Consider the following 72089-nt stretch of genomic DNA (forward strand, 5'->3'; position numbering starts at 1 on the left):
AAGAAGGTCCACCTTGTTCAATTCATCAAAACATTTAGAGACCTACAAAAGACACTATTGTCAACACTATAGTCAACAGGAATTCATCATAAGGGAGGTAAAAAGGGAAAAGAAACATACAGTGAGGGGAAAAAGACACACACACACACACACACACACACACACGCACACACGCACACACGCGCACACACGCACACACACACACACACACACACACACACACACACACACACACACACACACACCATAGAGTATATACACGCACACACACGCACACACACACAGTTTCCGTATCCGGAACCAGACCGGATCAGCAACCAACCTGCACGAGCAGAAAGTTGCAACGTCATTTCCCACGCAGGCGCAGAAAGCCCTTTTCTGTCGCGTGCTACGGCCTCTCTTCCTCTACCGCCATCATGGGTCGCATGCACGCTCCCGGGTAGGCTCTCTGTTTTCTCACATAAAGGTTATATTTCACTGGTTAACTTGGATTTTGGTGAGAGATAATACAATATGAACCTGTCGAGAACGTTTGGCGACCAATTCCAGCTCTTCAATTCGACTTTAAAGCAGGAATATTGTTTTTCCCGACGTGAACGCTCAATCCGGGCTTGATATCCTCACTTGCATGGCTGGCTGACTCGTCGATGTTAGCTTAGAGATGCTAACTGTGCTTTTCTCTCCCCAAAGTGACATCCAGCTGTCTTATTACACTAGCCCTACTTATTACACCATGTCCAAAAACTCAGTTCTTTAGTCATTCCCACACGTGTTTTGTCGTATCCATTGTAAAGTGGTCACATAGTGAGCAACTTGTGCTTTATCGACGAATAGCGTAGTTTTATAATAATGGCAGCATCAGCTGGCTAGCTAGTAGTGCCCCACGACACATCCCCATGCATTCATCTTGTCCAGTGGTTTTCAACCCTTTTCATATCAAGATCCATTATTTATTCAGCCTTATGAGCCACTGACCACCATTTGATGACATTTAGCCTCTCAGACCCAAAACGTAACTATTTTGTTGTTGTTGGATAAGATTTTGTCCACAATTCCATGCTGTTGGTACCATTAGGAGAGGGCACAGGCAAACGTTGTTCTAAACAATTATTCAGCATTCTCTAATGTAGACCGATTGTAAATTAAGTAATGCAGATAATTTAACTCTGTGTAAAATGAAACCAAATGGACCTGTAATGGTCCATTTATGATCTATAAGGGTTACCAACTCCATCATTTAGCTGGGGACCACCTGGAACCCCCTCAAGGACCACTGGTTGATAACCACTGAGCTAGCCCAAACAAAACATAGGATGTTATTTCAGTTAACTGAACAACCATTAATCATATCTACAAAAGCCTTTTAACTTTGATATTGTTTAAATGTGACTACAGCCAAGCATCTAACTAAATGTTATTTCTTGCTTGTTTTACAGAAAGGGCTTGTCCCAGTCGGCTCTGCCTTACAGGCGCAGTGTTCCTACTGTGAGTATGCCTGAGGGTTGGGGTCGCCAGGGCTCCACCGGACGCGTTGCGTCTCCGTCGCGTGCGTCAAAAAACGCACCTGTTCAATTTTAATGCACGCGTTAATGTCACGCAACGCGGTCAGTGGAGCCACCCTTCATTGATTAAAAAGGGAACATTCCCTGACGGAGACGCGACGCTGACGCGCCCGGTGGAGCCCCGGTGTTGGGGTTCAAAAAATGTCTTCTAAATCATGACTGTTTTCTGAAATATCTGTATCGGTGGTTCTAAACTATTTCATGTGTAGGAACCCCAAACATGTATATGTAAATGTGTTGTTCCAGGCACCCCCCCTCCCCCCAAGAAGCAAAGATTTGAGTTAAAAACATTTGCTCTGGAAGAATATATATTCAAAGACTTGTGCCTCATTTTCACTTGGTGAACTTGTAGATGAGCTTGTAGATTGCTATTTTTCAATAGTTAAAGTGTAACATTATAATATATAATCTATATCCTGACCTACGTTTTCTGAAAAACATGTTGCTATATACTGTACATGGCAACAACTGCCCCCAAAGGGGTTCCCGTCTTGAAAGATAAAAACATTGTTCACACTTCATCACTGTGATAGATTAACTCATTGCACTATACAGCACAGCAGAAGTCATTGTCTTGCTCTTTCTATGTAAGAGCTGTGATATTTCTGTTGTGCCAGAGAACCATTGGAGGTTAATTAGCAGAGTGGCGACCTGGTGCCACCTTTGCCAGTCACCTTCACACAAAATCAAATCTACATTTAGAATTTTATAAACTTAACACATGTAGTTTTCACTGTTCACTTGGTGAACTTGTAGATGAGCTTGTAGATTGCTATTTTTCAATAGTTAAAGTGTAACATAAGGCTTGAAACACAAAGGGGTTCCCGTCCTGAATGGGCTAACGCATGGAAGAATATTAAAGTAAATGTACTCATTTGGTCGGTGGTTAAATCTTGAAACATACTTTCCCCCCCCCCCCCCCAGTGGCTGAAACTGACATCCGATGATGTCAAAGAGCAGATCTTCAAACTGGCCAAAAAAGGCCTGACCCCCTCTCAGATCGGTATGTGTTCTCAAAATTCTACTTCTAATTCTACAGTAATTTACAGTTTACCTTAAACTAAAGTGTTGTCCAAGTATGTCTTCATTCCATATTGCTGCGCTGGGTGTTTCCAGCTTATTTAATAAAAAAAAACGAAAGCAAATTTCAGTTTAGATTTACACAGACAAGGGAACAGAAAAGCTCTCTTAGTTGCATTAAATTATCACAATTGTAACTTATTAAAAGATTATTATTCTATAATTGGTTTAAATTGAAGTGTCATTCATCGTTTTTGATTTACCTAAGGTATGTGGTGCATTTGCAGCTTTGGCTATATTCCATACACTTGACTACAAACTATTTGACTGTTTATTTTCTAGCTATAGAATTTATCTTCATTTTGTATAAAATGCAGCATAGCAGAAGTCTTTGTCTTGCTCTTTCTATTTAAGAGCTGTGATATTTCTGTTGTGCCAGAGAACCATTGGAGGTTAATTAGCAGAGTGGCGACCTGGTGCCATCTTTGCCAGTCACCTTCACACAAAGTCAAATATAACATTTATAACTTGATAAACTTTACAAATGTAGCTTTCACTGATGTCACAGTGGGCACAAAATGAAAGCTAGGTTCACTAAAATATTCTGCTCACTTGCTTTTTTTAAATTGATGTTGAGAATGAATAGCCATGAAGCCAGCTGGTAAATGGATGTATTAGACCTTTGCTTTGGAAATTGAAATGCAAAGTGATTCCCAGGCCTAGTGTAATGCAGCAGTCAGTCACTGACGTGTTTTTTGTTTTTCTACAGTGAGTCCTCAGATCAGTGGTTCCCAAACTTGTTCATGTCAAGGACCCCCACATTGACACTAATTGGCCCACAGACCCCCATTTTAAGAGAGATACCAGTACAGGGACCCCCATAAGAACATTTTAATGTCCCTAGCAGTGAATTCTCAACCTGTTTAATTTCCAGGAGCCCCAGTTTGATAAGGCTACGGAACCCCTTTAATGTAACTTCTATCTCTGGGACCCCAATTTATATTGTAAAATCACTGTTCGTTTAACAGATCCATGGGTCCATTTGGTTCCATTTGTACACTATCAGAGTTACAGATCCATAGGTCCTAACTATCCATCATAGCTGGGGACCCCCTGGAACTCCCTCAAGGACCCCTGGGGGTCCCCGGAACCTCTGCTCTAGAATAGATATCCCTAAACTATAGTTTAATTTACCATATTCAACCTCGCTTCTCTCTAGGTGTGATTCTGAGGGACTCTCACGGTGTGGCCCAGGTGCGTTTCGTCACTGGCAACAAGATCCTGAGGATCCTCAAGGGCAAGGGCCTGGCTCCAGACCTGCCCGAGGACCTCTACCACCTCATCAAGAAAGCTGTTGCTATCAGGAAGCACCTGGAGAGAAACCGAAAGGTACACGCAGATTAAAGTTCTCAGTCGCCACGACTGATTTCAGTCATTTGGATTCCATACAGGTCGTGTCGAGTTGTTTCCGCCATTTGTTACATTAAGATTTGAAGTGCTCAAACTAGCAATGGAATGTAGTTTAGAAGAATCTTCCAAAAACATGAATGTCTCAGTAATGTCTTGATTTCTTCAGCTGGTCGGCCCTAAAACATAATTACATTTTCAGTTTTGACTTGAAGTTGAGATTTTATTTAGCTTTATTCCATGGGTACAACATCAGCATATGATGTTAGGTACCAGCTGTATATTTACACAACACGGAAGTAAAAGCTTTTGTTTTGTAAATGCCCAGACCCATAAACAATTGTGAATAATGGAGATGAGCACTACATTGGCTATCTATAACCTTAGTTTGCATGGGCCCACTGGGCTTGCTTCACATTGCTCAACTGGAATGAAGCTTGAATAAGATGCGGGTGTGATGCTGTGTCCAACTGCAGTTTGAATGCTGCTAACTAAAGTATTTGGCGGTTCATTAACCCATTTAGACCTGAGGCCGATTCTAAAAATGCCTTCTATATCCTGACCTACGTTTTCTGAAAAATATGTTGCTATATACTGTACATGGCAACAACTGCCCCAAAGGGGTTCCCGTCTTGAAAGATAAAAACATTGTTCACACTTCATCACTGTGACGGATGAACTTGTGTAAATCATTGCACTATACAGCACAGCAGAAGTCATTGTCTTGCTCTTTCTATGTAAGAGCTGTGATATTTCTGTTGTGCCAGAGAACCATTGGAGGTTAATTAGCAGAGTGGCGACCTGGTGCCACATTTGCCAGTCACCTTCACACAAAATCAAATCTACATTTATAATTTTATAAACTTAACACTTGTAGTTTTCACTAACAGTGGGGAATTCATATTTGTGTGTTCCTGTTTTTTCACAGGATAAAGACGCCAAGTTCCGTCTGATTCTCACAGAGAGCAGAATCCACAGGCTGGCTCGTTACTACAAGACCAAGCGAGTGCTGGCTCCTAACTGGAAGTAGTAAGTATTCGATCCTTCATGTTATATTACTCAAACACATTAGTGTATTTCTGAAGATTTTTTGGAGATGCTAATCATCAATGTAAATTTGTGTACATTTCTGTGGTGTCCCAACTAGGAACACCAACTAATAAAATAATCATAACTGCTAAACATGCAACAGTGACTTGTGTCCTGTTAACTGGTATTCTAATATATAGTTTCAATGTACAGAATGTCCTTTAGATGTCATGTTGTTTAGACAGACATTTTTGTAGGCCCCAAGATCAGCTAGATTATAGTTATCGTCACTAGTAAAAATCACTAGAAGTGAAAGCCCCATTCTGCATTCTATTTGTTACCGTGTCTATTGTAAGTCTTGTATAAGGGCATCTGCTAATGCATAAATACAATTTATCATGTGACGTTTTGGGGGTAAAACATAAGCTGGATGCATACAAAACATTTACTATACAGCACAATGATTTAGTTGTCTTGCTCTTTGAATGTAAGAGCTGTGATATTTCTGTTGTGCCAGAGAAACACTGGAGGTTAATTAGCAGGGTGGCTACCTGGTGCCACACCTGCCAGTCACTTTCACACAAAATCAAATGTACATTTTATACAATCGCAAACATAAGCGTTTTTATTCCGTTGACTATTTTGCTCAGTTTCTGTCACTACATGGTGTAATTGTTGAGGTCGGATATGATCTGTAAGGTGGCTAAATGGGTGTGTTCATAATATTTGCTTTGGAAATTGAAATGCAAAGTGATTTCCAGGCCTTGTGCTGTCACTGAAGTGGTGTTCTTACATTAAGTGTGTTTGTTTGTGTTTTCCCCTCTCTTCTACAGCGAGTCCTCTACAGCCTCTGCTCTGGTGGCATAAACTGACTGCTCTTTGGTTTAATAATAAAAACAAATTCTGATTCGAAAATGTTGTCATGTCTTCAATTTGTAGAAATGTTTATTTTCAAGCTGTATGTTCTGTATGTAGCACGAGACAAGACCATTAGACCATATGTATCTGAAAAAAGGTCAACCTCATATTACTGCATATTTTCAAGGTACATTTTAAAAATGCATCTTTTATTGGTAGTCATGGTCTTATTGCATAAGTTTAATTTTAAGGGACATTTTAAAATTTCATTTTAAATTATTTGTCATGGTATTACAGCCCTTTGAAAGGCTTGTTTGTGTAAACCTGCCAAGAAACCACTGAAGTGGATTAATAGGAAACTTGTTTGGATTGGAACACTAAGTTGAAAGAATAGTTTGATTTTGAAAACAATACTGATAGTAGGCCTGCTATGTTTACCATTTCTATGATGGCCTCAGTACCCAGGCTTTCATTTTTGTTTGCATTACTAGTCTATTTCATATCTACATCTGGTTCTCAACCCTTTTTCATATCAAGGTCCATTATTCTGCATTGTTTTGCGCCATGTGCCGTTGATCAAAATAATTCTTCATTGTGTAGACTTCTTGTAAATTAAAGTAAACTAATGCTGATGTTTGACAATGGACCTCAGCTGTACAGGTCAATTTGTTTTCATTGTATGCTCTCAAGAGTTAAAGATCTACACCTACTACAGTATATTCTAAGGTAGCTCTGGTCCATAGCCCTAATGCCCTTTGCTGCCGTAGCAAAGGGCATTAGGGCTATGGACCAGAGCTAATTAATTTGGTTACCAACTCCATTTAGTTGGGGACCACCTGGAACCTCAATGACCACTGGTTGAAAACCACTGCTCTACATGGCAAGTCATCGATTCGCTTTCTATTTGGACCTCTGATTAATAGTGTATTCTAGGGCATCCCCACAGCCCAAACGTCACGTGGGTAGGTATGTCTGGGAAATTACGGGCACTTTCCATGCGTCACAAGATGACGTCACCCGGGAGGTTAATATTTTATTTTTTCTAAATATGGGCCGTCCTTCTGGTGATTGATACTCAACTCGGCCAATCAGAGCACTACGTGACGTCGTCGAAGCCTTGTTTATCTTAGGAGGGTGTTGCAATCCGCTTGCATTACTCCTAAATCCACCAAAGAGACAACACAGAAAACATGGACAACGCACAGCAAAACCTTTGACGAGCGATTTGTAATAAATCAACAAAAACCACCAACTAACTAAAGCTGAAAAAATGAAGCGACCACGCTTGATCACCGCTAAAAACCTGGCACTACCGACGACGCAGAGGAGAAGAAATCCGTTTGTTTTTGACGAGGAATACCAGAATACGTGATTGAAGAGGCAGTTTTGTCTTGTCGGATTATTTATTTATCGCCAGAAGATTAGGAAGAAAACACAAGAAAATGGCAACGAGTGTTACTCATCATCAGTCCGAGGTGAATTCCGACCACCGGACCGCCACCGCCATGGAGCAGTTCGGGACCGGAGGAGGCATGTTACCCTGGACCAAACACCTCCTGTGCGGGCTGTGGGAACAGCTGTGCCTGTTGGTGCAGGTTATCTACTACAGCTTCATGTCAGGTAAATTATATTCGAGTTTGAGCCGATTTTGGTCTATTCTTACTTATGCCAGCAGGGTTTAATTGATTGATTGAAGTTTTTATTTCACAGTATGTAACTGAATGGGTAGCCTACATTTCAAAACGAAAGCACGTCAATACAAAAACTGTTACTTTGTGGACGGTCCATGATTAAGCATTACATGTTTACATCATCAGGGATTCAGGGTCCACCATTTTCAATTCATCAGAACATTTAAAGACATGCAAATATACACTGAAACAGGACATCATCATATAAATAAAGATAAAAAGGGGGAAAAACAGAGTGACAAGTGTCAAACTATACCGTAATAAAATGATAATTACAAAATATGTGCTGGGTCAACTCAAGTGCTCCGAAAGTGTTGTCAAGAAGTAGGACAAGAGCTTTTATATAAGTCGTTTGATCACCGAAGATGATGTAATCATGTGCACTTGAAGAACACAATATGAAATACAGCAATACAAGGAAATGCAGAATTACACTAGAGGGAGTGCTGTATCGGCACCAGATCAAATGTGATATAGCCTACTACACTTACAAACGACATTCATAACAGCATGATACAACAGACAACATATTTGTTTGTGTAGCCTGTAGGCCTACTTATTACATTTAGCTGCGCCAAAACAGTCACGCAACTGTAACTGTCTGGGACTGGACTGTTGTTGCCAAGCAACACAAACATGTCTGTGTACTTGACCGCGGGTCAGGCTACTTAGTTTATGTTCAATTTAGCTGCTGTTTACGTTTATTGTGCAACAAGTGACATTTTGGTGTGATAGTGATATGAGTTTCTCCTATGCCACTAAAATGTCGAACGCCCTACCAACAGCCATTAAGACATGTGCATCCCTTGAGTCCTTCAAAACCGCTCTCTAAAAAGCACCTATGGACGGCTGCAATTCGAAACTGGCCTCCGTAAATAAAGTCTGAGTTCCCACCCCTTTCTCCTCATACTGTACATGTGTTTCCCTTTTTTACTTTCTTTATTATCTGATGATTTCCTGTTTTGTTTTTATATAAGTGTATATTTGTACATCTCTAAATGTTCTGATGAATTGAAAACGGTGGACCCTGTTGTAAACAAATGCATGGATCGTCCACAAAGTAACAGTTTTTGTATTTACTTGTGCTTTCGTTTGGAATTTACCCATTCTGCAATCTGCATACATACTGTGAAATAAATGTTTGAATCAATCAATCAACTAACCAAGGGTAGTGAAATCAAGGACTCTTCCATCGCGCTGAAATTCACTGTCCATCTTCTCCAACTCTACTCTTGAAATGTACCCATTCTGCATACTGAGAAATAAAAATGTCAATCAATCAAAGTTAACGAGTCAAAAGTTCCAGACCCCCAGACGTTGTGTCATACATACTACCAGTGATTCTCAATGTGTGGGGGCTGGAGAAGGAGAACCCAAGTGGTCCTTGAGGGGGGTCCCCAGCACAATGAGAAACAGTTTAACCCATTTAGAACTGAGGATGCATCTGTGTCACCGAATAGCTTTTAAACCACTTCAACCATTATTTTAAATTTGAGCTGTTGAAAAATAGCAGATCTACAAGCTCAACAATATGTTCGTGAAATCGTGAAAACGTATGCAAATCTTTGAATATATATTCTTTCACAGTAAATGGTTTTAACTCAAATATTTGCTTCTGGGGGGGTCCCTAGAACAACACATTTTCACTTCAGATGAGGGTTGCGGCCAAATACATATAATTCTGGGAGTCCTTGACATGAAAAAGTTTGAGAACCACTGATATAGAACCATGGGATTTTAAGAAAACTGTCATGAGATTATAAAACATTTGTAGAATCCGGTCTTGGGTCTAAAATGGGTTAATGCCCAGACCTATGAATTATATTATTATTATTATAAGCATGAAATTCAGATCATAGGTCCACTGTTATCTCTCTATACCTCCACTTATATACAGTTGGAGAATTATGTAACAAATCTAATGATAAAATAAAATAAAAATGGGGTTGTGTGTAGGCTACACATTAGCAAATGGAGGTCAGAACATTCCTAATGTTGAGTGACAATTACATTGAAGGAAATGCGAATAATGTCAGTCAAAGTCCACAGCCTGTAGTGGTTTTCAACCCTTTTCATAACAAGGTCCATTATGTATTGGCTGGCATTTGAGCCATGGACCACAATTTGATGACATTTAGTGTTGTTGGATAAGATTTTGTCCACAATTCCATGCTGTATTGATGTTGGTACCATTAGGAGAGATAAACAGGCAAACGTTGATAAAAATAACAATTATTCTACAATTGTGTAGACTTCTTATAAATTAAGTATAATGCAGATGTCTAACAATAAGTTGAGAGCGTAAAAGGAGAGCGTAAAATGAAGCCAAATGGACCCGTACGGGTCCGTTTGGTTTACACTCAAGAGTTAAAGATCTCTAGTGGTCCATATGGTTGCCAACTCTCCATTTAGCTGGGGTCCAACTCACAGGATGCCTCTTGTCCACTCAAATTACTACTATTATTATTCATGTATAATAAGTATTCTTTAACTGTTATTTTTTTATGACATCGATTCTCACATCACAACAAATTCTTTTCCAGTTTTCCAGATGTTCCGTTTCGAGGTCCATCTGAGGATCACGGACGAGGCGGGAGGCGTCCAGCACGACCCAACAGAGTCTTTCCTGTTCTCCTCCCTGTTCGACGGCGACAGTGGAGTAATGGTCGGCGCTTCTTCCAATCCCCTCTCCGATTTCTGCGCCGAGGTCGGCGACCCGTTGTTCTCCGGTGGCTCCACGGCGGCGGAGGCGCTGCTGTCCAGTTTGTGCGCCGACGATCTCTGCTGCGAGCTGGTGGACGACTTTGTGTCGAGAAGAAGCACGGCTAAAGAAGACGGCCTTTTCATCGGGAACCGCCCCGGCTGGAAGATGGGCTTCCCGGGCGACTGGAACGTCTTTGTTTCGGGTTGTGAAGGCACTTCCGTGGAAGACGCCTGTCGTAAAAATGCCCAAACGCAATCTCAGTTCAAACGGGACACCTCAGAAGAGGAGGAGAAGTCGAGTAGTACACATTGGAGCAGCGAGGAGGACCAAGCCTTAGTTGAGTTTGACAGTGCGCTTTGGGAGTCCCTCTCCAGATCCAGTGACCCGTACAACCCCTTATTCTTCTCTGCCTGCACGTCCACAAACACCACCGACATGGGGAGAGCTATGAAGGAAACGAGGGACAGCAGCAGTGACCCAGAAGGTGTCCTGCCCAGTGATGAGGCACAGGTTCCCCCCCACCATGGCCTGAAGTTCTGGTGCAGTCGATCGGACAGTGAGAGCAGCTGGGGCAGCTCGGATGGGTCCCAGTGCGCCGAACTGGACAGTGAAGAGAGCGAGAACCTCTGGGAGTTTTTCAGTAGCCCTGCGGACCCATACAACCCCATGTGCTTCACCGCCTGTAAAGTCACCACCAACCCGGAGCCCAAAACTGCTAAAGAGCCCCCACTCTCTCCCCCCGGGGGAACCCGAGTCGCCTCAATCCCCTCTATACCTTCCTCCAAGTCGGTTGCTACAGAGGAGCGAAAGAGCAGTTTGGCTCCTCCTTCGTTGTCAGAAGATGAAGAGGAGCAACTGTGGATGTCCCTCAGCCAAAACAATGACCCTTATCACCCCCTAAACTTCCAGGCCTGCCTCGACACCTCACCTGCCAGCGTACTCTCTCCTGAACTCTACCTCGGAGGACACCCAGACAAACGTCCCACACAAAGTGCGTGTTCTCTAGATGAGCAGTGTAAAGAAGAGAGAGCTAGCCCCACAAAATCAACAGCTGCCAAGCCCATCCCGCTAGAGAGACAGAAGAAGCCCCACCAACGCAGAGACACCACTCTGGTGCCCTGGAGGAGACCTGGGAAAACATCTGGATCTTCTGCAGCGGAGAGGCAGGACAACAAGACCAGGAAAACTCCGAAAAAGGTTATTATACGCACACATGCATGCATGCACACACACGCGCGCACACACAAATTAATAATCATCACAGTCATTATCGTAATGCTGTACAGTGCATCATCTCAGAAATCCCAACCCTAGATTTTCAGAGAAACGACACTTGTAATCAGCTATTGTAAGTGCTGGGTGCGGTCAGGTCGGGGATATCTCTCGCCTTAGAAAGCATGTATTTATACACACAGTGTATACTCAGTGCCAAACCCTTGTTTAGCGTCGGGTAGCAACACAGCGGTCGCCATGACTAAGCTCAGGGTCACATGACGGCAGAGAGTCAGCAGAGAGCAGAGTTCCAGGAGGACTTTACATTAGTGACTGTTGCAGTATACTGTACTCTGTGCCTAACATGTAGCTTTCCCCAATCTGTGCCAAAACTAGATAATCTCATGAATAGCTATTTAATCCTCCTGTGCCAAAACGAGATTTGATTAAAGAGCATTAATCCAGCTATAGTATCTTTTTTAATTTATTTATTTTATTCACATGGTAGAAACAGCCTACATCCGAATCCGACGTGCACGCAGCCGTGCGCGGTTATTAATAGTTTTTCTGCTCAAAATGGGACAAAGTACAATGTTTGGGAGCTTATAAAACAGTAATCCAAGTTTGCGCCGATCAAAACAATCCCCTGGGCGAACATCCACAGCCTAGAGCGAGGCTACACTACAGCTGTGAGGGACTACACTTCCTGGTTGGTCAGGGGTCCCTTCTTCTTCTTTGGTTTTCCGCGCATTTCACCGGCACTGGCCTCACGATCCCACCTAGGGTAACAGGAATTAAAGGGAATGTGTTAACAACCTAGTTGCTTCATACTGCCAAATATGATTCATTCAATTGTCGTACTTTGTGCATTTCTGGATCACATTCTAACATCTGTGCTGACTTGTCCTCTCTGCATTTCAGGTGCGTTTCTCCAATGTCGTCGAGGTGCACGTGATGCGAACATGGCCATTCGCCCGACAGGCGTCTCGCAAAGGACACTGGGAGGAAATGGTTCGCGACCGTGCCCGCTTCTCGAGGAGAATCCAGGAGACGGAGCAGGCCATTGGTTACTGCTTCAGCCAATCACACAGGGAGAAGATCCGCTCATGCCTGGACAGCGCCACAAAATGAATAGACTCCGCCCATCCTTCCCCTGATATCCAATCAAAACTATTTATTTAAATGAATAGACTCTGCCATCCTTACCCTGATGTCCACAAGCATCAACACTATTTATTTCTTCGTTGTTATTTTTTTATGAGAACTTTCAATTGGTTGCAATGCAACACAGACATTGTTTTTATAGGCTGAATGGTTGATTGATTGGTTGTTTCGTGTCAAGAAGTAAAGAACTTTGTACCTCAACACGTGGCTAAATATGGTCTGAAGCGTATATGCGCTTCCAAGCCAAACGGCAGTAACTGTGTACGTACGTAGTATAAATCAGTGGTTCCCAAACTTTTTCATGTCAAGGACCCCCAAATTCACACTAATTAGCCAGCGGACCCCTCATTTGAAAAGATATGCTGGCCCAGGGACCCCCATAAGAGAAGATTTGTATGACTAGCAGAGATTCTCAACCCATTTTATTTCAAGGACCCCCTGTTTGACATGCATTAGTCTACGGACCCCCATTTGATGGCATTTCTATCTGGGACCCTATTTTATATTGTGAAATCAATATTAATTTGTACACTCTCAGAGTTACAGACCCATAAGAGTCCATTTGGTTCCAAACTATCATTTAGCTGGTGACCCCCTGGAACTCTCTCAAGGACCCCTGGGGGTCCCCAGACCCCACTTTAGGAACCACTGGTATAAAGTAATGAATAAAAAAAATAAACATTTACATTTTAAGGTAAAAAATTAAGAAAAACCCATAGTTCCTGCTGTTTGTCTTTGTAATAGCACTGATGCACTGATGTCGACACTTTTGTAATTCTATTAACCTCATCATATGGAATGTTGTTTTTGTATGCCTTATATATACTACTGACCCAGTAATGTAACTTATTGCTGTTTTTCACATTGATGTTTTATTACGGTTTGAATTGTATATATTTTCTACGTGTGAACGAGTGGTGTGAAGGCTTCTATGGGTTTCCTGCAGACATTGTTTGCCCCATGCCTAAGATCTCTGCCACCGTGCCAAGACAAGACAAGGACAAACATATTGAATATTATACTACAGGCAATGGGCATGACAGCACACCTAGACATTAATAGTCTAGAAGATTTGGGAATGGATTCATTAAAAAAAATCTCCTCTCTAACTATTTTGAGGGCAATAATAATAATTCAATCAAATTAATTAATCAAAAAATGTCGTCAAGCGCGCTTCGGGCACACGCCGGAGGTTCTCCCCTCGGCCAGCACCAGGGCAAAGCTTTTTCCTGCAGGAAACACTAGGGGTAGATAGTCATAGAGCTATTATGACAGGCTGGGAATTGGAGAAGAACAAAGTGTTAAATGTTTTTTGGTTTTACCTTTGACAATTTAAACACTTATGCTGAGAAATATTTGAAAATATTTTAGGGGTAATTAATTCACTTTCACCATTGATTCTTTCTAGATTGTCTCTCTGCACTGTGAATAAGGCATATTTCTGTCATTATTGAGAGACATCTCAAACTAGACCTCCAGCCTCATAGCTACATGTCGTAGCTGAATGAATCTACCTGTAAAACGCTCCGTAGCAAATGGCATTCGTTATTAGGTGCTGCTATCAAAAATCAATAAAGTTTTGTATCACCATAACCACTCATAGTCTGCATGTTTGCCTGCCAATAATTGTGATTGCTGATCTAGTTTGTATTTAGTTTTATCCTGTGATATTCACATGATTGTTATGTGGACTTGATGGATGTTTCTCTTCCTTCCATCTGCTTAGATTAGAACAGGAACAAATACTTCACAGCCAAGTTGATCCAAGGGAATCAGTTTATCAGATACAACAGCATGGGCTCTATTTTCGTCCCCCTTATCCTATACTACTTTGCCTTTTTTTTTTTTTTTTACTATTTAGAAAAACATTTTTAAATAGTTAAAATAGCCAATCTACAAGCTCACAACGTGTCAATGTAGATTGGCTATTTTTTACTATTCAAAAATGTTTTTCAAAATAGTAAAAAAAAGCAAAAGCAAATAAGTTTAGGGATAAGGGGTTTAGCATGGATGGGAATGATTTAGACTTTAGTACTTTAGTCTATGGTTTAGGCCCCCACCATTACTTACCATTACTAGCAAAAATATTATTATTCAAGATTTCAGTTCAAATATAGCAAAAATAGCTGATATACAAGCTCAAAACGCATTGACACGTTTTGAGCTTGTGGATCGGCTATTTTTGCTACGACAGTAATCTGCAATGGAGTGAAATAAAAATGTCAATCAATCAAAAATGTAACTGGTCACTTTTCCACCACTGATCATTAGACCAGCTGCTAGGACCTACAATAGGCCTACGTACTGTAGTCACTCACTACAGCAGTGCTACTCAACCCGCGGCCTATGGGCCGCATGCGGCCCCTGCTTAATGTGTCTGTGGCCTGTCATGGTCATACCAATTTGTTTTTGTTCATTGAGGTTTGGCCTTATGGAAATGTGGCTTTTTACTGTGTGTTTCCTTAATTGATTTTTAGACTAGTCTGTTACAAAATAAATTTAGATACTGACATTTTTAGCTTGCAGCCCTGCTTGGACTTTTGAAATTTTGCTGAGTGGCCCCTTAGCCATCTTAAGTTGAGTAGCCCTGCGCTACAGTAGCCTATATTGTGGTTCAATCCTATCACTAAAGTGTAGTGAGTGAATGATTAGTAGATCACAAGTTACTCCTGGCAATTGTCATTGTCTTTGATGGGTATTTTCTTACATTATGATTTATTGTTTCATATTTTATGTTCACATCTTATTACTATGTTAAAAAAGACCTTGTAAATCTTCTTGTATCTGGTGAACAGAACTGCCCTGTCACCCAGTGATGTCATATCAATATTTGCGTGTGTATTAATTCCACTATCAGCTGTCGCCCACTCCAGATTGTACCAAAGGGAAATAAGATTAAATGGAAATCAACATGACAACAACTTTGCCCTTAAAGATGAGGATAAACATACTCTCTCACCCTATGAGATAAAGCGTCATCAACAAGAATCCTAATCACGGAACGTGATTAAAGTCGAAAACAGGATTCAGACGATCGGTCGCCCATGACAGCTTGATGACACCTTACTCTGATGGGACCTTTCAACCTATTGAAATGTGACAGCTGAATCCTAATCTATGACATGTTTTTCAGTGTATATGTTTGTGCAAAATGATGTGATGACATTCAGAGCACTTAGGAGAATTCTCTCCTATATTCTTTACATTTGTACACGCTCTGGATCTGAAGAAAAAACTAAAGATAACTTCGAAATACTTTAAGAACTTGTGTCTTGTGTCAAAATCCTTTCAGGTTTTTTGCAATACTACTTTTTGCAACTCTACATTTAACCAGAGTTCATCTTTTGAGTTTTCAATACTTTTGGGTTCTCACTTTTCCAGTGAAGTCTTATAAGGTCGAGGTATCTGGTCTCCTTTTATAGCCTCAGCTATAAATCTATCAGTCTTTGCTTTGTCTTTCTCTATCTTTTTTTTCCTATACATTTGATTCTTGTTAATTTGTTTCTTAAATAATTATCTTTCCACCATCACACATATACAGTCAAAAAAATAAAATGACTAGTAAATGTTTGCTGCCTGCTGAGTGCTGAAGGTGTGTCAAATAGGTGTGTTCTGTGTGGGTGAAAGGTATCGAGGACACCTCCCTCCCTGCATAGCTCTCTGACTCTCTTAAAGGACTTCACCACATTTCAACTTATCTTCATATAATTGGTCCTCACTAATGTTCATGATAAAATACCACAATTGTTTTTCTACTCAGTCTGTGTCTCATAGGAGGGCTGTGAGCAGTTCAGAAACCTGTCCACCAGTGACATCATCGATGGGGAATCCAAGCTAATAGAAACTGCAGGCTTTCTTTTCCTGAAAAGTTAGAATGCAAAGATGGAAGCCATAGTTCTCACGATAATAAAAATCTAAATGTATTTTAAAATAAATCTTGTTTTAAAAAAAACTGCCTAACGATGATGTCACTGGTGGACGGGTGTCTGAACTGCCCACAGCCCTCCTATGAGACACAGACCGAGTAGGAAAGAATGGTGGTGGTTTATCATGAACATTAGTGAGGACCAAGAGATGTTGAAAAGTGGTGAAGTGGTCCTTTAAGTTGCAGTTTATCCCTCCCTCCTTGCTCTCTATCTTTCCCTCCCTCCGCTCCCACCCTCTCTCTCTCTCTCTCTCTCTCTCTGTAGTAGCCCCCCCCTTCTCTCTCTCTCTCTCTCTCTCTCTCTCTCTGTAGTACCCCCCCCCCCCCCCCCCCCTCCCCTCTCTCTCTGCTCAGCACCCTGGGGGGGCTGTGAACTCCAACTGCTGCAAGGCTGGTGTAAGAGAGGGGTTAAAAACACACTACTAGTATGATGAAATGACGCCCCCAGAGGACGAAATCAATTAGCAACGGCAGGGTATGGTGCAAAGGTGAGCAATGAGTGTCACATCTTACACATTCAACTCAGTGGCTTACACACGTTGGTTGACTTGGTGCCATATATGATCATAAAGTTCTAACCAAACACTTTGCTCTTTTGTTTACTGTGAGGTTGTTAATTAGATGTTATGTTGATCTCTGATGTGACATAGGGGCTTTCCACACGAGGACGGCTCTGGGCTGTTCCCCGTGCAATTGTAGAGGTTATTTATGAAGACATTCACATGTGTTAAATAATGAAGTGACATCTCTTATCACTGTTTTCCCATAACAAATGTATTTATTTATTCATTGGTATTTTCTTGTTGAACTAAACAAAAGGGAAGACATTAGCTATACGATTAGGTAAGAAAGGGAGCAGTGACATAGATGATCACATTTTCGTTGGATTAGCAATATCGGTGTAACACAGAGACAGATGTCGGTGACAGTAGCTGTCTAGTAGTTGTATAATAAATATTAATAATTGCTGCCTTTTTTATAGTAGTAGTCTAAGTCTAACCTATATTTTTTTAATTTTTCTGATAGGCCTATCATGATTCATGTTAGGCCTGACACAAATAGGCGCAGCCTACCTTTTAATAAAATGTGTAGTAGGCTACATACCTACGTTCAAATATGTATTTAAATATATTTAATATTTTCAAAATACAAAACGGTAGGGCCTACATTTATTGCATTTCAACCAGTAAAACCACGCAATATGTTTGACAGATGTATTGACAACCAAAGTAAAACAAAAAAAAAGTGGAAGGAAGACACTGGAGCATCACAGACAGTTCAAGCCTTTTTTAATTAACAGGGTGCAGGTAAAAATGACCAGGTTTCGATGTATCGGTCACATCTTCGTCAGGTCTGACCTATATTGACCCATATTACCCTGTAAATAATCAGAGATCGGATATCGTTTTTTTTTCTTAACTTTAGTAATAGCACAACAGAAAAGTGAAGCTTCTGGTCATGCTTCACACACTGTTGTCACTGTTGAACTTGTCATGCTTCACATGACATCACAATATAGAATATAAATGCTAATTCAGTTCAGCTAATTTAGTTCCCAGTGGATTCCTCGCAACTTGTGTCAGTCAGTGACGCAACCACACCTTTCTAGTTTCTAGTTCATCAGCGACTCGGTTGTGATTGTATTTTATTTCTGTTGCATGGTCTTGTCTTGCATGGTATAAAAATCACACCTTTGTGAAGTGAGGGGCGCTCTTATGATCGTACATTAGACACTATGCTATTTGCTCAGACACTATGACGTAAAATTCTCCATTCATTGTCAATGGGACTTTAATGTTTGTGTAGGATAAAAATAGACATTAAGCCGATTTGCTCGTCTACATACTGCATGATGTAAATTCTCCATTCATTGTAAATGGGAATGTTTGTGTAGGACAAAAATACAGATTTGCTCATCCACATGTGACGTAAATGCTCCATTCATTGTCAATGGGAATTTCATGTTTGTGCAAGACGAAAATCTACACTAATAGCTGAATACAGGAGGGGCTATAGCGCCCCTCAAACATTATTTAGGAAGCAGATTTGTTTTGATTTCTTTCATCAACTTTAAACCTCCTCCAACATGCTCCCCGGCTTCACCCCCACCCTTTTTTCCCAGGGATCCTTGACTTCACTATTGGCCAGGCATATGGACCCTGGTCCCTGATTGGCCAGGCATATGGACCCTGGTCCCTGATTGGCCAGGCATATGGACCCTGGTCCCTGATTGGCCAGGCATATGGACCCTGCATGGTCCCTGATCCCTCTCTTCTCCACTCCTTTTCTCTCTTTCACGAAATGTGTCTCTTTCTGTCTCCTTTTGTACCCCCCTCCTCCATTTCAGCTTCCCGCATCCTAGTTCCTCTAGCGGCTAAGAGAGGCAGACAGAAAGGGCTAGAGTCTAGCCCTTTCTGTCTGCCTTTCCTTCAGTTCAATGCATTTCAATTTCAATTTGAATGAGATTAGTTTCTTAGATAATATAAATATTAATTTGTTCTAAGGTATTTCATGAGAATGGACATGTAATGTTTTCAGTATAGGTCATTTTGCTTTCCATCAGTTTTTGTCTCTGATGTTTTCCTCTCTTCCCTTTTGCTTCCCTTTTCTTTCTCACCCCTCCATCCCCCTCTGCATCTTATCTACATGTGTATAATCTCTCCATCTCTCCATCTAGCTACTGTACATTCTACCCCTGCCCATCTCTCCCTCTCTCTCCCCTGTACAGTGTAGCATTAGCTTGGTGGCCTAGGTGATCACATCTCTAGGCAACACAGGAGCGATGTGACGGCGAAAGAATTGCAGGTGATTGCAGCAGCAACACACACACGCACGCACGCACGCACGCACGCACGCACGCACACACACACACACACACACACACACACACACACACACACACACACACGGTCGCCCCTCTTGCTTGCAGAGACTGGTATCTCTAGGGTCACAATTATACCTCTCCTTATTCTTATATTTTCTTATATCATCTTTTCTGTATGATGATGCAACATAGCAGCAGTTGTGTCTGTGTGGTAACATAACAGATAGCTAGTATAGGAAGCTGTGTCTTCCATTTCATATGAATCTCCTCTTCGTGACCACAGTCAGGATGTAACAGATGAAATCCTTGAAGATCACTAGTAATAATTCACACTCAGGATTCTTGCGATTGATAGGGTCTCCACCGACCACTGGGGGGGACACAACTACATCATCAACATACACCATACACATGTGAAGAATCAAACAAAACTGAAACTGAAAAAAAAAAAAAAAGATTATAAAGAAAAAGTTTCTCAAACAGACATCTCACTTCATAGTCTTCATTCCACCACACAGTACACGTATTGTGAGGCCTGCCAGGCCCCTGTCCTGTACTAGTAGTCAGTCCTCCTCAGAATCACTCAACCAACCCAGTGTCGGCCATGGCCACGGCTCAGCGGTCCAGGCACTTAGGCTGGACAGTGTGTCGTGGGTTCGAGTCCTGAGCCTGACGACCTTTGCTGCATGTCTTCTCCCTATCTCTCACCCCCTTTCCTGTCAATCTACTGTAACCTATCAATAAAGGCAAAAAAGCTAATAAAGTATATCTTTAAAAAACAAAACAATGCAGTGTCCATTCCAAATGTCCTATCTATTACAGTTGGCTACAGGGATGCTGGCCGGCCGACGTCACTCTGACTCAGACATAGCCATAAACAAACCATATACACCCATATATAGGCATGTCACTATGACTCAGCCATAACCATACAGGGGCCGACTGTGGCTCAGGAGGTAGAGCAGGTCGTGCAATGATCCATGGGTCGGCGGTTCGAATCCCGGCTCCTCCTGTCTACATGTCGAAGTGTCCTTGGGCAAGACACTGAACCCCAAATTGCTCCCGATGTGCTGGTTGGTACCTTGCATGGCTTCTGCCGCAATCGGTGTATGAATGTGTGTGTGAATGGGTGAATGTAATGCACAATCTATGTAAAGCGCCTTGGATAAAGGCGCTATATAAATGCACCATTTACCATTTACCATACACAAACCATATACGCCCATATATAGGCATGTCACTATGACTCAGCCATAACCATACACAAACCCTATACGCCCATATATAGGCATGTCACTATGACTCAGCCATAACCATACACAAACCCTATACGCCCATATATAGGCATGTCACTATGACTCAGCCATAACCATACACAAACCATATACGCCCATATATAGGCATGTCACTCTGACTCAGACACAAACGGCAGGTTACAACACTTTTTTTGTTGTTTTTCTTCTTTGTAATTATTTGTTTGGTCCAAAATATTGTTTGTGTTGTCATGAGTTGTCACGACTCGAGTTGGCTTTGTCCGCGGCGTAACCGTCTTTAAATAAATACTTTAAGAAATGTCTATGAGAATAATGCATTGGGTTTCATTTCCTGGTCCAGGGTAGGAGGCGGGACTGCGACGCTCTATACACCCATAGGCAATAGGCATGTCACTCTGCCTCACACATACTGGTAAGTGGTAACCATAAACAAACACGATATGGCCAACATTTAAGCTAAGGTTTTCTCATAAATTGTTTAATTGATTGATTGATTGATTGATTGATTGATTGAACATTTGATTAACAGTTTGTAGAATGGGTACAGTTCAACGGAAGTACAGGTCAATACAAAAACTACTACGAGGATAAAACCAGAAAAAGCACTAAGACTTGTTTACATCAGGGTCCTCCATTTTCAATTCATCAGAACATTTAAAGACATACAAATATACACTTCTAAGAGTGCCCCTCACTTCACACGAGTGTGATTTTTTATATTACTCCTACAGATTTTATCCATACAAACATCACACAAATCGGTACACACTAAAAGAGAAAGCATGCACCTGGAAGAGGCCGGACAAACCAAGTATTGCGCAGTGGTTCAAGGAACTTTATATTATCTTTATATCCAGAGAAGAGTAGTGTGTTATTGTTGTTGTTTTGTGTGATTGTCTTGTTTGAATCTGCACCTGGCTCGCTGATAACAAACTGAAAAACTGAATCCATTCTCTTTGGATCAAATATAATCTCAGAAAGGCACATGGCTTCTCGGTTAGAGTGGGTGACAATATTATTATCACATGAAAAATTAACTATAGGTTCCATCCTGGAGGCAAATCTTTCTTGTGATAAAATGGCCACCAAAGTAATCAAAAAAGTCAACCAAAGAACAAGATTCCTGTACATGATCTCCTCACTGGTCAACAAAAACACAGGAGCCCTACTCGTACAAGGTTTCTTCGACTATGCATGTACCTCTTGGTACCACAGTACCTCAAAGGCCCTTAAAACAAGGCTCCAGACTTCCCAAAACAAACTGGTCAGGCTACTACTTGGCCTCACTCCCCGAACCCGCACCTCACGGGCCCTGCCCATTTTGACAGGCTGGAATGGCTTAGGGTTGACGACAGTGTACAGCATCTTGCAGATCCACAAGATTCGCTACACCACCAAGATACCCATCTGTCTAAATCCTGCTATAAATGCTCCACATCTCTGCGTACGTGCGTACGTGCGTGCGTGCGTGCGTACGTGTGTGTACGGTTGTAATGCACGTAACTTGAGAACCGTTTGACCCACCGACTTCACATTCGACACACGCGTTCCAAAGCCCCACAGGGAGTGCAGTGTGTGTGTGCAGTATCGAGTCGGTCGGACCCACGGTTCTCCAGAACCACCACAAAAGGCTCTGGTCAGGCTCTGCCAGTGGGCCTAATGAGGCCAACTCCTTTCACCTGGGCCAGGCTCTGCCAGTGGGCCTAATGAGGCCAACTCCTTTCACCTGTGCAATTTCCAGCCTCTGCCTCAGCCAATTGAGGCTCAACCAATCAGGCTCTGCCAATGGGCCGAATTTATTGCCAAGTACACTTTTCACAGTCAGTTTGCAGTCTTCAGACACAGGCACACAGGCACATACACAGATCTCCATGTGGGACACCGGCTGATAGTTAAAACAGGTGGTATGACAATGTATATGATTAGGTTCCCAAGTTGCATCGTTCCCAACTTCCCAAGTAGGCCGGTGGCCGACTGCGACGGGCACGTACAGGTCTAGTTGACACTTATAAGCCTGCGGACCCCCATTTGAAAAGACATTCAAATGGGGGTCTAGCAGTGATTTTACGGCTCTAGCAGTGATTCTCAACCACTTTAATTGCAAGGACCCCCAGATTGACATGCGTTAGGGTTAGGCTACGGACCCCCATTTAATGGCATTTCTATCTCTGAGACCCCAATTTATATTGCAAAATCAATGTTAATTTAACTCTGAGAGTGTACAAATGTGGGTCCATTTGGTTCCATTTGCACACTCAGAGTTACGGACCCATAAGGGCCAATTTGGTTCCAAACTATATCATTATTAAATAAATGTCCATATTCCATGCATGTAAAATCTGTGTTCATTTTATTCTGAGTGTACACGGCTACACACTTTGGGTTAAATTAAAATAACACGGATGGTGTTACTATGTAAATATGCAGTTTCATGGACTTCTGCCATTAGATTTTGCTATAACTTGTGTGCAAGTGTATATGGTTTTGTCTAAGGACATCAGAACATTATCATGGCATTCATTTGTTCATTAGATCAGAGTTAGTGTCTGTCGAAGTGTCCTTGAGCAAGCCCTGGCCCTAATATATTGCTCCTGATGTGCAGGTTGGTGCCTCGAATGGTGCCCCCCGCCTTGTGTGAATGTGTATGTGAACGGGTGAATGTAATGCACAATCTATGTAAAGCACTTTGGATAAAACCGCTATATTTATTTACCAATTAAGCGCTATATATATTTATTTACCATTTATTTTCCAAACAATAAACACTCGCTTATAATTGTTTGGAATTCTCTATTTAGGAATAACCCCTTGATATACACATACAATACAAAACCATAAATAATGGTTGTATATATATATATATATATATATATATATATATATATGTATATGATGAATGTATATGATGAATTCCCGTTCTTCTCTTTGGCTTTATAGAAGTGTATATTTGTACGTCTCTAAATGTTTTGATGAATTGAACAAGGTGGACCCTCTTGTAAACAAGTGTAATGTTTTATTGGGTCGTCCACTCACAGTTAACAGTCTTTGTATTGAGTTGTGCTTGAATTGTACTGTAATTCTGCAAACTGTTAATAAATATTTCAATCAATCAATTTCAATCAAAGTCAGTGCTACTACCACACATTCTTTGCTGTTAAAACGGTTTATCATTATCAGTAATACTGAAAATATTATAAAAGTAAAGTAATTATTTTTCAAATCATAAAAAAAGACCGATCTAATCATAGAGTCTAGGATGAAGTGTATGAATGTTTACCTAACTGAGGTCCTACTTTCTAGATTAGAATGTAGACAAAAGAGCTCTCTACCAGAGACTGCTCTGCACGGAACTGTGCTGCCATCGTGTGGTGGCCCACTGAACAACATCTCTGTTATTCTAACAAACATTATGCATTGGGGGGGGGGGGGGGGGGGGGTGTGTGTGTGTGTGTGTGTGTGTGTGTGTGTGTGTGTGTGTGTGTGTGTGTGTGTGTGTGTGTGTGCGTGCATAGATATTGTGAAAATGAACTCCTACGATTCCAAATGCTTGTCAGGGTGGGGGTCCCCATGCAATTTAAATATGATGGGGGGGGGGGTCCCCAATTCAAATATGATTATTTTGGGGGGGGGGGTCTCCAATTTAAATATGATCATTTTGGGGGTGTCCCCAATTTAAATATGATTATTTAAATTTAAATATGATTATTTATTTAAGTGTTTGCACCGTTATCAAAATATATTGAAGTACAGGAATGGCAACTTGAGCTACTCTTCTGTAATATTTCATCATGACTTTTCACAAAAAAACTAAAGAAAGATTTCATGGGTGGGATCTATCATGGGGGGGCAAAATCGGTGAAAAACGTGCATATTATTTTAAAAATATTCCTTAAAAAAAAGAGAGAGAAATTAAGATAGAAACTTCTCCTTTGGTCCACCCATTCCTATAAGACATGTGAGATTGGTGCATATTATTATTGGTGCATATTATTTTTAAAATATTCCTATAAAAAAAAAGAGAGAAATTACCCAGCCAGCACGCCAACGTGGGTCCCATGTGGTTTGGAGGTGGGCTACCTATGTGGGAGCCAGGTGGGATAACCACTTGGGTTGCCCATGTGGGTTTTAAGTGGGTGCTACCTGGGCCCTAGGTGGGCCCCAACTAGGCAATTTTATGTGGGACCCAAGTGGGTCCTAACTGGGATGCCCACGTGGGCTTTAAGTGGGTTCTACCTGGGCCCTAGGTGGGCCCCAACTAGGCAATTTTATGTCCACTTCCAACCCATGCCCAGTTAACCCACGTGTAGACCACGTGGGACCCTCATAATTTGCCCAGTTCAAGCCCATTCCCACTTGGTACCCATGTATCCCGCATTGAAACCACATGGGCCCCAAGTGGGCGTGCTGGCTGGGTAAGATAGGAACTTTTCCTTTGGTCCACCCATTCCTAAGACATGTGAGATTGGTCCGGTGAATTAAAAAAAAGTCCATTGTGGGTGTATGGGATTTTTCCTCTATAACATTATCACTAAACACGGGTGAAATTCACCTGAACACATGCCTATAGAAAAAAACAGGGATGTGGGCAGGGAAACAAACCTACGTTCTATGATGTCACTGAGAATCATGAAGGTACTGAAAGACCCACCCAACTCAGACATCAGCAACATTATGAAAATTCCAAGAATATAATCGTCCGGGTCCGGGTGAAAATCACCCATGTTTAGTGTTCTAGGGTTAAATATGATTATTTTGGGGGGATGTGGCCCGAAAATGTTGAGAATCACTGCCCTAGTATAGTGTTCATTCATGTTGCTCCTTGAATCTAAACAACTTGAAATTGCAGCCTAGAGTTGCACTAAATTACCCAGAGCCAGATGCAGATTCTAAAAACGCCTTAGTTCTAAATCTTCTGAAAAACTAACAATAGTTTAGTGCCATGAAGAGTGACTCTATCCAAATTTGTAGCCTAGTAGAGATCACCTCATTCCTGCCCACTTTGACAGCCTGGAATGGCTTAGGTTTGACGACAGAGTACAACATCTTGCAATGGGTCGGGTCCACAAGATTCGATACCCCACCAAGATACCCATACTGTACGTGTCTAAACTCTAATGTCAGCGAAGTCCACACCCACAACACCAGAGGGAGTTCAACAAACCATGTGCAACCCAGATTCGGCACAAACAAGGGACTAAATTAATTTCGCTCCTATGCCACCAAAATGTCGAATCCCTTGACTCCTCAAAACTCACCCCCACCCACCCCTTTTTTCCCTCCTTTGATTTCCTGTTTTTGGCTATATGCAAGTGTATATTTTGTCTCTAAATGTTCTGATGAATTAAAAATGGTGGACCCTATTGTAAACTTTATGGTGCCGTCCACAGTTAACAGTTTTGTATTGAGTTGTGCTTGAAATGTACCGTAATTCTCCAAACTGTTAATAAATACTTCAATCAATCAATCAGACGATCTCCATATTAAATATTCAAGCTTCTCATGGAGAATTGATGCAGCATTGTATTGTGATCTTTTATATTGGTTACTTTCAGTGCCAAGCAGAGGCAAACTATAATCAGGCTTATAACAGCCTCATAGACCGATCTATAAAACAAATATAAGGTATGTTTAATTTTAATGAATATCAGTAGAGGGCAGTAGAGTGTCATAGTAAATGGTCCAGTTGTCTGCTAGTGTCGGTTCTTTGGCAGTGGTGTAAGACTTACTGCCACTGCATTTCAGAAACAAATATTTTACTTTTTACACTACAATTATTTGAAAAATGTAGGTATTTACTTTTTAAATTTTTGATTTTGATTAGAAAACATCTTCAGCTCTATAAATATTTTGGCCATTTGAAAATAGCTGATACAAGCTCACAATGCGTCGCAATGTCAAAAGATTTCAAAAAGGTTTTGGTACTTTAAGTACATTTTGATACCAATACTTGTACTTTTACTCAAGTAAATTTTGAATTCCGGACTTTTACTTGTAACAAAGTAGGCTACTTCTATCGAATAGAAGAAGAGGGGAGCGCTGCCGTGGTCCGTTGTTTGTTGAACTGAATACAGGTGCTCGTTGGCGAGGTTAGAATATAACATAAAAGAAGAGGATCCAAGGCACTCTGTTCCAGTGAGGTGACCATGGTCATGACCATGGTCATGACCTGACCATGATCATGGTCATGGGGCCCTGACGAAGGCTGAGTGCCGAAACGCGTTGGTCCTCTTTGTAATGATCTTTGCCATGCCTTAAACCCAATAAAAAAGGCTTTTTTTCCACCTCACTGGAACAGAGTGCCTTGGATCCTCTTCTTTTATGTTATAGGCTACTTCTATATTGCAGTATTGATAGGCTACTTTTACTTTAGTAAAACACTTGAGTACTTTTTGCAACACTAACGTAAGTATACGGGTCTGGCTAATGACTATTTTTAGATAATGGCAAATATCTAGGATATCTTATTGCTTATTTCTATTCCTACTTTTATCCTGATTATGTGTAATTTCTTGTTTTCATTTTTCGTCCACACTGTATTCTGTTACCACCTTGAACATTTAAAACATTCACCTCAATGAACAGTTTGCAGAATGGGTACATTTCACAATAAAAGCACAACTCAATACAAAGACTGTAACTGTGGACGACACACTGATAAAGCATTTACACTTGGTCAGGGTTCACCCTTTTCAATTCATCAGAACATTTAGAGACGTACAAATATACACTTCTATATAAAAAACAGGAAATCGTAAGGAAGATTTTATGGGGGCCAGTTTGGAATTGCAGCCGTCCGTAAGTGCCCTTTGAGAGCGGTTTTGAAGGAGTCAAGGGATTTGCATGTCTTAATGGCTGTTGGTAGGGCGTTTCACATTTTGGTGGCATAGGAGCGAAATTAATTTAATCCCTTGTTTGTGCCGAATCTGACAAAAAAAGAAGAAGTTCAGAGGTGGAGAAAATATACATAGAAGAACTGAATCGGAGGTTAAATGTGAACTAGAGGGGGGGGGGGGCGGGGGCGGGGGCGGATGGCGTTTACCATTCCCTGCAACCCCGAATGATGGTCCTGGTCTCTGATCTGACTGAGGAGGAAGTGTCCAGAAGTGACAACACAGACTGTTATCACAAAGCAACACCATGCATTATTCACAGAGGTTTGCATAATGAACAATGGGCTTGTGCCAGTTGGTGTGTGTGTGTGTGTGTGTGTGTGTGTGTGTGTGTGTGTGTGTGTGTGTGTGTGTGTGTGTGTGTGTGTGTGTACTCTGGTTTTTATATCTTTGTGGGGACACAAATCTGTTTACACAGTCACGTCATGGGGACCAGTTACGGTATGGGGACAAAAAACCTAGTCCCCATGAGGGAAACCGTTAAAAAACCAACCCAGGGGGACTTCCGGTTAAGCCATGCCCGAGGCAGACGTGTAAATCGTTTGCTCTCCCTCAATCACGATAAAAATAGCCTCCCCACTCGAATAATTGTGATTAAAAACATTTGAATGGAGAAGATATGAGTGGGGATAAACCTAGGAAAAGTCAAAGGAATTTGAAACAGTGGGTAACTGGACACATAACTCCGACAAGACCACACATGGAAGTGGTAACAGAGAACGTGGCTGATGGCGTCTCCCATGCTGCTGTGGAGCCGTCGGGAGGTAGTGAAATGGCGTCGCTATCAAAGGATCTCCGTGATTTCAAGAGAGACTTGCAAGCGTCGATTTCTGGGCTTAAAGTGGACTTGATGAAGGACTTTAAGGAGGAGATGGCTGCCCTAAAACGAGATATCAACAGCAAGCTAACAGAGGTGGGAGAGACGCTCCAGTCCCATGGTAAATCAATAGCCGAGGCAGAGCAACGCATTTCGGATGTGGAAACGAGTGGCACCGTAACAAAAGACGTGCTCTTGAGACTGCTAAAAGAACAACGCAAGCTGCGTGAGAAGGTAATAGATTTACAGAGCAGATCCAGGAGAAACAACATTAGAATATTTTCAGTAGCTGAGGATTCTGAAGCTACGAGCGACTCGATGATTAAGTTTGTGGAGAACATGCTGACTACCCAACTTCCATTAACCGTGCCTCTCCAGATTCAACGTGCCCATCGCTCCCTAGCAAAGAAGCCAGCACCTGGCGACAAACCAAGGTCCATCATTGTGAACTTTTTGCAATTCGAGATTAAGGAAGCTGTGCTTCAACTGGCCTGGAAGAATAAAGTTGAAGTTAATTCCAAGCAGTGCTTCTTTGACCATGACTTTACACAAGATGTGATGGATAAACGCAGATCCTATGGAGAAATAAAAAAAGTGCTCAAACAAAAGAGCATTGGATTTCAAACTCCGTTCACAAAGATCCGTATCAAATGGAGCAACGGGACACAGACATATGAGGACGCACGGGCTGCTGCACGAGAGATGAACGCTAGGGGGCTCCCGGTGACCGTTCCAGCAGAGGATCCAGATGGCGACGTGGAAGGGGTCATTCGGAGGGCGTTTCCATGGCAGCAAGCTGCAGGAGGCGCGGCAGCTACAGTCTGAAGATTTGGGAGTTTAAACATAAAACACCAGAGGTTACCCATTCCTGGTAATGTAAAGTAAGGCAATGTGTCCTTTGATTTTTGTTTTTTCTGATCACTGATTGAGTAGGATAGCATTTTGATTTAGTATAGTTAGCTAGTTGGACTTTTCTAGTAGGTTCATGGAATGTGAGTGTGATTTCAACATTCCACCACTAGGGAGGGCCCCTTCCCTTCGGTTGGGCTTTTTCCCTCCTCCCTCCAACAGGGACGTGTACAGGTTTGGAAATAACCTGTCATCTCAGGAAGTTTTGTGTTTATGTGTGTATTTGTTTTCTGTTAAAATAGGGGGAGTTCTGTTTTCTTTTTTTCTGTACAATGTGATTCTTATTCAGGATGATTATTATCTTATGCAACATAACATTAGAAATAGCTTGTACTTTACTGATATAGTACTATGGTGAATTTCATTTCTTTGAATGTTAATGGTCTTCTCAATCCAACCAAGCAGAGGAAAATTATCTCAAAATTAAAAAAAGAAAATATAGATATAGCGTTCCTTCAAGAAACGCATATGACAGGGCTGGAACATGAAAAACTCAAAAGACAGGGGTATAGATATGTTTTTTCATCTTCAAATGGATTGAGACATACTAGAGGTGTAGCCATACTAATTTCTGGGAAAATTATGTATGATCATATTTCAACTATTAAGGATAGAGAAGGTAGATTTATAATGATTAAAGGAAAAATTGATGGAAATATGTTTACCCTTTATAATATATATATCCCCCCAAATTCAGATTTGGCTTTTTATATGCAAATATTTGACAAGATAGCAACAGAGGCACAGGGGGTCCTTGTATGTGCGGGAGATCTGAATACAACGCTGGGACCCCACGACTCTTCAGGACGGAGACCAGCTCAATCTAATAGAATAACAAAGAAGATAAATTCAATAATCTCAGAATTGGGGCTGGTTGATGTCTGGAGACATGTGAATCCATCGCTTAGAGACTATACCCACTTTTCATCCCCACATTCAAGTTACAGTAGATTAGATTATTATTTATTATTTGGAACAGATATAAATAAGGTGCAAAAATGTCATATTGGAACAATGGATCTTTCTGATCATAGCCCAGTGCACCTTTCTCTATCTACATCAAACAGAAAAAGGAACACACTCTGGAGATTTAACCCTAGTATACTGAATGAAGAGAGAATAGAACAATTCTCAAAGGATATAACTGATTATCTAGAGCTTAATGATAATGGTGGGGTGTCTCCGCCCATGGTCTGGGATGCATGTAAAGCAGTGATGAGGGGTAAAGTGATATCATTAGCGTCTTTTCTCAAAAAATGCAGAACAGAAAGACTTAATACTTTACAAATAGAATTGAAAAACCTTGAAACTACACATAAAGACTCAATTGATCCTAGAATTAAAGTGGAATTGGCGACCAAAAGGAATCAGATTGACCAATTATATAACCAAGAAATCCAGAAGAAAATGATGTATACTAAACAAACATATTATGAGGGAGGTAGCAAATACACAAAACTGTTGGCATATAAACTCAGGAAACAACAAGCAGATAATACAATATATAAAATAACAGATCCCAACACCAAAGTTACACATCATGGACTAGAGGAAATTAAAAATTGTTTTACAGATTACTATAAAAACCTTTACTCTCAGCCACCTGTAGCCAATGATGAGCAGATGCATGCACTACTCGACTCATTACATTTACCAACTCTCACAGCTGATCAAAATAAAAGTTTAAAGGCATTGATATCGCAAGAAGAGATTATCTCGGCTATAGCCAGGTTGAAAGCGAATAAATCCCCGGGAACGGATGGATTCACATCTGAATGGTATAAGGCCCTAAAGGTGGTTTTGACACCTATTTTACAAAAAACTTTCAACTGGGTTTTGACAAAAAATGAGATTCCAGTATCTTGGAATGAAGCGATTATTTCGGTCATACCTAAAGGTGATAAAGACAGACTGGATTGTGGAAATTATAGACCAATTAGTGTATTAAATCTGGATTACAAACTGTTCACATCAATTTTGTCTAGAAGACTTGAAAATATTCTGCCAGAACTTTGCCATTTTGACCAGACTGGTTTTGTCTCAACCCGTCAGACACATGATAATATCAGAAGATCTATTCATGTTATTAACCATGTCAATCAGAATAAGACGCCAGCTATGTTGATAAGTGTTGATGCATTTAAAGCGTTTGACTCGGTACGACATAAGTTCTTATTTAGAGTTATGGAAAAATTTGGATTTGATCAGGTGTTTATTAAGACAGTGGAATCCCTTTACAGTAGACCATCAGCTAGACTGAAGATCAATGGCGAGCTTTGTGACTCATTTTTGTTGGAACGGTCGTCTAGACAGGGGTGCCCAATTTCTCCAATATTGTTCGCAATTTTTATTGAACCTTTGGCGCAATGGATCAGACAGAATAATTCAATTAAAGGTATACTAATGCCAGCAGGTGAACAAAAATTGGCCCTTTTCGCGGATGATATTCTTGTGTATCTTTCGAGCCCAACGGAGTCCTTGCCTGCGCTGATGTCTGTGTTGGAAGAATATGGATCATACTCGGGCTATAAAATAAATGAACAAAAAACACAAGCTCTCAACATGTATTACAATCCCCCTCACTGTCTTCGCTCTAGGTACAAAATTCGGTGGGACAAACAATCTGTGAAATATCTGGGTATTCTATTACCGACAGATTTATCCAAATTAGAAGAGTTAAATTATGACCCTCTCAGGAGGGATATAATGGCTGATATTGATAGATGGAATTTAATTCCATATTTAAATCTGAGTTCACGCATAGAATCTGTAAAAATGAATGTATTACCAAGGCTTTTATATTTGTTTTTGTCAGTCCCTATCTCAAAACCAGAACAGTTCTTCTCTGACTGGGATAAAGTTATATCCAGATTTATTTGGGCAGGGAAAAAACCTAGAGTGAGGCTCAAGACATTACAACTACCAAAGGAAAGAGGGGGATTGGCCCTTCCATGTTTGAGAGATTATTATAGAGCAGCTCAAATCCGACCATTGATTGGATGGTGTAAGCCAAGTTACAAATCAAGATGGAAAGATATAGAGGGTTCAATGGGAAGGGGTCTACCTATTAACATGTTGGTGGGAGACCCATCCTTGGTCAAACACTTGTCGGATCCTCAGAATGTGATGATAACAGGTTCATTGAAGGTGTGGTGTGAAATAATTAGGAGGTATAAACTGAAGGACAAAATTGGAATTCTCAAATGGTTTGCATATGATTCAGACTTCAGACCTAGTACACATGACATGAGGTTTAGAGGTTGGATTGGGAATGGCCTCTCTGCATATTGTACTCTTTTAAAACAGGGTAATGTGATGAGCTTCCAGGACCTGAAAGACAAATTTAATTTACAGAATCAGGACCTTTTTAGGTACCTACAAATCAGAGACTTTATAAATAGAAAGCTATTAATAAGAAGAGAAGATGCAACAGGAGTAGAGATCATTAAGATTTTCCAAAATGCGTATGCAGGCTCTACTTATCAAAAGATAGTTTCAAATTTATATGTAGTGCTTCAAAACATGAAAGGAGATAATACTCTGAATATTAAAGCAAGATGGGAAGCAGAGGGCAACCTTACTATATCAGCAGAAGAATGGGAAAGAATATGTAAACATCAGTGGAAAATGAGTAGTTCCCCCACGTGGAGAGAATTCAGCTGGAAAAATGTGAGTCGTTTCTTTTGCACTCCAGCCCAGAAAAGACATTACACGTATCAGTCGGACTGTTGGAGACTCTGTGGGGAAACATTGGCAGGTCATTTTCATGTGTTCTGGAGTTGCCCTTCTGTGGTTCCATTTTGGAGAAGTGTCCACAGTGTCCTGGAAGCAGTTTTTGGTGTTGACATTCCTTTTGATTTTAAAACCATGTATCTTGCAGATCTGGAGGGACTTCAATTTGTAAAGCAGGATCAGTATCTATTAAGGGTATTGCTGGTGGCATCCAAAAAAGCCTTAACAAAAAAGTGGCTTACAAATGTAATACCAACTATAAATGAATGGATTGATTTAATCTATAGTATATATATTATGGAGAGAATTACATTCAGCTTCAGAGGTCAGATTGAAGTCTTCACAGATAACTGGTTTAGATGGATTGCGCATGTTTCTACCATAAGACCTGATTTTGTATAGTACTTATGTATTATGATTCTGAATGATCATCGATGAGAAGAGAGGCAGACATCTCCCCTTGTGTGTATTGTGTGTATTGTACGTATATTGTCTTGTTTTGTTTTTGGTTGTATGTATTGTCAATTGTCAGTCGTTATGTTTGATTAAAATTCAATAAAACGTAAATTGAAAAAAAAAAAACCAACCCAGGAGATGCTTTATATGTGCCTGTGAGGTTTTTAGCCTTGGCCCATAAGGGACGTTTTTTGATCATCGTGTGTGTGTAAGTGGTGCTCAGTATCTCCCCCTAAGGGTTTTAGCTGCTATTGCACTCATTACATTCTCACACACACTTTTGTGGCCGCACCCACATCATTATGTGGCCCCACCCACCCTGTTCCCCACAAGGAGGGATTATACCATCAAATTGAGTGTTAACAGAACAGGAGATTCCAGAACAAGGCAGTGAAGATGGAAGCAAAAGCAAAACACAAGGTAAGCTATTTTTTTCTGAATGAACAATTAATAAAAACAGTGCTCAACCACAGATATTTGAAAGATCACTATAACCAGTATTTGACCATAACATTTTATGAATTAGCTCTGATTATTAAGATAGCTCAGTTAGCTAAGTTAGCTCATAACATTTTGTGAATTAGCTCTGATTATTAAGCTAGCTCAGTTAGCTAAGTTAGCTCAAATGGCTCACATGGGCTGAAGACAGTTTAGATCAGTTAGAGGGATTGCTTTTCCTGTACTTTCAGGTTAGTAATGACCTTAAAACTACTGTTTTGTAACACAAATAATTTTGTGATGAAGTTAAGATACTTAGCTTCAGTTTAGCTTCAGATATAAGGATGATGTTGTTTGGTGGTAATTTCATGTAATGTAATCCAATGTGGGCTCCTGAAACGTTTTTTTTGCTATTATTTTCTGTGAAAATAGTCAGAATGGGTATACAATTTCGTTTTTGTGTTAGGACTTTCTACTGTATAAAGTATATATGTTGAGTTTGGTCCAGTTTGTAGTGTTGTAGCATTAGCTTCCTTTAGCTGCTGTCTTTCTGTGTAGCACTGTAGCAGTGCAGCCAGTGACTCTGCAATGATGTGATATTAAAGAAAATGGTAATAGGCAGAATAATTGAAACATTAGAAGACGTCCCCATGATGCACATTAGCACGGGGTCCCCAATATGCATGTTTTAAGATGTGTGTGTGTGTGTGTATTTATGCAAGCTTGAAGGCAAAATAATTGAAACTTCAGAAGACGTCCCCGTGATGCACATTTAGCACGGAGTCCCCAAGATGCATGTTTTAAGATGTGTGTGTGTGTTTGTTTGTGTGTGTATTTATATGTCCCCGTGATGCACATTAGCTTAAAGTGTGTTAAATGTCCCCATATATCACAAAACTGAAAGTGTGTTCTAAATACCTACTATCTATCTACTATTTAGTATGACTGTCCGTTCTCTCACACACTCACTCTGTATAATTATGTCAATTTAACAACATAGCCGCAGCCAACTGGTGGTGTTTTTTCCTTTACTGGGGCTTATCAGACTTAACATTATGGTAATGTTTCGGGCCGGGCTAAGCCTTGGGTTTGACCAGTTCGGGTCCAGGCTTTAATTGTCAGGACCGTTGAGAACTCGAACAGCATGTATGTCCCCGTGACGCACATTAGCCTAAAGTAAAGGGCATTAAAAGTCTAAATATTGTAGATCACATAATAGGCAGAATAATTGAAACATCAGAAGACGACCCCATGATGCACGTTAGCACGGGGTCCCCAATATGCATGTTTTAGGATGTGTGTGTGTGTGTGTGTGTATTTATGCAAGCTTGAAGGCAAAATATTGAAACTTCAGAAGATGTCCCCATGATACACATTTAGCACGGAGTCCCCAAGATGCATGTTTTAAGATGTGTGTGTGTGTTTGTTTGTGTGTATGTATTTATATGTCCCCGTGATGCACATTAGCTTAAAGTGTGTTAAAGGTCCCCATATATCACAGAACTGAAAGTGTGTTCTAAATACCTACTATGTAACAAAATGGTATATTGGACTACATCAGGATGTTGTAATACTAGTAACATTATCTTACATGAGTTATTTCGAACTCGCTTTTATCCAAAGCAACTTCCAATAAGTGCATTCAACATTGATAGTCAAGTGCACTACTTTCACATGCCTAACTCTTTTAAATAGTCAATGAATCTTATTCTAAACAGATGTTGAATGACATGCCTGCAACAGGGGGTGGAGACTCCCCCACAGACACACATGGCTCCAGCAGTTGCCAAGACATCCACTTCCATTGAAAAGGTAAATGGGGAGAGCACAACTTACAAGGATGTTGTGTAATGTCCTAATGTCTAGTATGACTGTCCGTTCTCTCACACACTCACTCGGTATAATGATGTAAATTTAACAACATAGCCGCAGCCAACTGGTGGTGTTTTTTCCTTTACTGGGGCTTATCAGACTTAAAATTATGGTAATGTTTCGGGCCGGGCCAAGTCTTGGGTTGGACCAGTTCGGGTCCAGGCTTTATTGTCAGGCCCGTTGAGATCTCTAACAGCATGTATGTCCCCGTGACGCACATTAGCCTAAAGTAAAGGGCATTAAAAGTCTAAATATTGTAGATCACATAATAGGCAGAATAATTGAAACATCAGAAGACGACCCCATGATGCACATTAGCACGGGGTCCCCAATATGCATGTTTTAAGATGTGTGTGTGTGTGTGTATTTATGCAAGCTTGAAGGCAAAATAATTGAAACTTCAGAAGACGTCCCCGTGATGCACATTTAGCACGGAGTCCCCAAGATGCATGTTTTAAGATGTGTGGGTGTGTTGGTTTGTGTGTGTATTTAGATGTCCCCGTGATGCACATTAGCTTAAAATGTGTTAAATGTCCCCATATATCACAAAACTGAAAGTGTGTTCTAAATACCTACAATCTATCTACTATTTAGTATGACTGTCCGTTCTCTCACACACTCACTCGGTATAATTATTTCAATTTAACAACATAGCTGCAGCCAACTGGTGGTGTTTTTTCCTTTACTGGGGCTTATCAGACTTAACATAATAGTAATGTTTCGGGCCGGGCTAAGCCTTGGGTTTGACCAGTTCGGGTCCAGGCTTTAATTGTCAGGCCCGTTGAGAACTCTAACAGCATGTATGTCCCCGTGACGCACATTAGCCTAAAGTAAAGGGCATTAAAAGTCTAAATATTGTAGATCACATAATAGGCAGAATAATTGAAACATCAGAAGACGACCCCATGATGCACATTAGCACGGGGTCCCCAATATGCATGTTTTAAGATGTGTGTGTGTGTGTGTATTTATGCAAGCTTGAAGGCAAAATATTGAAACTTCAGAAGACGTCCCCATGATGCACATTTAGCACGGAGTCCCCAAGATGCATGTTTTAAGATGTGTGTGTGTTTGTTTGTGTGTGTGTATTTATATGTCCCCGTGATGCACATTAGCTTAAAGTGTGTTAAATGTCCCCATATATCACAGAACTGAAAGTGTGTTCTAAATACCTACTATGTAACAAAATGGTATATTGGACTACATCAGGATGTTGTAATACTACTAACATTATCTTACATGAGTTATTTCGAACTCGCTTTTATCCAAAGCAACTTCCAATAAGTGCATTCAACATTGATAGTCAAGTGCACTACTTTCACATGCCTAACTCTTTTAAATATTCAATGAATCTTATTCTAAACAGATGTTGAATGGCATGCCTGCAACAGGGGTTGGAGACTCCCCCACAGACACACATGGCTCCAGCAGTTGCCAAGACATCCACTTCCATTGAAAAGGTAAATGGGGAGAGCACACCTTACAATGATGTTGTGTAATGTCCTAATGTCTAGTATGACTGTCCGTTCTCTCACACACTCACTCGGTATAATGATGTAAATTTAACAACATAGCCGCAGCCAACTGGTGGTGTTTTTTCCTTTACTGGGGCTTATCAGACTTAACATTATGGTAATGTTTCGGGCCGGGCCAAGCCTTGGGTTGGACCAGTTCGGGTCCAGGCTTTATTGTCAGGCCCGTTGAGAACTCTAACAGCATGTATGTCCCCGTGACGCACATTAGCCTAATGTAAAGGGCATTAAAAGTCTAAATATTGTAGATCACATAATAGGCAGAATAATTGAAACATCAGAAGACGACCCCATGATGCACATTAGCACGGGGTACCCAATATGCATGTTTTAAGATGTGTGTGTGTGTATTTATGCAAGCTTGAAGGCAAAATAATTGAAACTTCAGAAGACGTCCCCATGATGCACATTTAGCACGGAGTCCCCAAGATGCATGTTTTAAGATATGTGTGTGTTTGTTTGTGTGTGTGTATTTATATGTCCCCGTGATGCACATTAGCTTAAAGTGTGTTAAATGTCCCCATATATCACAGAACTGAAAGTGTGTTCTAAATACCTACTATGTAACAAAATGGTATATTGGACTACATCAGGATGTTGTAATACTACTAACATTATCTTACATGAGTTATTTCGAACTCGCTTTTATCCAAAGCAACTTCCAATAAGTGCATTCAACATTGATAGTCAAGTGCACTACTTTCACATGCCTAACTCTTTTAAATATTCAATGAATCTTATTCTAAACAGATGTTGAATGGCATGCCTGCAACAGGGGGTGGAGACTCCCCCACAGACACACATGGCTCCAGCAGTTGCCAAGACATCCACTTCCATTGAAAAGGTAAATGGGGAGAGCACACCTTACAAGGATGTTGTGTAATGTCCTAATGTCTAGTATGACTGTCCGTTCTCTCACACACTCACTCGGTATAATGATGTAAATTTAACAACATAGCCGCAGCCAACTGGTGGTGTTTTTTCCTTTACTGGGGCTTATCAGACTTAACATTATGGTAATGTTTCGGGCCGGGCCAAGCCTTGGGTTGGACCAGTTCGGGTCCAGGCTTTATTGTCAGGCCCGTTGAGAACTCTAACAGCATGTATGTCCCCGTGACGCACATTAGCCTAACGTAAAGGGCATTCAAAGTCTAAATATTGTAGATCACATAATAGGCAGAATAATTGAAACATCAGAAGACGTCCCCATGATGCACATTAGCACGGGATACCCAATATGCATGTTTTAAGATGTGTGTGTGTATTTATGCAAGCTTGAAGGCAAAATAATTGAAACTTCAGAAGACGTCCCCATGATGCACATTTAGCACGGAGTCCACAAGATGCATGTTTTAAGATATGTGTGTGTTTGTTTGTGTGTGTGTATTTATATGTCCCCGTGATGCACATTAGCTTAAAGTGTGTTTGTCCCCATATATCACAGAACTGAAAGTGTGTTCTAAATACCTACTATGTAACAAAATGGTATATTGGACTACATCAGGATGTTTTAATACTAGTAACATTATCTTACATGAGTTATTTCGAACTCGCTTTTATCCAAAGCAACTTCCAATAAGTGCATTCAACATTGATAGTCAAGTGCACTACTTTCACATGCCTAACTCTTTTAAATATTCAATGAATCTTATTCTAAACAGATGTTGAATGGCATGCCTGCAACAGGGGGTGGAGACTCCCCCACAGACACACATGGCTCCAGCAGTTGCCAAGACATCCACTTCCATTGAAAAGGTAAATGGGGAGAGCACACCTTACAAGGATGTTGTGTAATGTCCTAATGTCTAGTATGACTGTCCGTTCTCTCACACACTCACTCGGTATAATGATGTAAATTTAACAACATAGCCGCAGCCAACTGGTGGTAGTTTTTCCTTTACTGGGGCTTATCAGACTTAACATTATGGTAATGTTTCGGGCCGGGCCAAGCCTTGGGTTGGACCAGTTCGGGTCCAGGCTTTATTGTCAGGCCCGTTGAGAACTCTAACAGCATGTATGTCCCCGTGACGCACATTAGCCTAATGTAAAGGGCATTAAAAGTCTAAATATTGTAGATCACATAATAGGCAGAATAATTGAAACATCAGAAGACGTCCCCATGATGCACATTAGCACGGGGTACCCAATATGCATGTTTTAAGATGTGTGTGTGTATTTATGCAAGCTTGAAGGCAAAATAATTGAAACTTCAGAAGACGTCCCCATGATGCACATTTAGCACGGAGTCCCCAAGATGCATGTTTTAAGATATGTGTGTGTTTGTTTGTGTGTGTGTATTTATATGTCCCCGTGATGCACATTAGCTTAAAGTGTGTTAAATGTCCCCATATATCACAGAACTGAAAGTGTGTTCTAAATACCTACTATGTAACAAAATGGTATATTGTACTACATCAGGATGTTGTAATACTACTAACATTATCTTACATGAGTTATTTCGAACTCGCTTTTATCCAAAGCAACTTCCAATAAGTGCATTCAACATTGATAGTCAAGTGCACTACTTTCACATGCCTAACTCTTTAAAATATTCAATGAATCTTATTCTAAACAGATGTTGAATGACATGCCTGCAACAGGGGTTGGAGACTCCCCAACAGACACACATGGCTCCAGCAGTTGCCAAGACATCCACTTCCATTGAAAAGGTAAATGGGGAGAGCACACCTTACAAGGATGTTGTGTAATGTCCTAATGTCTAGTATGACTGTCCGTTCTCTCACACACTCACTCGGTATAATGATGTAAATTTAACAACATAGCCGCAGCCAACTGGTGGTGTTTTTTCCTTTACTGGGGCTTATCAGACTTAACATTATGGTAATGTTTCGGGCCGGGCCAAGCCTTGGGTTGGACCAGTTCGGGTCCAGGCTTTATTGTCAGGCCCGTTGAGAACTCTAACAGCATGTATGTCCCCGTGACGCACATTAGCCTAATGTAAAGGGCATTAAAAGTCTAAATATTGTAGATCACATAATAGGCAGAATAATTGAAACATCAGAAGACGTCCCCATGATGCACATTAGCACGGGGTACCCAATATGCATGTTTTAAGATGTGTGTGTGTATTTATGCAAGCTTGAAGGCAAAATAATTGAAACTTCAGAAGACGTCCCCATGATGCACATTTAGCACGGAGTCCCCAAGATGCATGTTTTAAGATGTGTGTTTGTTTGTTTGTGTGTGTGTTTTTATATGGCCCCGTGATGCACATTAGCTTAAAGTGTGTTAAATGTCCCCATATATCACAGAACTGAAAGTGTGTTCTAAATACCTACTATCTATCTACTATTTAGTATGACTGTCTTTTATTGGTTTGGGTTTTATTGGTGTGTATTTGTTAACCCCCTGCACTGCATGTTTTGTATTGATTTTATTGTTGTATTGCACAAGTTGTTTTTCGTGCTAGGCCTGTCCCCTTTCTTTCCCCAAATGTATTTGAGCTAATTATATACTTTTCACTTTATTATCTTATCTGCCTCACTGATGTATTGCCCTAACCTTTTAATATATACTGTGTAGTTATATATAAATAAAGTTGTTACATTTTCCACAAATGCCTCTCGTACATTGTTCCTGTTAAAGGGGAAGTTGGTCAAAGTTTACACTCTAGGGGTTCCTCCTGCCCCCTCAACAAGCGGGAGGTGGCGTAGTCAGGATATTAGTACCAATTTGTTCGCTTGTACAATTAAAATTGTTGTTCTACAATTTATGTGTCATTTATTTATGTCAACATTGTGTCAGGGTTGGGCAACTTTGATGATGGAGAGGGCCACTATATTTTCAGTCACTCCAGGGGGTCACAATGCATATACTGTCAAAAATAGCAAAAATAGCAGTCTACAAGCTCAAAATGTGTTGTGCTTTGAGCTTGTAGATTGGCTATTTTTTAATTGGAAAACTGAATTATGTTTTAGCTATTTTTGAATTGGTTATGGTTTTGAATTATTATTATTATTATTTTCCCAAATGGATTCATATGGTATGTTACCTTAATAACTTAATTACAAATTCATTGGACATGAAAGAAGGCAATAACATTTTAATACTAGTATTAAGTCATTAAGGGCGTTTTACTAGTTAGTAATTACACTTGTTGCAAGGTCCCCATTAATCACATTAGAGCGGACCTTGTGTGAATTATTTAAATGATATTCAAATGAGGTCCCCATCAACCATGTTAACCAGATTTTTCACAAGTCCCCATATGGCATGGTCCAGCAATTACTTCATCAATTCTGATATTTAAAGTCATGTATAAGCTTACAAAGCCATAGTTGTTATACCTGATTTTTTTCATAGCTGTATAACCTTTAGAAAGGGTGGTCCCCACGAGGGATGAAAAAAATGTTGGTCCCCACAAACCACAAAAACCAGTGTGTGTGTGTGTGTGTGTGTGTGTGTGTGTGTGTGTGTGTGTGTGTGTGTGTGTGTGTGTGTGTGTGTGTGTGTGTGTGTGTGTGTGTGTGTGATATTACGTATGACTTTTTGCAGTGTGTCTCTGAGAAACTGACTGAATAACACATGTGTTTTATGTGTAGCTAGCTACTATTCAAATAATGTACCCGATGAAAGTGATGCAAGTTCAAAGAGCTTTAATATTGGGAGCTACGACTGTGTGCCGACTTACTTCCAAGTGATAAAAGAGTCCAAAGAGTTGGCAGTGTGTTCCCTATAGCCAAGTCTCCTGTGGAGGCAAGTCTGAAGCCTGTTAAAAACAAATCCAATGGCAGTGTGTACAAAACTGTCGCTGTCACGTCACCCTTCACAAGGCAAATAGCGACAATAGTTGATCTATGAAATCACATTGCGTTGCAAACCTGACATTTTGTGAGCTTGTAGACTAGCCTATTTTAGCTATTTTTGCAAAGTTTTGACTATAATGACATGCCCAAAATAGGGACCAGGTTGAACGTGGATAGTTCTCTCTCTACCAACTTTTTATCTTATCTTCCTCCCTCCCTCATTCTTCTCTTCATAGCACTCTTCTCCACCTCACACTGGGGTTTTCTCTGACACTGACTGGATGCAGCATGGCTTTGAACTGGCGTCAACCTCATGTCCCAATCATTTTGGCATGAGGTGAAAAGGTTCAAAAACATTTAGAAAAGTAGAGGAAATAGCCAGCTTAAAAGATTTCAATGATTCACATGTATGACTTGTCAACTTGTAGAGCTGTTATTTTCACCTTTAAAAAATATTTTAAGCCTAGAAAAAGTGCCCCTCGGGGCACAGGTCTCCACCAGGGCAGGTCAGGTTGTGGCCTCCTGGTGGCACTATAATAGGCCAATGTGAAAAGGGTGCCATTTCTTCATACGCCTTTGATGGCAATTGGATGATTTGAGGCATTTTGTTCCAAAAATCAACCTGTTGGTGGCACTATAACAGGCCAATGTGAAAAGGGTGGGATATATTCCTCAGCCTAGTAAGAAAATGTGTGAAAGATTTCACGTAAATTGCACGCTGCGTTCATGATTTGAGGCTTTTGTTCAAAACGGGGCAATCTTGCAAAGTGTGAAAGCCAATTATAGCCAATTAGGATGGAATATGAAATATCGGACAGATCTGACTTGCGCACATGACCATAGAGATACTGTGTAACGATTTGTGAGATTTTTGGACAGAATCTGGAGGAGTAATATGAAAAAATGTGTTTTACAAAAGTCGGCCTCCTGGTGGCGCTATAAAAGGCAGATGCGGAAAATGCAGGTCAAAGGTTTGTCCTTGGCCTCTAGGGAGTGTGCATGCAACGTTTCACGCAGATCAGTGCAGTTTTAGGTAAAACATGTGAAAAGCTGCCTCATGGTGGCGCTATAACAGGCCGTTCTGGAAAATGTGGGGCAGAGGTTCATCGTTGGCATCCAGGGAGTGTGTGTGCAAAGTTTGGCATCGACCGGGTTAACGGTGCCGGAGATTAGCTGGTAACAGACGGACGGAAGGACGGACACACACACACACGGACACACACACACACACGGACGGAGTGCAAAACATTCTCTCTCCCCATGCCTTCGGCCTGGTGGAGACAATAATGACATATACATGCTATGCCAATTAAGCAATGGCTGACTATTGCATTCATTGCCATTTTTAACCTTATAACACTAAAGCTGAAAGTAGTCAGTCTATACATGCTCACCGCTTGTAGATCAGCTACTTTCAGTGCATGGTTGACACATGCATGCATACAGCAGGGGTCATCGCCATGTTGGCTTGTGGTGGACATTTTTGTCAACATTCCATTTTTGCCACGGACATACAAAATGAGTGGACAATAATATTACCAGAAACACACAAATAGATAGCCCTGAATGACCACAATAGGTCTGTAACTCTGAGAGTGTTCAAATGGAATACTCTCACAGTTAAGGGGGTCTCTTCAAATGAAACATTTGAGAACCACTAGTATTAGTGGACTCCTAATGTGCCATAGTGTCATAGTAAATAATTAAAGATAAACCTGGAGACTTGACATTCAGTAAGTGGGTGTTATGATAAAAATTAGAACATTATAATGGTGAGTAAAACAGAAAATCTAAATTTTGCCACGGACAAGACCAAGTCTTTGTCACAGACACATTTGTCCGTGTACGGACATGTTGGTGAGCACCGGCAACACGTATAAAACAATGCAAAGCCGCTTCTTTTCACCTGACAAGGGAGAGTTTCCCCCGGTTGGACGTATACAGCGTGTGGAAGGAACACGTTATTCCCCTCCATCAGGTGACCTGGCTGGCCAGGGGGAGGCAGTGTGTAGGACCAGGATACATGCATATTTTGTGTGTAATTGTAAGCCTATAACTCACAAAATGGTACTCAGGGACACTTGGACCGCAGCTGGGAACCGACGCTGTGGGACCTTCAGTTTCCCTGGCGACCTCTCTGCCATTTGTCCAGGTGTACCTACACTCCACTTTCACATGACGGATACATGGGGAGAGAATTCTATATTTAAATTCCACCCGCCTCCGGCATACTCTCTGGATTTGATATAAAATTCCATTCAACCTTTTTTTCTCTTAGTCTTTCAGTCTCTCTCAGAGAGAGAGAGAGAGAGAGAGAGAGAGAGAGAGAGAGAGAGAGAGAGAGAGAGAGAGAGAGGGGGGGGGGAAGCTACCGGTAGGCAGGCAGGCAGGCAGGCAGGCAGGCAGGCACCAGAGGTTAACTCAGATACAGACTGTATCGTATCGTGTTTGAAAAGATTACATGAATCTAGTGAATACAAATTGAGAGTCAGTGGGTGTTGCATTACAAAGTGTAACTATATGACTATACTGTCATTGTGTCGCCACACAGCAGTACACCATTCAATCCAGTCTAAAAATAGCATGTTGTGAGCTGGCAGGAATTGAGAAGGGCGCCTCCTGCTAAAAACTCTCAGATTGGAGAATTTGGTCAAATTCCTGTATATATGGCACCTGTCGGAAATGTTTTACAAACCATTGTGACATGCCTGGATACAGTGAGCAATTCTGTCTCATACCTGCAGGTGTGTGTGTGTGTGTGTGTGTGTGTGTGTGTGTGTGGTGTGTGTGTACGCACGCACGCACGCACGCACGCACGCACGCACGCACGCACGCACGCACGCACATACACCTGTAAAAAACTTGAATGACAGAAAGACAGACAGACAGACAGACAGACAGACAGGCAGGCAGGCAGGCAGGCAGGCAGGCAGGCAGGCAGGCAGGCAGGCAGGCAGGCAGACAGACAGACAGACAGACAGACAGACAGACAGACAGACAGACAGACAGACAGACAGACAGACAGACAGACAGACAGACAGACAGACATTAGATTATGAGTGAGTGAGTAAGAGATCTCTCTTAGGAGGTGATGTGGAATATTTGGAACCCATCCATAATTCTACATGGAAGTATAGACCTAATTATACAACCCCCACATATGCTGTGATTAAGTCAACCAGTTAGCCATTGTTCTCAAGGCCTGTTCTCTGTTCCTCTGAAGCAAGGTGAAGTCTGTTGGGGAGGAGGCTATGCTGCTGTACTTTGTTAATAAATGACCATCTGAGGATCAACTTCTGCTGATTCACTTTCTTCTCCAAGTTAGCCTAAATATCTCTGAGACTCTCTTGAAAATATACCACAGAGGGCCTAATGGAGAAACACACGCATGCCGATCATATGGCTTCGCAATACTTGGCAACAGCTGCCGTACAGTAGGTCAGAGATACAGCTGTATTACTATCTATGACTGGTATGCAAAGTAAATCATTTGTGTCTCAACATTCCTGTGGATAGCACAGAGTGAGACCAATCAAAAACCCAGCAGTGATTCTCAAAGTAAGGTCCGGGCATCCTACAGCGGTCCTTGAGGGACTTCCAGGGTGTCCCCAGCAAAATGTAACAACACAAATCTTGTATGGGAGCCCTGGCATACAATGTTTTCAGAAGAAGTGCTTTTTTCACACACACACACACACACACACACACACACACACACACACACACACACACACACACACACACACACACACACACACACACACACACACACACACACACAGTCTAGATAAGAGAAAACACACCTCTCTGGTTCTGTCCTTTTAGCAGTTCTGTGTTTATATCTGCTGACGTTCTTCTATGACCTTTCTCTGACCTCTCCCTGAGTCTGCTGTGTCAGGGAACACACACACACACACACACACACATACACACACACACACACACACACGCGCGTGCGTGCACATCCAGCAGCCAAGCACGCACGTGCACATCCATATACAGTGATTCTGTCTCTCTGTGTGTGTGTGTGTGTGTGTGTGTGTGTGTGTAGTATGTGTATATGAGAGAGAATAGTGTAATGTTTTGAGGAAGTGTGTGTTTTTTTGAGTGAGAAAAAGAGAAAACCTAATTGAAAAGAAAGGGAGGAAATCGCACGCACGCACGCACGCACGCACGCACGCACGCACGCACGCACGCACGCACGCACGCACGCACGCACGCACGCACGCACGCACGCACGCACGCACACACACACACACACACACACACACACACACACACACACACACACACACACACACACACACACACACACACACGAACTAGGATGATTTACACAATCTCCGAATGCTATATAGAGTCTGGACTCTGGAACTACAGCTCCCGATATCCGAGCAAGGAAGCTGCCATTTCCGTTGCTCCAGACTGTATGACGGAAGCATTTATACTTTTCTCATGATCAGAGTTTCCGTTGCTCCAGACTGTATGACGGAAGCATTTATATTTTGCTCATGATCAGAGTATACATATTACGCATGGAACGATTAACAAAAACTCACAATACGATATTATCACGATAACAAGTCATACGATACAATATTCAGAATCCACCATTCCTGAATAAAATGCCTGGTGCTGGGAGTCTGGTGCAACGCACAGGGGCCTGACCTGGTGAGAGCAGGAGTGGACCTGGTGAGACGTAGGAGGGGCCCGGACAGGAGTCAACCCACAGAGCCTAGTCCTTCCACGCACCAGAATGGTACCTCCCAGTCCCGGCAGAGTAGTTCAGGAGGAACGGATTGTGTGGCCCTGGTTTATCCCTAATGGGACTGATCGAGGGTAGCTACTGGGACGTAAGTCGGGACATTAGTCAATGAAATTAACAATCATCATCATCATCATCATCATCATACTATAATCATCATCATCATACTATAATTCACTCAATGTCTGTCTGAATGAATGAATGTCTGTCTGTCTGAATGAATGCATGTCTGAATGAATGAATGTCTGAATGAATGAATGAATGTCTGAATGAATGGATGTCTGAAACACTGTCGTAGCTCCTCACTGCCTGCACCAATCGCTCCGAATTTTCACACAGGCATCATTGACCATAATATTATGGAGGTCTTAACGAAGCCCTTTTTTCACTTTAACAAATTATTGATTATAATTAATTAGTGCATTAAAATTACCCATCCGCAACTGTGGAATTTTAAAACATTTATAGCAAAAACATGCTTTTTGGGGGATAAATCTGCTATGTTTGCGATAGCGAGACAGGACAATTCCCTCCCAATCAGTAATGTGATCTATTACATCGCATTACCCACACTGTACATACTTTGGTGTTCATATATTCAGAACGGGTAAGGTCTAGTGCACTATAACACACTGCTGGGCCGCCAACACTGCTCACTATAGTGTCTAGCATCACCTCGGTGTGGAACAGGGATGGGATTGACAGCTGCCAGTGATGTTATTGATTGAAATTAGTCGGTATACCGGCGGTAATCAATCATTATGTTTTTGTTTGACACGACTAGTTAAGATTGGACATTTATTGTTAATTATGTCGCCATTATGACACGGATATTCTCTAAAACATATCTCCTTTTTTTCTCCTCTACACCAAAACTCTTTGCCGATATAAAAGCTCACAACGAACGTGTCACAATGTGGTGGCATGTTGTGAGCTTAAATCTGCTATTTTCACCAAATGTTCACCCCAAAATACATATAGGGATGCCAAGCTTCATATGATACCTTCACTTCAATGTCCATGTGACTCTTTTTGTCGTATTTTCTTCAATGTCCTTATCTGCCTTTGGACAGGGGAAATTCCTGGATATGTGCAAGGTGAAAAACAAGCCACTTTAGTCAAGGAACTCAAATAATATAGGCATTGTGAGAGGGGGGTTGGATGGAAAACGTGCTGTCATGTTGTCATAAGCAAGCTGCAACAAGCCTGCACGATAAGGAGTCTGTTTGGCCCTGTGTGTGTGTGCGTGCGTGTGTGTCACACATCCCCAGTGAGCTCATACTTCCTTAAGTGACTCACAACCAGCTATAGGTGTAGAAATGTGTTATAAATAAGGCAGGCAGTGTGGATCTGAACTCCAGACAACGGTATGCATTCTATCACTGAATTCCACTCACTGGTGTCCCTGGTCTAAAATATAAAACAACAGTATTTTTGGTCACAAGGACTGAAGTTGCATGTGAACTGTACTGTTGTAGGCTTTATTAGTTTAATTTACTTCAACGTTCAGGTTAGGAAACCTGCATGCCAACAACAGCATACACCCAACCCAATACCTGGTTCTCTACAAGCATCAAATGTGTTGGTGCATGGCACAATTTAGTTTACATTTTACGATGGAAACACAATAAATAGGGATTCTCCGTTTTCTGGGACCGATCCCGATCACCGATTGTTTTTGTCATGACATACATCATAAGATACCAATCTTGTGCGTAACGGACAAATTTGAATATTTCCAAAATTATTAACACTTTTGCACCCTAAACAGACAGACATACATACATAGGGACAGACATTGCTGTTCCTTGAAGAGGTTGCATCAAATAATGTTTTGTGCCTGCATGGGGCTAGGAATAGCACAGCGTAATGTTTTTATTTTATTTTATATAGAGTAGCCAATTTATTTGTAGGCCTATACCACCTCCCTTTCTCCCCACACACATGTCTGTGTTGTCACCGCTGATGTATCTGACTGACATACCTAGGCTGCCAGTGAGGAACCCTCACCGGGAGGACATACAGTAGAGCCTTCATCCTACTCCTCCCGCCCAACACTCCCCATTGACAGGTGCCGCCCCAGCCTTTAGGAGTATACATGTAATGACCAATATCACTCTTCCTGCCTGGCTTCCCCAACAGTGTTTGTCAAAATAGTAGGCTTGGCTTCATGCAGGCTACTTAAACTTGCAGCAAGCTTTTCCAATCATTGTGACACTGATGACACATTAGGGCAGCCGATCTTCACATGAACCACCCATAGATTGGGCTAAATCAGCACTCTGCACATTGAGTCTATTGTGTCTCATCAGCCTTTTCTTTCTGTGATTCGATGTTAGGTTAACACCTTCTCATAATGGGCAAAGTCATGCATGTAATTAACGCTTAATTAATTGTTAACTCATACATGGATTCATCATGATGAATGCATCATCAATTAATCAGTAGCCTATTATCTCTATCTATCTATCTATCTATCTATCTATCTATTGACCAGACAGTGGCCTTGTGGTTAGAGTGTCCGCCCTGAAACTGGGAGGTCGGGGTTCGATCCCCGGCCGGGTCATACCAAAGACTGTAAAAATGGGACCCAATGCCTCCCTGCTTGGCACTCAGCATCAATGGGTTGGATTGGGGGTCAAATCAACTAATGATTCCCGAGTGTGGCGCACGCTGCAGCTCACCGTTCCAAGAGATGGGTCAAATGCGGAGAACAAGTTTCACTTCAAATAACTTTATTTTTCCTTTCAGAAACTTATTTTGTACAGTGGATAAAAGACAAGAAATCGCAATACATACAGTATACATACATAGTTACTATATGAGAAGACTATAAAAAACTGCCTGCCTGTCTGTCTGTCTGTCTGTCTGTCTGACATGGTTACAGTATTTGGGTTATTACCATTTCAAGCCTCTATAGACTGTAGTCTAAGGTTGGGAAACACTGGTCTTTAAAGTGAAGCCTTTAATCGCATAATCAACATTCCTCTTGTTGAATGATCAAAATAATAACATGGCTCATCAGATGGTTGTGGGAGCTTAACTTAACTTTGTAATGCGCATGCATTATGTGGTTCTTGTTGTTCTCCATCTAAATCAGTGGTTCTCAACCAGTGGTCCTTTAGGGGGTTCCAAGTGGTCCCCAGCTAAAGAGAGTTTGTATTTATGGACACAGATCTTTAACTCTTGAGAGCGTAAAATGAAACCATTTATTATGGAACCATTTAATTGGCTTTAATTTTAAGCTCCCAATAGTTCATTTTAAACAACTGCATTACTTAATTTACAAGAAGTCTACACAATTAGAGAATGTAGAATAATTGTTATTTTGATCAACGTTTGCCTGTAATGGTACCAACATCAATACAGCATGGAATTGTGCAGCATCAAAATATTCTTTAGTTTTGGGTCTGAGAAGCTAAATGTCATCAAATGGTGGTCCTGGTCTGTGGCTCAAAGGCTGAATAAATAATGGACCACCTTGATATGAAAAGGGTTGAAAACCACTGCTCAAAATGTACTTAATGTAGTATAGTGCTGTTCTTCCCACTGTCGGCGGGCAAAAAATGTTGACAGTTGGTTCCTTGGTATTGTGGTCTATCTCTGGGCCGTCCCCTTTAAGCAGCAGTTAGCTCTTTGCCCACTGAGCTCCCTGGAGACTCCATGGAGAGAGAGGGAATGAAAACAGGATTGTGATCATGGCGGCGCCGCTCAGCCTCAGCCGGCCGGGGGACTCGCTACCTGAGCGCTGGTCCTACGGGGTCTGCGGGGACGGCAGGGTGTTCTTCATCAAGTGAGTCGGTACTCGGTACTAAACGGTTAACGGCTTTTTAATGGTTTAACGGCGCGAGTTATACTGAGTGCTGGCTGGCGTTGTAACAGGTGTTTTTCTTTCCCCTCTCTCTCTCTCTCTCTCTCTCTCTGTCTCTCTCTCCCTCTCTCTCTCTCTCTCTCTGTCTCTCTCTCTCTTCCCCCCCCCCCACACACACAGCGATGAAACCCGCAGCACCACCTGGCTCCATCCCCGGACGGAGGAGCCTGTCAACTCCGGACACATGATTCGCTCAGGTTAGAATCTAACCTCTAGATAGATACATAGATAGATAGACTGTACGGACTACTACTAGTCTAAGAACGAACCGTGTGCCATTTGTTTTTAAACAGGCTTATCTGCTAAATGCATTGTGCATGTTTACTTTTCACCTGCTGCTATTTATTGTGTTTACAGAGAGAGCAGGCCTGGACAAAAACTTTAACAACACCAACTTGCCTTTGCCTGTTCATATTTTTAGACTTACCTGCGGGATGGGAGGAAGGCTTTACGGACGATGGGGCGAGCTACTTCATAAAGTAAGCATTTTTATTAATGTTGGCTTTAGGAGTGAGAGGGTGTGCAACAAGTTGAAGTTACCATACCTATACCTTCGACGCTTAAGTGAAAAGATGAAAGTTCTATGGTGGGTCGTGGAGCTGCTAAATATGGCCCTGTTGCTAATTCTCAACTGATTAGCTATGAGGGTGTTTGACCACAAGATGACCCTAGCTGTCGCCTGCATTGTTTAAAGGGGCGTTTCATCCACAATCCATTCTGAACTGGATTTTGGTTGAAGCCCCCCAAGGGCTTCTCTAGTTTGTAAATTGCATAGGTTGTTGTATATCCTAACTATGGCCAGTTGTTGCCGGTCAAGTGACAGAGTAATTGTTATCATAAATTTGCAACAGTCAGAGTGTGAGATGTCTATGAACTCTGCGTTTAAAGGCATGAAGGCCATTCTCTCTGTGTTGGAGTCAACTAGATGCTCTGGTAGGCTGTTCCACCACACCCTGACAGCAGTGTGGAGAAAGGTTCTGTCCAACATGCATGGTGGGTGTTTTGCCGTATTCGGGGATGTCCTGGCAGCGTAGAGTTGTGTACTGTCCTGGTCAACTCCAATTATTTTGAGGGCCTTCCTCTGAATATTGTCCAGTAGACCAAGATGTGTAGGTGCAGCCAGCATCCAGGTGAGTGAGGCGTACTCCATTACACTGCACACCTGTAGCTTATAGACAGGTGAGTGAGGCGTACTCCATGACACTGCACACCTGTAGCTTGTAGACAGGTGCTCGGTTCGCTGTGGTGAGTTGGGGCGGCTTTGGCTCAGGAGGTAGAGCAGGTCGTCCAATGATCCGTGTGTCGGCGGTTCGAATCCTGGCTCCTCCTGTCCACATGTCGAAGTGTCCTTGGGCAAGACACTGAACCCCACATACATTGCCTCCAATGAGTTGTTCGGTGCTAGCTTGCCACCATTGGTGTGTGAATGAGGGAAGTGAAGACGCTGGCGTCAACTGTTCGCCGCTTCACCTCCCAATGTATGAATGAATGAACCCATTGTAAAGCGCTTTGAGTACTTGGAAAAGTGCTATAAAAATGCAATTTATTATTATTATTATTATTATTATTATTATTATTACTGGCCATTCTCCTCAGTGCTGGAAGCTTCTGACCGCCCCCCTGAGTGGACATATTGGTCAGGTGTTTCGACCAAGACAGCTTGTTGTTGCTTATTGCTTTATATCTGTCCGGGGGTTAAGAACAGCCAAACTAACACACAGATGCATCATCATCATCATTTTTTCACCGCGGTCGAGATTGTGGATTCCACAATATTACGCCAGACTTCCCGGTCCTTCATTGCCATACAGTTCCTGCTTACTGATGCCTGTGTCCCTAGCGATGACATCAGGGAACGTCATTTTTCTACCTCTGGTCTGCTTTGAGGCAGGACTCCAGAGAAGAAGGGAAGATATAACCTCATTGTAAGCTCTGTAGCAGTGGCCAGCAAACTGTGTTCTTCTGGATCGGACTAGTGAAGAAACACAGGGAAGGTTGCCCTATATTAGATTAGTAGATTAATAATAATAATAATAATAATAATAAAACTTTATTTGTATAGCACCTTTCATGACATGAAATGCAGCTCAAAGTGCTTTACACAAAAAAGAAAAGAAAAGCAGGGCATAAACAATACAGTGAGGACATGAATAACATTTTTTTTAAAAGACAGATAAATCAATTAAAAGCAAGGGTGTAAAAGTGGGTCTTGAGCTGAGCTTTAAAAATGTCTACAGAGGCTGCCTGTCGAAGGTACAGTGGGAGTTTGTTCCACGCCGTCGGCCCGTAGAAGCAAAAAGCTGCTTCCCCGACAGATTTTGCGCTCTCATTAGAAGCGGGTTTAAGTGCCATCCAACCGTTTCTCTAGTTTCTTTGAAAGTGTCCATGTCTCGGCGCCATAGAGTAGAATCGGCTCAACGGTCGTCCTAAATATTTTTATTTTTAACATCTTACTAAGCTGGGATGACCAGATCTTATGCATGTCATTGCAGGCTGACCAGGCCATACCCTTCCTAGTTTGAAAGTCCTTTTGGGAAGAAGATCTATATGAACCCAAATACTTGTAGTCATCAACCTGTTTCAGAGGAGTGTTGTTAAGTGTTTTTATAATGTGGTTATTGTTGGATTTGCATATATTTACGTATTCAGTTTTCGTCTCACACAGATGCAGGCACGTGCGTGCCGATGCGTTGTGAGCTTGAGGAGCTGTTATTTTCAAATGGCCACTATATTATGTTTAAACTAAGGGAGAAGGGCTTGTTTTCATAGACCCGGTTGCTTGTTCCTCTCGCAAAAGCTAACCTGGCAACCCTGGAAACAGCACAGTTCCCGATCACGTGCGCGCATCCCGTCAGCGACTTGGTGTGTACATTGTGGTCCATGTGTTGTGGTGTTCCGCACGCACGCACGCACGCACGCACGCACGCACGCACGCACGCACGCACGCACGCACGCACGCACGCACGCACGCACGCACGCCCTGTCCTATCGCCATGTCGCGAACACACACACACACACACAGACACACACACACACACACACACACACACACACACACACACACTTTTAAACTGTTTGAGCGAAGCTATATTTGCTAAGAGACACACACACACATGCACGCACGTGCCATCGGTGGTAGACAGTGCACACACACACACACACACACACACACACACACACACACACACATATATATATATATATATATATATATATATATATATATATATATATATATATATATATACACACACACACTACGGTGTGTAGTAGCAGCAGTCAAATCCGAGGGGGGGGCAAAAAATGTCTCGCTTTCTTTGGCCCTTGGTCATGGAACGACCTGCAGTCCAGACTAAAATTGATCATCTCAGATGTAGATGTGTAGATGTGTAGTAGCCTTGGTATTGGCCTCCATATTTATTATTGCTGTTAATGTTGTATTTTCTCTCTGACTTAAAGATTCACTTTGGAGATTTTTTGTATTATATTTTAAAGGAACTTTATAGGAACTACGGGGTATCATGGATGTATTATTGGCTGTTCTGTAATTTACATGTACAGTACGATGTAGCTTTGCAGTTGTAATTTTATTTCTGCCTCTTTACTTGGCCAGTTCCCACTAGAAAAAGAGGCTCTGTCTCAATGTGTTTTTACAGGTTAAATAAGGGTTAAATAAAAACACACACAGTGAAAATGCCGGGATTGCATTAGCTGATGGAGAGTGTGGCGCACTTGTTGCTGGAACCAAATGGACCCATGGATATTTGTTCCCTGTCGCTCTCAAGTAACCTCACGTCTTATGTTCTGTTTGTTGTCGGTTGCTGTTTGAGGGGGTACAGGCTTTAGTTCAGACATACTATTGGTCCGACTGTCATTAGACCGACAACCTATGCCATGAAGCAAAGTCCTTTAAACAGTGCGGATGTGCAGTGTGACTGTGAAAGGCATCGAACCACGCAGCTAGATGAATTTCGATCCATAGCGTGGGGGGCTGTAACCACGGCAGTTGGCTGTAACCATCATAGACATAAAGGTAGACGCCCTTTCCGGCTCTGGAGCGTATGTGCGCAAGGGAGGGCAAAACTTTCCCGAGATTCCTTGCGAAGCACCGGGGAAGCATGAGCGTGCGTGAGCGCATGTTCGGGTCTGATAAGTCCCGGAAAAGATGCGCTGTGATTGGCCAGTAATCACTTGAGTGGCAGCGGGACGTAACGTGCCTTCCACACTTCCGGCGTACTTCCTCCCCCAGTGTAAATTCTTCCGCCCCTCCTTCAACACACATCGCTCCATAGAACTGCAGCGGCCAATGAGGCATCTATTTTTTTAATATCTATGGTAACCATGGCTACGATAAGTCCCATAGCCTGAAGTGCTGGTTGATATAAGGTTGATATAAAAAAAAAACTGTAATAAAACCGTACATTTTGGGAAAGTGAAAAAACGGGCATCGTCACATGCTAATGGTCAATGCCCGTGTGAAAATTCAGATCAATTGACCTTATGCAGACCGCGGCCATCTTACCAGCAAGGTGCTAACTAGGTGCAACTTCCCATTGACAGCAAATTCATCCAAACAGATGAACAGATGAAACCAGCTGTAGCGTGCGTGCGTGCGTGCGTGCGTGCGTGCTTGCTTGCGTGCGTGCGTGCGACTAATATTTGTGTGTCTGAGTCAAGAGTGACAGACAAAAGTTACATTTGTACTCAAAAGAGTTTTCCCATGTTTTTGTCTGTATACAATGCATGCATAGATTGGTATTACATGGTTTTCACCATGATATCTGCCGGCAGGTACCTCAACCCCATGCTTTGTTGTCCACCAACCTTTTTAGAGTAAGATTACCTCCAGAGAAAGAGGGACAAAGTGTTCCTTCCTTGGATCTGTGTGGGGTTCTGTGGCTTCCTGTCCAGAGCCATCATTTTACTCCTTCTGAAGGGTATTTGTACAGGAGGAATGAAGACCCCCCCCCCCCCCCACGACTTATCCAATATCCTTGTGTAGTGGTGGAGACTGTTTTTTTTAAGGCTACATTTTATAACATCTCCTGGGGGTTTAAACATTGTCTGTTCAGGGGCTGCGGCGGATAAAGTAGATGTTACAGGAAACAAAAAACAAAAAGAGCAACATGGCTCCCTCTGAGTTGGAATGTGTTTTGGACTAAAAAGAAAAGGTGTTGTACTATGCCTTTCTTTCTTCTTGATAATTATTTGACCTGCCCAAAACATTGTGTTTATTGTCATGATTTGTCACAAAAAGAGTTGGCTCTGTCCGCAGCGTAAACGTCTTTAAATAAAGACTTTTTGAAAAGTCTATGGGGAAAATGAACGGGAAATTATTCCTGGGCCCTCGTCGGGGGCGGGACTGCAACGCTCTATAGAAAGTGCAGGCTTTGTATTCCTGAATAATTGCAATGCGAAAATGGAAGCCAACGTTTGCACGATAATAATCTAAATATATATATATTTTTTCATGTTTAAAGAAATATCTGCCTAACGATGATGTCACTGGTGGGTTTCTGAACTGCCCACAGCCTTCCTGTGAGACACAGAGTAGGAAAATAAATGGTGGTATAAAATACCACCATTTATTTTATATAATTATAATTGACGATACGTTGAAAAGTGGTGAAGTTGTCCTTTAAGGGAGCAAAGACCTATTATTGTTTCCTTTGTTTTGCATTTAATCAGCTGTGGTATCTCATTGATGATGTGTGCCAAAATGTGTCCAAAAATTAAAATAAAACATATTGACATCAGAAAGACAGGGGCACCCCTTGGGTTTCTGTCGGTCGACATTTGCACCTGGAGATGTTCAGGTGCAATGGGAATGAGACATTACTCCAGGTGAAGGAGTTCAAGTATTGTAGGGAATGAGACATTACTCCAGGTGAAGGAGTTTAAGTATTGTAGGGAATGAGACATTACTCCAGGTGAAGGAGTTTAAGTGTTGTAGGGAATGAGACATTACCCCAGGTGAAGTAGTTTAAGTATTGTAGGGAATGAGACATTACTCCAGGTGAAGGAGTTTAAGTGTTGTAGGGAATGAGACATTACTCCAGGTGAAGGAGTTTAAGTATTGTAGGGAATGAGACATTACCCCAGGTGAAGGAGTTTAAGTATTGTATGGAATGAGACATTACCCCAGGTAAAGGAGTTTAAGTTTTGTAGGGAATGAGACATTACCCCAGGTGAAGGAGTTTAAGTATTGTAGGGAATGAGACATTACTCCAGGTGAAGGAGTTTAAGTATTGTAGGGAATTAGACATTACCCCAGGTGAAGGAGTTTAAGTATTGTAGGGAATGAGACATTACTCCAGGTGAAGGAGTTTAAGTGTTGTAGGGAATGAGACATTACTCCAGGTGAAGGAGTTTAAGTATTGTAGGGAATGAGACATTACCCCAGGTGAAGGAGTTTAAGTATTGTATGGAATGAGACATTACCCCAGGTAAAGGAGTTTAAGTTTTGTAGGGAATGAGACATTACCCCAGGTGAAGGAGTTTAAGTATTGTAGGGAATGAGACATTACTCCAGGTGAAGGAGTTTAAGTATTGTAGGGAATGAGACATTACTCCAGGTGAAGGAGTTTAAGTATTGTAGGGAATGAGACATTACCCCAGGTAAAGGAGTTTGAGTTTTGTAGGGAATGAGACATTACCCCAGGTGAAGGAGTTTAAGTATTGTAGGGAATGAGACATTACCCCAGGTGAAGGAGTTTAAGTATTGTAGGGAATGAGACATTACCCCAGGTAAAGGAGTTTAAGTTTTGTAGGGAATGAGACATTACCCCAGGTAAAGGAGTTTAAGTATTGTAGGGAATGAGACATTACCCCAGGTGAAGGAGTTTAAGTATCTCGGGGTCTCTACAGCAGTAGTTCTCAAACTTTTTCATTACCCCTAAATCGACATTTATTAGCCTGCGGACCCCCATTTTACATGATATGCCAGGGACCCCCCATTAGAGTAGATTTTTATTACGGTTCTAGCAGTGATTCTCAACCATTTTCATTTCAAGCACCCCCAGTTTGACATTAGGGCCTAATGCATGATGCAATGATTAGGCTACGGACCCCACATTTATCTCTGGGACCCCAATTTATATTGTAAAATCAATGTTGATTTAACTGTGAGAGGTTCCATTTGTACACTCTCTGAGTTGCAGACCCATAAGGGTCCATTTGGTTACTATCATTTAGGCGGGGACCCCCTGGAACTCCCTCAAGGATCCCTGGGGGTCCCCGGACCCCACTGTGGGAACCACCGCTCTACAGACGCTATTATACATTTTAGACTTCAAACTGCCTAATTTTATCTAGTCTCGAGGGTTATTGAGACAAAAGCTGCATGCTTCCAAATTATTTCTGTGTGCTTTTTTCCCCGGCTTTTAGTAGCTTTTAGTGCCTTGAGTGGGAATATAAATTAGGCTTTTGCCTCTGTCCTTGGCAGTCCCTGCCAGAATAAGGCAAGATATACAATGAATGTAAGAATTCTTCATATTCTTGAACTTTTAGTTGGCTATAAGTTTTCTACTTTTGGGACAAATCATTATTGGAGAAAGACTTTTCTTACTGCCATTGCCAAATAAACTAGCATGCACGCACGTAGTGTTGGTTTTTGTCGACTAATACTATGACGAAAAATGTTTGTCAACTAGCTTTTTTTCACTGACAAACTAAATGGAAAGTACAGGAAAACTTAAGCTATGATGACTAAAACTAAGACTAAATATATTGTCAATTTCGTCAACAAATAAAACGAGACTAAAAGGTCATTTTACACTTGGTTGCATGCTGAAAATAGCACAACGTTGTGAGCTTGTAGATCGGCTATTTTCAGCAAGTGTAAAATCAACCATTACAACGGCATCAAGGCCCGCCAAAATAAAATTTTAGTCGCCTAAATCAACTGTAGATTTAGTCAACTAAAATCTTGTGATATTTAGTCGACTAAAACTAGCCTAACACTAAAACTGTCGTTTGAGCTTGTAGATCGGCTATTTTTTACTACAACAGTAATATGCATTGTGGCCCTCCTGGAGGGAGTGTGGAGATATAGTGGCCCTCTCCATCGTCAAAGTTGCCCACCCCTGTTCTAGACTCTCCTTTGGTTCAAATTGCATGCGGTATAGGAGCGTGTGTGTGTGTGTACTGTGCAGTGTTGATTTTGACAGCAAATTTTGATTTTAGTTTTAGTCATAGTCTTTTGAATAGTTTTAGTCCCCTGGAATGTTTTAGTGTTAGGCTAGTACAATACAATACAAACAGTAGAGGTACACAGTGACAAAACTTTATTAACACACACGCTGACATACCTAGTGCAAAAAGAAGAGCATCACCTCAAACCCTCCTACCCCTACCCTGTCTGCCCTCTGCAAGGACTTGGTTAAAGGTGTAGTGAAATGAAAAATACGTTTTTCACACTTTTAGACCATATCCGTGGTCATCATATGGGCATACCTAACAATAGATGCCAAAAAAACGGGAAAATTCTAATTTTTGTGTGTTTTTATATCAAACGTCCATACAAATATATTTGTTATTACTTCCTGAAAACAAAAACGTGCTGCGTGATGACGTGTCGAGGCCAACATCGATAAAAGCCAATAAAAATGAAGCTCACCCGTTTAATTCCCCATATCTCCGCATCCGTCCAGCACAGGCTGCACAGCTGCTACTGATTACAGACATCTTCCGTTTTTATTCCCATTCAAGATAACATCCAGGGAGTGTATTACTCGGTTTCAACTTAATCATCACGCTAAAAAATGTATCTGAAAACATTATAGGGTAGAAATAAGCCACATAAGAGTAAACTGGTAAAGCTGGACGACTATCTGATTTGTAAACAAACATCCACACGCTGTCCTGCGTAGCATAGCTACGGCCCCTAGCTACCGTCCCATCCCCTGAAGGGATGCGACGCTCTGATTGGTTCAGAAACTTCATAGCGGTGTTTAAACTTGAAACTTCACAATAAAATGTCCACCATTTCCGTTTCACTACACCTTTAAGGAGTGTGATTGACAGAGGGACAAAGGAATGCTTGTACCTATTATATTTGCACGCATCGACCTCGTACCTCCTACCTGATGGCATTAGCCTATACTCCGGGTATAGTACATGGGAGCGGTCAGACACACGTATATCTGTTTTGCGTCCGAGCAGAGACATGGTAACGCCCCGTCTGCCTCTGATTGGCCTACTGACAATGCCCGTCTTGACTGTCCACTGAGGTGGATATAGCTATGCTGGATAGTCTGATGCGAGGTTACTCCGTGGACGGGACATAATACAAGTACGATATGATCAGAACGAACGAAAATACATCGCTTGGATGCACCTGGGACGTATCCTCAGTACAGTGATGTATCCCAAGGTCATCGGGGGTTTCGGGTCTCGCGAACATCATACCCCTCACTCGGGTGACCCAGCTGGGGTGATCAAGTCCCGACTTACGTCCCAGTAGCTTAGCTACCCTTGATCAGACCCACTAGGGAAAGACCAGGGCCACACAATCCGTTGGAACCACTCCGGAACTACTCTGCCGGGACTGGGAGGCACAATTCTGGCATGTGGGTTGACTCCTGTCCGGGCCCCACCTACGTCTCACCAGGTCCACTCCTGCTCTCACCAGGAGTACCGCCAGGACCTGTGCATTGCACCAGACTCCCAGCACCAGACACTTCATTCAGGAGTGGTGGGTTCTTGAGCCGCAAGTTGTTGATTATTGTGTAATTTATTTGTATGTGTAAACATTATTGTACTGTAAAAAGGTCTATTTTCCCTTGATCTTTATATTTTTTAGTTTAATAGTATTAGTTTACTACAATTAGATTAATACACGCTAATCAACACTAACACTTTATTTAGAACACACCCAAATCAAATCATAGTACAACGTACACGTGTGTTCAATCAATTATTCAATCAAAGCAAACGGCATAAACAATATTAGTTTGCCTCTTCTACAAAAATAAAACCACTGAAAGGAGGGATGCTTGTACATATCATGTCACGTCATTGCATTTTACATTAAAGTTTTAACAGCAAGTGGATAAGTAAGTCCCAGCATGGATCATCACACAGACAGTAATGTTAAACGGATGTGACATATGTACAAGCATCCCTCCTTTCAGTGGAATCACGCCATCTGCTGGGCCATTTGTGTACAACAGGGGTGCCCAAAAGGTAGATCATGAGATGTGATCTACTGGTAGATCACATGACATGCCCTTTAAAGAATATTTAATTAAAAAAGACAAAAAAATATATATATATATTTTTAGCATATGCCACTAAGGTGGCAAAAGGGCATGTGAGCTCAAACCCACAATTCAACATTTTAGTTTTAAGATGTTGATATTGATTTTGTATTCATATTTAGGGCCCCAAATCACACCTTAGAAAGCCTGAGTGTCTATTTCAAACAAAGTGTTTTTTGACTGGGGGGGTCATATTTTGACAGCAGAAACTGCCTGTCATAATTCCCCCCCCCCCCCCCCCCCCAGGTACATTACATATTTAAACTATTTTCAGCAATGGTATATATATTTTTTAGCAACATGGAGCAACATGGAGTCCACCGTGCGGTCTTCGCTTCCTAACCTGATTTAATAAACCTTGGTTGCAGAGGATCTCTTCTTCTACTTTGGTATTCCGCGCATTTGGCCTGGTCACTGGCCTCACGATCCCTGCCCTTGTGGCGGGAGGGATTGTGTTAATACAATCAGATGGGACATTTCTGTTTGGATGAATGGGAAGTTGCACCTAGTTAGCACCTTGCTGGCAAAGTGGCAAGATGGATGCGGTCTGCATATGGTCAATTACTACACCAGTTGATTTAGTTAATTAGTGTTAATTGGGGGAAATTATCTGGTTTAGTGTTTGGCTGGAATGAGACCCGAACACGCAGACCATCCAGGACACAGTTGTTTATGACCTCTTTAGAACATTCTGTTTTCAGAGCAAGTGCAGTGGGAGAAAAGTCGAGGTCATTTTATTGTCTCCACCAGGCCGAAGGCATGGGGAGAGAGTATGTTCTGCACTCCGTCTTTCTTTATATTACTCGTATACATTTTAGCCATACATCACGCAAATCGGTATACACTATCTATAGTCATGTGATCAACGCGGACCTGTCTGCTTCCCCATATTCCATCCCCATATGAACACAGTGTGCACTTTCTTTGAAATTATGCACACACATTCCCACTATAGTAAGAGAAATCTATGAAAATCTGGGAACTAAATCGTTACCAAGAAATGTCTTCACCAATGTGTTTCTAAAGGTGTCTAATAACATGTACTAAAAGTTTGAAATTCAACTCCCGTGGGAAAATTGAGTTATTAGCATAATATGTGACCATACCCATAACATCCTATATAAGGCAAAAAAGTCCAAATTTCATCATTCTTTAAGTAGCATGTGACATATGAAACTAGGGTGTTTGCATGATTCTGAATCCATTCCAAACATTAGTTTTGCACAAAAAACACTCCTTGGGAGGAAAACGGCCACACAAACGTGATGAGGTCAGCACATTTGGTCAACTGGATATGGCCTAATTTAGCCCAAGGAGTGTTTTTTGTGCAAAACTAATGCTTGGAATGGATTCAGAATCATGAAATCACCCTAGTTTCATATGTCACATGCTACTTAAAGAATGATGAAATTTGGACTTTTTTGCCTTATATAGGATGTTATGGGTATGGTCACATATTATGCTAATAACTCAATTTTCCCACGGGAGTTGAATTTCAAACTTTTAGTACATGTTATTAGACACCTTTAGAAACACATTGGTGAAGAAATTTCTTGGTAACGATTTAGTTCCCAGATTGGTCAAATACCTGATAAAATGCCCTTAGAAATGCCACTCAGCCTCATGTTTTCACCTATAACTGCACCAATCTGTGTACATCTTTGTATACGCACTCCCTAGAGGCCAAGGAAAAACCTTTGCCCTGCATTTTCCACATCTACCTGTTATAGCGCCATCATGAGGCAAATTTTTTGCTAGATTTTATCCATCCATACATCACGCAAATCGGTATACAGTATCTCCATAGTCTTGTGTTCAACATAGATCTGTTTGATTTTTCATATATTACTCCTACACATTTTGTCCAAACATCACAAATGCTATTATCCTGGTGGAGACCTGTGCCCCGAAGGGCACTTTTTCTAGTTTCTGCCCTCATTATGATTGAAATCTAATTTACTTGACTGATACATTTGATTAAAAAATATATATTAATTGATTGCTCCGATATCGAGTGTTAAAGGAGAATTCCATGCTAGAAGGCTTTCTGACCTTTCTTACCTTTATTTGTAGTTGTTACGTCCCCATCAAGGAGGTCCAGGTGTTTTTTTGTGCAAAAACTCCTTATTGGCTATTTCCCCTACCATAAACCCTCGATGAATTGCATTGAATTGAATGGGAATTGAATGGGGCTATGGGGTGTTGTGCTAATTCGCTTATTTCCATCGAAATAAGTAGTAAAGTGTGCCGCTTGGGATATTATTTACATTATAAAGAGAGGATATATACAAAAAATAATAATCTGAGTGATGGAAATAAGCGAATTAGCACAACACCCCATATCCCCATTCAATTCCCATTCACTTCAATGCAATTCATTGAGGGCTTATGGTAGGGGAAATAGCCAATAAGGAGTTTTTGCACAAAATAACACCTGGACCTCTTTGGTGGGGACGTAACAACTACAAATAAAGGTAAGAAAGCCTTCTAGCATGGAATTCTCCTTTAAGTATTGCGACACTCGCCTTCATACATCAAACATTGTGGCTCTTCTGGCACCGGTGAGACGCATTGTCTGCAGTACCTCGGAGAAATGTGTAATTAGTTATGCAGGGATATTTTTAATATAATTGGGAATTGTTGCATTTATATAGCGCTTTAATCAAGACACTTTACATAGATGCATTACATTCACCCATTCACACACACATTCATACACCTTTACATAGATTGTTCATTACATTCACCCATCCACACACACACACACACACACCTTTACATAGATTGTGCATTACATTCACCCATCCACACACACATTCATACACCTTTACATAGATTGTTCATTACATTCACCCATCCACACACACATTCATACACCTTTACATAGATTGTTCATTACATTCACCCATTCACACACACATTCATACACCTTTACATAGAATGTGCATTACATTCACCCATCCACACACACATTCATACACCTTTACATAGATTGTGCATTACATTCACCCATCCACACACACATTCATACACCTTTACATAGATTGTGCATTACATTCACCCATCCACACACATTCATACACCTTTACATAGATTGTTCATTACATTCACCCATTCACACACACACATTCATACACCTTTACATAGATTGTTCATTACATTCACCCATTCACACACACACATTCATACACCTTTACATAGATTGTGCATTACATTCACCCATCCACACACACATTCATACACCTTTACATAGATTGTGCATTACATTCACCCATCCACACACATTCATACACCTTTACATAGATTGTGCATTACATTCACACATATTCACACACCAATGACAGAGGAAATCATGCAAGACAGCAACCTGCACATCGGGAGCAAAGGGTTTCAGAGTCTTGCTCAAGGACACTGACACTAACTCTAGGGGAGCCCACAGGGATCGAACTGGGAACCTTCCGGTTTCTGAAGCGACCGCTCTACTGCTACTACTACTACTTCTCTACCCCTGAGCCACTGCCGCCGCCACTGTGAATGGCAGCGTAAGCACAATCATGCTATCATGAAGCCATGACAAAGAAGCTTATCACAAAGCCGCTTACAATTACGTTAGAAGCAGGACCTTGCAAGGCTTAAAACTTATAAGGCTTAGTATAACCCTGTATGTTGGAGTGGATGCATTAAAGACGACTTGATGCCCATTCTTCCAAATGGATTTTTAAGGGACCATGCCCGAAAGGGCTTTGGTCCCTTATTGTCCGTTTCATTCTTCTTCTCCTCCTTCTTCTCCTTCCGCTAAACATAGCAGTTAAGGCTTAACTGTGAAGTAGTTTTTTGCTAAACTTGCAATATGGCAGAGGGCCATGCCAAACGGTCAGGACACGAAGCCCACGACCTTTGGCCAAATGTTAACTTTGAACAGGCATAGCTCATGAATCATTTGACCGTCGCCAATACAACTTTGATACACACATGCGTCTCGCCGTCTCCTCATGCCGAACAACTTTCGTGTTCTAACTTTTAGATCTCCCACCATTTTGAATTATATGAAAAACAGTTGCATCGAATGTACTCCTGGGATGTTTGCGCAATTTGCTCGAAACTTTACACAGACACTTTGGACCAGTATAAGAGAAGTTTGTAAGTGAAAAAATCACACCCGTGTGAACTGAGTGGTGCAACTCCCCCCCCCTCCTCTCTCTCTCTCTCTCTTTCTCATTAGCAGGCAACAGTGCAGCACTATCTCTCTCTCAGTTTTATGAAAATTCTTCTCTGTTCCTAAAACATACATGCAGAGTCACATGTTTATGAAACTTTTCATATCAAGGCCCATTATTTATTCTGCATTTGAGCCACGGACCACCATGACATTTAGGCACGATTCATACTCTTATTTTAGAGCCGAATACAAGTCGGTTCGGCGCTGTAGAGCCTACAATGTGACGTCATTTGAGGTTGGCTCTTCGGTGCTACTGAAAATTTCTGACGAGCCGAAATCATTTCGGCACTACAGCGCCGAAACAGCAGTAAAATAGGAGTATGAATCGGCCCTTAGACTCTCAGACCCAAAACTGATATTTTGTTGTTTTGTCCACAATTCCATGCTGTATTTGTTGGTACCAATCGATTATTCTACATTCTCTAATTGTGTAGACTTCTTCTAAATTAAGTATTGCAGATTTTTAACAATAACTCTTGAGAGTGTAAAATTAAACCAAAGGACCCAAGAGTTAAACATATATTCTCCGCCATTTTGAGTTTAAACCTGATATTCTGAGATATATGTATATATATATACTAGTCCTTACCCGTTCTGAATATATGAACAGCAAATGATGTTCAGTGTGGGTAATGCAATGTAATAGATCACATTACTGATAGGGGGGGGAATTGTTTACAGATGGTCTAGCAACAACAGGGTTTAAGTCCACCCGGACGGGGAATTGCCTTGGCAACAGTTACACTCCTGTGCACTTTTATATCTGTTGGATGATCATAACATTATGAATACTTGTGATGGTGATGTTCAGTGTGTCACACTGAACACGCTGAGCCCTGCACGCTGGGTGAGTGCAGGGCTGTAACCTGTCGTAGTCAGTGTCCAGGCTTTCAGCGTGCATGTAGCCTATATGGCACGGTGGTTGAGGAGGGAGCGGATAGTGTGGTGTCGAAACAGCACGTGTGTTCATGTTAACATGCCCCCGTCCAACTGTCAGATCTATATATATATATATATATATATATATATATATATATATATATATATATATATATATATATATTCTTTTTTTTAAATCAGTGGAGCATTCATGCTATTTTTGAGTGGTGCTAGCCACTCCTAATAGACGCCAATGTGTGTCCCTGGCTGGCTGGCTGGCTGGGTCTGTCCGTCCATCCGAGCACGGAAATAGCGTTTGGTTGACCACCAAGTGTCACTGTTGCGCAGCCTAACACACACACACACACACACACACAGACTGCAACGCCCTATATGACTATGCTAATAAGCTTGATAAGATAGGCAAATCACCTGAAAGTATTTAAACTGTAGTTCCAGTTTGTGCTCTCACTCGGCTGCCTGGCGTTTCTTTGTCTTCCAATGAAAAGATCTTTGTTTGTCTGTGGTTAAACCAGAGAACCAACAGTTCCCTTGCAGCCAAGTAAAGGCTTGTGAGAGAAGAAAGCTCCTATATAGCAAACAAAAGCTCTTCTTGTTTTTCATTTGTCTGAGGAAGGCTCTCAGAAACAGCCAGAGAAGTTAAACATTATTTTTGACAGTCATTCTAACGATAATCTGTAAACATAATCTGTTGACATTTTGTGATTGCGCTGCAAGCTTGTACATCTGCTATTATTGAACATGTTAGAAAAATCACACCCGTGTGAACTGAGTGGTGCAACTCCCCTCTCGCCCTGCCCCCCCCCCCCCCCCCCCCCCCCCCCTCTCTCTCTCTGTAATTAGCAGGCAACAGTGCAGCACTATCTCTCTGTCTCTGTTTCTGGCACAACAGCGCCACTTTTGCCCCTACTGGTACTCATAGTCACATAGTCACATACTGTACATAGTCACATACCTAGGTTAACATGGACATTGCTGTTCCTTGGAGTGGTTGCACCACTCAAAAATCTTGAAAGTAGAACTACTTAGCAGCCGGAACTTTAGATGTGAGTGCTACGTAGCTGCCGAAATTCTATTTTAGTGGGTCCGACCGACACACGCCGGTCTAGTATAAACGACTCCTTGCAGTCACTTTCAGATAGCAGCACTGTTTGTCCAGGAGCCTATTCGGTATTTAAGTCCGACGTCATTTTGTTGTCCTACGTTACATCCGGGTTGAAGTGGCAACAGCTCCCGTCCGCTTCTCATTGTAAATAGCAATATCTAAACGCGTGAATCTTTTTACAATAATGTTATTTTTCAGAAAGGAATTAAGCCATTGAGGGTTAAAATGGGTCTTAATGCTTCCAAGTCGAGTAGAATTATTAATGTTCTGTAAAAGTGTCCATGACAAAGAAAATATATGATGTGGAGACAATAAAGACTATTATTATCATTATTATTGAAGATGGTAACAGTCCATTTGCTCAGTGCAATATTTCGGGGGCATATTTAGAATTGCAGGGTTGAGTATGTTGAATCTAGTTTGCATGAATACGATCTCTAATGGAGGATTTAGGGCCTGTACAGACGAGGACGTATTCGGTGTTTCTGGGGCAAGTAATTAGCCGATCTACCCTTTTTGTCACACGGAGACGGCGTTTTGGGGGACTTTAACGGCTAATTTTGAAACTACCTTCCAGAGTGGGAAAGTTTGGAGACGCGACTTTCACGTCTCCGTGTGTACAGCGAATGCCGCCTAATTTGTTGAAACGGTGATGTCATAGTCCCCTCGCCCCTCCAAACTAACCAGTGTTAATGGTTTATTTCACCATAACCACTTACATATAAGTATCACAGCTATTTTATATTTGCACATAATGTCTATAAATCTCTTCTCCAAAAATAGCCGATCTGCAGCCCGCACGCATGCAAACCGTTGTTGAGATTGAGCAGGCATGCACGAGAGAGGAGTTGTGTGTGAGGAGCTGATCACAGATAGAGGGAAAGTGTTATATTTGGCCTATTATTTATGCTATATATTATTGACCGCGTCGCAGTCACAGTCACAGAGAGAGAGAGAGAGAGAGATGCTGCGTGTTAAAAAATAGAAGGGGCGCGCTCTCTCTCGCTCTCTCTCTCTCTCTCTCTCTCACACTCTCTCTCTCTCTCTCTCTCTCACACTTACTTTGTGCTTGCTGCTGTTTTCAGAAGAATTAATCCAAGGTTTGTCATATATTATGGTTTAGTAGGCATACACTTTAGCTGGTCAGTCAGTGTGTGCAGACTCAGAGAGAGAAGCAGCACTGCTCTGCTCATTAAATTGATATGACGCATATGCGCATCTGATCAAGATAATTAGTTATTTGGCAACACCTGTGTGAAATACCAACGCTTTCATGTAGCCTTTAGAATAAGCTTTTTCTTTTTTTGTGGCCATCTACAGGCCAGCCATGTGTACTGCATCTTTATCTTGAAAACGAAGCAGTTTACCGGTCTCGAGTGGACGTCGTACATAATTAACATAACCGCAATGTAGACGCAGTAAAGTTTTATATCGTTCACAAAACTTAGGCGGGGAACAGCCCGCGACGTCCTCGTGAAGGCAGCCCCTTAGTTGACACAGATAGTATTCAGTGTGGGGCAGACGGCCTGTCACAGCCAGATTTAGGAGACCAGTAGCTTTGTTGTTACAAGGAAAGCTGTAAAATGAGACTTTATTGGTTGTTTTAGTCTCATATTTAGTCCAACGGAGGGAGTCAAGGACACAGTATAACTCTATGGGGACACAAAGTCGACACAAACAGTAGGACCCGGAAGTGGCTCTGGAGGGGGCGCTTACGTCACGGCTTAAATACTCAATAGGTATTTTGGTTCTGACCAATTGAAGTGCTAACCATAGTGTCAGCGGTTCTCTGTATTCCCATCGTTATCTCACAAAATTAAATAGAAAGAATTGAAAATGAAGAAGTCACGGATGGTAGGTTGAGGGATTTAGCACATGAAGCTGTGCTTCAGGACAGGTATAGGGCTCATAAAGGGAGGGGTGTGTGTGTGTGTGTGTGTGTGTGTGTGTGTGTGTGTGTGTGTGTGTGTGTGTGTGTGTGTGTGTGTGTGTGTGTGTGTGTGTGTGTGTGTGTGTGTGTGTGTGTGTGTGTGTGTGCGTGTGCGTGTGCGGGGGATATATTGATTGATTGTTTATTTATTTTCGTGTCATGCACACCTTGTGCCCAACCCTCATGGGTTTATAAGACACCATTTCACAGTTGCAATTACAGCATGTTTTACATTACATCATTTATGCATTTGGGGGATATATATATATACACACACACACACACACAGCCGTGTTCTCTGACAATGGTAGAGCGATGAGTCAGCTACAGGCTGACTCATCCCCATTCACACTGCTGCTGGGAAAAGTATTGGATGTGTCCAAGTCTGCCACTGGCTAATAATTGAACTGTATGTGTGTGGGCATTGTGTGTGCGTGCGTGCGTGCACTCATATGAGAGAGAACTTCCTTTGTGTGTGTGTGTGTGTGTGTGTGTGTGTGTGTGTGTGTGTGTGTGTGTGTGTGTGTGTGTGTGTGTGTGTGTGTGTGTGTGTGTGTGTGTGTGTGTGTGTGTGTGTGTGTGTGTGTGTGTGTGTGTGTGTGTGTGTGTGTGTGTGTGTGTGTACATTGTTCTTCCCTCTAACCTTTCATCCACAGTATCTATAGATCAAAGAATATTTGTAGACTTAAAAGACCTCCCATAGACCTGTTCCCTTTCCCCGGAATGCCAGTGCCACTGATCTAAATGCCATTCTGTCTGTCTCTATCGTCTGCGTTGGACAGGGAATAGAACCTCTGTGCCTTGCTCTACCCACTGAATCTTATTTCCCCCTCCATCTGTCTGTTATTTTTGAGTGGAACTAGCCCCTCCTATATTCATCTATTAGTGTATATTTTCGTCTTACAAAAAACATTAAATTCCCATTGACAATGAATGGAGAATGTACGTCATACTGTATGTGTCTGAGCAAATCGACATGTTACGTCATGATGATAAAAGGGGATAAGAGCGCCCCTCACTTCACACGGGTGGGATTTTTCTCTCTCTGCCTCTCATTCACATTTTGTCTTCGATACAGTGACACTCTTTATGGTCGTCTCATGCTTCTTTCCGTCTTCCTCTGTCCCTCTCTCTAATCTCCATCCTCTTTCCTGCCTTTTGTCTTTTTCTACTTTTGTTTCCAACTCTCGTTGGTGTGATCACACTCTTTAATGTCATTTGAGGACTGTGTGTGCGTTGCGTGCGTGCGTGCGTGCGTGCGTGCGCGTGCATAAATGCATACTCTGTGTGAAGTTAGTTGGCAGACTGAAAATGGATGTGCTGAATATTTAAGCTGCCCCGAGGGCTGTCGTATTAAATTAATCCTCTTCCTCCGACAACAGATCTGATAACAGAAGAGAGGGAGAAAAGGAGAAAGACGGTAATGAATAGAGAGAGAGAGAAAGGGAGGAAGATTGTGAAAGTGTATTCTGTATTGTATCCTCCCTGAGATGTTAACCATCATGACACCCGAGACTGTAAACTGTACACTGAAGACAGATTTTTCTGTGTTAACCTGTTTTCCGGTGAGCTGAAATGTAACCGTATCCGGAATGTCTCAGTTTTGAGTAATTGCACAGAAAAGCCAAATTGAAACGGTGCAGTCTGTGCTTTATTTCGTTATACCCTTCATTTTGGCTTGTGGATTTGAAATATTATCTGGAGTCGCATTGCCAAAACAATATTATAACCTCCTCCACCTGTACAGGACTGTGGTAATAGAGGCAGAGATGGTAGCCTATCTGTGGTGCCCTCTACTGGATATTTCCTGTATTGTCTTAAAGCCTGCCTATTATACTGTACAGATTGTGTTGATTGATCATTTGAGTGTAGATATCTCCACCAGGCCAGGTAAAGGTGTGTGTCCGGACAGTATATTGAGGGGCCTCTAAACAATCACGCTGGGCAAGACCTACGCTGTAGTAGAGTGCATTGCTGGAATTTGGCGGAAGTATCGGGATTTTCAGGGAAATTACGTTGACGCTTTACAAATCTGTTTACATTTTCTGTGAATGAAACAAGTGTTGTGATTGGCCGAAAAATTGCGTATCCAGCAGGGTTCGAGATCGGCGTCCCGACGTCCCGGGGCCTATACAATATCTATTTGGGACTTAAATGTATCTCATTCGGGACGGTTTCGGAACTAGAGGAGTTTTTGCATTGAAAATGCGCATATCGTGTGCACGGATGAGCAGCATGAGACTATAGTCCCTAGCTAGCAGCGCTGCCTGCATCTTTCTGCACTGCCGCCAGACAGTCGCACAACGACACACCATAAAGGAATCAATGAATGAGGAAGCCACTTATATCGTGTTTGCCCCGTGCATGAGACATTTAGATTAAAAAAGTGTTGATAAAAGCATGGTTGTTAGCTATAGCGGAGGGAAAAGTTCCATATGGACATGGTGCTACAACAACGTTTAACGTTAGCTTCCATGCTAGGCTTGCTAGCTGCTTTTACTCGTCTCAGATGTTTTCTAATGGTCAGGTTGTTCTGGAATTGCTGCCCCAACCCTGTGGAATGCACTCCCCAAAACGCTTCCACTGTTTTTATTGATTTTATTCCTTCGTCTTAGTAAGTAAGTCCTAATAAAGTAGTTTTTATTTGTTTTCTCATGCCACCCATGTAAAGCACATTTGAGTATTCATATAGACTACCTGCATTGCTGCATGACTCACAAGATGTTTTAAACGAGTTGTTTATCTGTTGGTCTTGGTCAAGTAGCCTACCACCAACCTTTTATAAGCTTATGTAGTCACTATTCATTGATTCACTGGTATGTTACCTGTTACCTATCCACTTTGTGCCTTGTGGCACATAAGGCCTTCACAGAGCGCTTCCACCCTTCACGGTCAGCTGCTGCCATCCTCACTTCAGACCATGACCTCCATCCTGCCTCTTGTCTTTCTTTCTCAACA

General features: G+C 41.7%; 3 protein-coding genes and 1 long non-coding RNA gene across 8 annotated transcripts in view; all 4 read left to right on the forward strand.

The window, feature by feature from the left end:
• The first annotated feature begins 336 nt into the window (after positions 1-336).
• On the forward strand, positions 337-5933 carry LOC306922986 (small ribosomal subunit protein uS15). Its single transcript, XM_079500918.1, has 6 exons — positions 337-439; positions 1437-1485; positions 2487-2565; positions 3802-3971; positions 4918-5018; positions 5852-5933. Exons 1-6 carry the CDS (start codon positions 417-419, stop codon positions 5883-5885), a joined length of 456 nt encoding a protein of 151 aa, XP_079357044.1. The 5' UTR covers positions 337-416; the 3' UTR covers positions 5886-5933.
• Positions 5934-7048: 1115 nt separating this feature from the next.
• Positions 7049-14326, forward strand: LOC306923326 (uncharacterized protein). Its single transcript, XM_079501378.1, has 3 exons — positions 7049-7496; positions 10111-11468; positions 12405-14326. Exons 1-3 carry the CDS (start codon positions 7319-7321, stop codon positions 12612-12614), a joined length of 1746 nt encoding a protein of 581 aa, XP_079357504.1. The 5' UTR covers positions 7049-7318; the 3' UTR covers positions 12615-14326.
• A 1015-nt stretch (positions 14327-15341) lies between these two features.
• On the forward strand, positions 15342-15900 carry LOC306922893. The gene is made up of 2 exons (XR_013789978.1): positions 15342-15787; positions 15820-15900. It is a non-coding gene; the product is annotated as an uncharacterized lncRNA (long non-coding RNA).
• A 34607-nt stretch (positions 15901-50507) lies between these two features.
• Positions 50508-72089, forward strand: part of LOC306923407 (pleckstrin homology domain-containing family A member 7-like) — a 189294-nt gene continuing 167712 nt past the window's right edge. For all 5 annotated transcript variants that reach the window (XM_079501473.1, XM_079501470.1, XM_079501472.1 and 2 more), the window contains exons 1-3: positions 50508-50640; positions 50839-50915; positions 51140-51197. In XM_079501473.1, the coding sequence (XP_079357599.1) occupies positions 50546-50640; positions 50839-50915; positions 51140-51197 (230 nt within the window). In that variant the 5' untranslated portion in view covers positions 50508-50545. The remainder of the gene's footprint in view (positions 50641-50838; positions 50916-51139; positions 51198-72089) is intronic.

Source organism: Electrona antarctica (assembly GCF_951216825.1).
Source record: "Electrona antarctica genome assembly, chromosome: 5".
Taxonomy (NCBI): domain Eukaryota; kingdom Metazoa; phylum Chordata; class Actinopteri; order Myctophiformes; family Myctophidae; genus Electrona; species Electrona antarctica.

Coding starts and splice junctions, on each gene's coding strand:
- LOC306922986 (XM_079500918.1), top strand. CDS start 417: ATGGGTCGCATGCACGCTCCCGG. Junction 1,486..2,486: donor ACAGGCGCAGTGTTCCTACT/GTGAGTATGCCT, acceptor CCCCCCCCCCAG/TGGCTGAAACTGACATCCGA. Junction 5,019..5,851: donor CTGGCTCCTAACTGGAAGTA/GTAAGTATTCGA, acceptor TCTCTTCTACAG/CGAGTCCTCTACAGCCTCTG.
- LOC306923326 (XM_079501378.1), top strand. CDS start 7,319: ATGGCAACGAGTGTTACTCATCATCAGTCCGAGGTGAATTCCGACCAC. Junction 7,497..10,110: donor CTACTACAGCTTCATGTCAG/GTAAATTATATT, acceptor ATTCTTTTCCAG/TTTTCCAGATGTTCCGTTTC. Junction 11,469..12,404: donor CCAGGAAAACTCCGAAAAAG/GTTATTATACGC, acceptor TCTGCATTTCAG/GTGCGTTTCTCCAATGTCGT.